Source organism: Neovison vison, chromosome 5, assembly GCF_020171115.1.
Source record: "Neovison vison isolate M4711 chromosome 5, ASM_NN_V1, whole genome shotgun sequence".
NCBI lineage: Eukaryota > Metazoa > Chordata > Mammalia > Carnivora > Mustelidae > Neogale > Neogale vison.
The window spans coordinates 94,806,482-94,878,570 of record NC_058095.1 but is presented as its reverse complement, the minus strand read 5'-3'; the positions used below and the strand labels follow the sequence as shown (position 1 = coordinate 94,878,570).

General features: G+C 42.4%; 2 protein-coding genes across 2 annotated transcripts; both read right to left on the bottom strand.

Moving 5' to 3' along the window:
• Positions 1 to 13,073: 13,073 nt before the first annotated feature.
• On the bottom strand, positions 13,074 to 44,405 carry TEX26 (testis expressed 26). Its single transcript, XM_044250656.1, has 7 exons — positions 44,345 to 44,405; positions 39,027 to 39,108; positions 34,006 to 34,171; positions 28,059 to 28,215; positions 20,191 to 20,367; positions 18,342 to 18,503; positions 13,074 to 13,178 (listed from the first exon to the last, which is right to left on the bottom strand). Exons 1-7 carry the CDS (start codon positions 44,403 to 44,405, stop codon positions 13,087 to 13,089), a joined length of 897 nt encoding a protein of 298 aa, XP_044106591.1. The 3' UTR covers positions 13,074 to 13,086.
• A 5,794-nt stretch (positions 44,406 to 50,199) lies between these two features.
• MEDAG (mesenteric estrogen dependent adipogenesis) lies at positions 50,200 to 66,746 on the bottom strand. Its single transcript, XM_044249543.1, has 5 exons — positions 66,379 to 66,746; positions 56,545 to 56,654; positions 53,693 to 53,805; positions 52,975 to 53,260; positions 50,200 to 51,401 (listed from the first exon to the last, which is right to left on the bottom strand). Exons 1-5 carry the CDS (start codon positions 66,654 to 66,656, stop codon positions 51,277 to 51,279), a joined length of 912 nt encoding a protein of 303 aa, XP_044105478.1. The 5' UTR covers positions 66,657 to 66,746; the 3' UTR covers positions 50,200 to 51,276.
• Between the last annotated feature and the right edge of the window lie 5,343 nt (positions 66,747 to 72,089).

Here is a 72,089-nt window from a genome sequence, read left to right as displayed (position 1 = left end):
TAATCTACTTTTTTTCACTTAGCAAGACTTCTATAGAGACTGTGTTTCTTTATCAATAAATAGAGACCTAAATGTGTCATGGTGTTCCATTCTGGATTTACTTATCACTCCCCTATTAATGGAAATAAAAGTCATTGACATTTTTCTCCAGTTTTAGGGAGTGCTTTGATTTAGAAATCAAACCGGGCATGTAACTGTTCCCCATTTGTGCAAAGACCCCATTACGTAAGGTCAATTCATGAGGGGCAACTCTGAAACATATTGCCAAACCGAGATCATATTCTATAGGGTGGGGCCTTGTCCAATTTGAGGAATGCCCTTATGAGAAGACGGAAATTTGGACAGAGACACAGAGATAAGATGGTCTTGCAAAGACATGGAAAGAATGTGCCTCCAGTGCCATGGAGGCCCAGGTTGAATGCCTCTACAACCCATGAAATGTCTAGGGCTAGCAGAAGCTGGAGGAAGCCTGGACGGATTTTCTTCTGGGGTCTTTGGAGGGAGCAGGGCACTGCCAACACCTTAGTTTCTGACTTCTAGCCTACCGAACTGTGAGACAATAATTTCTGTTGTCTCAGGCCATCTAGTTTGTGTACCTTGTTACAATAGCAGTAACAAATGGATGTGCTCCCCAACCACACGTGGCAGCATCCTTTCCCACCTTGCCGACACTGTCTGGTTCATCTTTGCCCGCATGGCAAAACTTTGCCCATCTTCCCATTAAGGTGTTTGTGAATTTCTGATTCATGTATAGAACCTATTTGAATCTACTATTGCTACTTTGTTATACGTGATACTAAAAGTTTTTCCATTGTCTCTCACTTTTATGGCAGAGGTTCTTTGGGGCAGGGGGGAGGTGCGAGTAGGCACTGTTTTGGCCATACTAAAGGTTTTTAATTTTGGGGTGGACAAATTTAGTAGTCTCTTTATTTAAGAATCTGGTTTTTTTTGTTTGTTTGTTTTGTTTACACCCCAGCTAGGGAAAAAAAAAATTCTTCTAGTGTCTGGATGGTTTCATTTTTTAGACATTTTACATTTACTTATTTTATCGATCTGCAATTTATTAAGGAATGATCTAATATGCCCCCCCCAGTGGTTGGTTTTCAGTGACATTTATTTAATAAGCCATTTCCTTCCCATGGTTTTATACTGACACCTTTATTATATACCAAATTCTCATATATACTTTAGTCTTTTCTTGGCCTATTTTTGTTCCATTAATCTGTTCATTTTCCCCTGCACCTGTGACAGGGTGTAGTATGGTAACTTTATGACACATTTTAATATTTGTAAGGGACATTTTCCCCTAATTATTTTCTCTAATTGTCTTCTGGATTAAAATTTTCATGGTTATTCTTGACATTTATTCTTTCTAAATGAGCTTTAGAATTTTTTTGTCAAGTTACATACACAACTATCCATACTCATGAAAATTCTATTGGTATTAAATTTATAAGTCAATTTAGGAAAAAGTGCCATTTTTACAGTATTGAATTCTCTATATGAAACTATCCTGCCTCTTTATTTACTCAAGACTTACTTCATGCCTTAGAGAATTTTATGAATTTTCTTCATGTTGGTCCTGTACATTTCTAATTACATGTTACCCAAATTACTTTATGGAAGTTTATATAGTTACTATAAAAATGAGAAAAATTAAACTAATAAAATAAAACAAAAAAACTAATAAAATTAGTTAATAACTGACTACTGATTAGTTATATCCACCAATTAATTATAAAAAGCTAGTCAAGAAGATTTTTTTAAACACTGTATGATTTTTTATTGATATAATTAACATGCCAAAACATTCATCCTTTTATTTTTGTTTTATTGAGATATAATTGATACATAACATTGTATAAGTTTAAGGTATACAATGTAATGATTTGATACATGATGATATTATAAATGATCACCACAGTAAGTTTGGTTAACTCCCATCACCTCATATAGTTACATATTTCTTCCTTCCCATGAGAACATTTAAGATCTCTTGTCTTAGCAACTTTCACATATATGATACAGAATTGAAAATTATTTCATTCTGTATATTGCATCCCCAGGACTTATTTATCTTATAACTGGAAGTTGAAAACTGGTAAAAGACAAATAAAAACTGTATTTCTGATTTTCCATTTCTACTCAGAGATCTGGGAACCTAGAAAGGGTAGAATTTCCACACTTAGAAGAACAACAGAAAACTAGATAAGCTGCAAGTTCACAACTTGTTTTGTGCTTATCACAGAGAGCAACCAACTAGTCCCAAATTTAAGGAAACACAGGCACCTGCAGGATGAAATGGGAACTAGTATTTGTTGACTGGGGACAGAAGAGCTGGACACCAGAAAGAATTCAGCAAGAAAAGTTAGTAATTTGATGGAGACTGCATATGGGCTGGCAAGAGTGTGTGAAGCCCAGTGAGGCAACACGTATAAGGGAAGTTCCCACCTGCTTGCAGACTTCTCTGTGGACCCCAAAAGAAGTTCATAGAAGGGACTGGTGATTCTCCAGAGAAAACACCGTGAAAGCCTTAGGGAGAACAACTACAACAGGAGGAACATGAAACCCTACCTAGACTCTTTTCTACCCTATGGAATAAAAACTTCAACCTGTAGGGGGAAAGAAAATAACACTGCCTTTAGGGTACAGGTGAAAACCCATTGCAGCTGAGGGAAAGGAAATGAAAACATCCTCCACTCATGGGGGAGGGACAGAAACAAGGACTGGGCTCGGAACTATGGCTGAAAGGGAGGCAGGAGCCCAAAAAGGCCACATCCCAAGACTCAGGAACATAGTATCTGACTAAGAATAAGGCTTAACCAGAACAACAAAGAACACCCTCCCACCATGAAACTAACAAGCTGTGAGTAATGAGTAACAGTAGAATACTGCTGGGAGAATTGCAAATGAATTCTCAAGAGGTGCTTTATATACAAAGGACCCAAAGTTGAGGAGGGAGCAGGAATTGAAAACATCCTCTGAAAAGCCAGCTGCTGCCCTACAAAGTAGTGTTATACTACAGGGTATTGTTAGAGGAAACTGAAGCCTGTGGTGCACTGAAGGTAACCATAGCAGCAACAAACCTCAAACTTAGTCCCATTCTGTCTGTATTAACCCTAACTCCCAAACAAAAGGTCTACTGGAAGAAAAAGAACACCAATTTCCTGTCATGAAAACTGTTTACTCCAGTTTCTACCATCACAAACAAGATGTTCAGCTTTCATCAAAAAGTTATGAAGCACATGGAAGCACAATTTTAAAAAATTGGTACACTGCCAAGAGACAAAGCAGTCTACAGAAGAAGACTCAGTGATGTCAAAAATGTTGGGACTATATGATGGGAAATTTTAAACTATGATTATTATGGTAAAGTCTAATGGAAATGCAGACAATATGTAATGTCAACAAAGAGCTGGAAACCACAAGAAAGAATCAAATGGAAATGCTAGAAATGAAAAATGTAGAAATAGAGATGAAGAGCTCCCTTTGATGGACTTATCAGTAGACTTGACACAATCAAGAAAAGAACCAGTGAATTTGATGGCAGGCCAATAGAAATTAGCCAAACTGAAACACTAAGAGAAAATAGGGCAGAAATAAATGAACAATACAGAATATTCAAGAGCTATCTGACAATGTCCAATAAGAAATGGCCAGGGCAGAAGAAATATTGAAGAAATAATGGCTAAGAATTTCCCAAAATAATGACAGACACCAAGCCAAAGAAGAGAACATTGGGCAGGATAAATACAAAAATTAAACAAAATAACAAATAAAAACCTCAATATTATACTCAAATTCCTGGAAGGGAGGGAGGAAGGAAGGAAGGAAGGAAGGAAGGAAGGAAGGAAAGAAGGAAGAAAATTTTGAAGGCAACCACAGGAAAAAAGACATATTGCAGAGGACTAAGAATAAGAATTACAACACTCGTTAGAAATTGTGCAAACAATAAGGCAATGGAGTAACACCTTTAAATGTTAAAAGAAAAAAAAAATCTGTCAAACAAAAATTCTGTACCTAGCAAAAATATCTTCAATAAATGAAAGAGAAGTAAACATTCTCAAACAAAAACTGAGAAGAATTCAAAGGTTTTGTAGTACCGAGGATAACCCTACCAACAACAAATCTCAAAGCCAGCCCAGCTGATGACAAGATTAACATTAGCTCTCGCACTAAAGTCTACCAGAAGGAAAAGCTTTGGAAATGCTAAGGGAATATAGCATCAGACAGAAACTCATATTGGCACAAAGACATGAAGAGAGCCAGAAATACAATAAATAAATATAAAATTTAATTTTTCTTAAAGAAAGCTGCCTGAAAAATAATGGCAATGTACTATGTATTTATAGCATAGGTTAAAATAAAATGCATAATAACAATAGCACAAAAGAAAGAATGGGGGAGTTAGGCATATACAATTATAAGGTCTTTAAACTACATAGGAAGTAGTAAAATATTTGATGCTGGATATATATTAATTAAAAATGCATATTGGAGAAACAAAAGGAAACACTAAAAATTATTTGGAAAAGCAGCATAAATAATAATAGTGGAGACAAAGATGGAATAATAAAAATATGCTGAATTACTCCAAGAGAAGAGAGAAAAAAGAGAGGGGAAAGAGCATATGAAATAAAATGGAAAACAGATGTCAAAATGGTAAGTCTTAAACTGATCATGACGATAATCACATTAATGTGCATGCCAGGATCACACCAATTGAAAGAGAGAGATTATCAGATTGGATAAAAAAAAAAACAAATCCAACCATTGCTATGTACAAGAAAACCACTTTAGTTTTTTAATTTTTTTTTAAAAGATTTTATTTATTTGTCAGAGAGAGAGAGCAAGAGTGAGCACAGGCAGACAGAGTGGAAGGCAGAGTCAGAGGGAGAAGCAGGCTCCCTGCGGAGCAAGGAGCCCGATGTGGGACTTGATCCCAGGACGCTGGGATCATGACCTGAGACAAAGGCAGCTGCTTAACCAACTGAGCCACCCAGGCATCCCTAGTTTTTTAGTTTTTTAAATTCCAATTAGTTAACATTTGGCATATAATACATGGATTGGGCACTTCCTACAACATTTGGTGCTCAACACAAGTGCCCTCCCTCATCCCTATCACCTATTTCCCTCTTCCCCCACACACAAAATACTAATTCAAAGGGACACATACACCCTGATGTAGATAGCAGCATTATCTACAATGGCCAAATTATGGAAACAGCCCAAGTACCCATCAACTGATGAATGGCTAAAGAGGATGTGGTATATATACACAAAGTGACCCACTTTAAACAAAAAGACAAAAGTAAAAGGATGGAAAAAAATCATACCACACAGAAACTAACCAAAAGAAATCTGAAATAGCTACATTACTATGAGACAAAGTAGACTTCAGAATATGGAATATTATCAGGATTAAAGAGGACCCATATAAGATGAAAAAGGGTCAGTTCTTCAGGAAGACATAGAACTGTGTTTGCCCTTAACAATGCAGCTTTAAATACAGGAAAGGAATGGACAGGCTGAAGGAACCGAAATGATACATAGATAAATCCCAATTATAGTCAGAGACTTGAACATTCTTCTCTCCAAAAGCAAATCAGTAAAGATACAGAAGATTTGAACTATAGGAATGATATAATTAACATTTACAGAATACTCTACCCAGAAGTATGTACACATGGTTCCCAATGTCTTTGATTCTGTATCTAGCATGGCACAATGTCTGGCACAAAATATTAAAAATATTCTGAAATAAATGTTGAATGAATAATAAAGTTTAAACTGTTCACAATCATATACCTTAGATCTTCTGGAACAATCCCAATTTTCATGAAATGTGATTATTTTTTTAAAATGATTCTTTAAATGAATAATTATACTTTATTTTGTAAGGCATTTTATAAAATTATTTAGAAATCATAATTCAGTACTTGGCTGCACACTCTGCTTTTGTTTTGGTTCAGAAAGTTTGGCTGGTTGTGTTACTTAAATTTGATTAGGCCCTCAAAGCCCCTTTAATGTCCTTCTTTAGCTACTCTGTGCCACTGGAAGCTGACCCTTTGCACTGTATCTCCCTCAACACCTTTCTGGAGGGAGTCCATTGGGCTTGGTCAATGGGAGCCATTGACAAGGGGTCAGGTTCTGTTAAAGGGGAGGAGAAAATGAGAGCAGAGTATTTCTTCCCCCATCTCTCCTTGTTCCATGTCTCTGGCAGAGTGTCTCTATCCTTCCCTAATTACAGCTCCCCTGGGACAGGGGCTTCTTCACGCATCAGGGTCTCACTGGGCTCCGGTCACATTTTCCATCAAGTCTAGAGATGGTAATAGCTTCCTTCTATTGCTAGTCCATTTAAATAGTACTCCATTTAAGCTTTCTCATATGAAACAAATGGGTTGGATTCTCTTTCCTGCTCAGACCTTGACTGAACTAACAACTTGACAGGTGCCCCTAGGTCACTTCTTTAGGTCAGTGGCTTTTCATCTTTGATAAACATTAGAATCACCTGGAGAAATTTAGAACCAAATGCTGCTGAGTTCCATGCCCAGAATTTCTGATGTGACTCGTCCAGGAAGTGGCCAGGGCATCAGGATTTTAAAAATCTATCCAGGTCATTCTATCATGCAGCCAAGGTTGAGAAGCATTATTCTGGCTCATACACTTCCTATGCAGAGAGATTATTAGGACATAATGAAAATTCAACTTCAAATGCCCCATTGTGATTTTTCTTTTTCTTTTTCTTTCATTTTTTTAATAAATTAGTGTAGTCTTCAATTTCAAGTGATGTTATTTTTCTACTCTTCCATTTGTGAAAGCACTTTTTAAGCAAAATAGAACAAATTTAAACATTTATATCACAGTTTCCTCAGGGGGTTAAATACAAAGAACAGATGTTTCTGGAAAGCATAGAAATCTGTTATATGTACTTTTTTTTTTAATTGGGTGTGTGTGTGCGGGGGTGAGTTTTGCAAGAGAATAGAAAGGGAATCAAAAAAGCCATCAGGGAATTCCACAAGAGAAACAATTTCAGAATCATTATCTGTGTTGAAACACTACTCTCTTTGAAATATAATAATAGAGGTACTAGTACTACAGAATTAACTCATGTTAGATGCATTGACTGATCTGGTCTCGACAATCTGCTCTGAGAAGGAACAGTATTAAACCAATCATTCACATCCTTTGGCACGTTAAAATAAGCAGTGGCTACTGGCCTCATGAGAACATTTGAAGTTTTCAGTATTTAAAATGCCTTCACCATTTGGCAGGCTTTAAAATACAAAAGAACCACAACCACACTCTCCACTTTTTAAACACTACCCATTTTTAGTGGGGATTAGCCTTAATATTTTTAAGAGAGTGAACCGATTCTACCAAGCCTTTCATTTCATCTTGAGGTTTCCCGAGATGTCTCATCTAGATACTGTGCCTGCATCACTTAGCTATGCTGCGTTAATCTCAGTGGCATGCAACAAAACCCATTTATTTCCCACTCACAGTTTGTTGGTGGGTCACTAGGGTAGGTCAGCTGGGGTAGCTGTATGAGTCCATTTGGGCTATTATAACAAAATATCATAAACTCAGTAGTACATAAACAAGAACCATTTATTTCTCACTGTTCTGGAAGCTAGAATTCCAAGATCATGGGGCCAGCAGATTAGATGTCTGGGGATAGCTTCCTGGTTCAGATGGCTGTCTTGGGGCCCTCAAAGGCAGAAGGGGCCAGGAACTCTGTGGGTCCTGTTTTATAAGAACACTAATCCCAATCATGAGGGCTTTGCCTTCCAAAGGCCCCACCGGCTCATAATCAACTTATGAATCTGGGGACACACAAACATTCAGACCAGAGCAGTAAATCCCTTCCACAAGTCTCTCATCCTCCTCCTGGAACCAGGGCAGGATTATGTCTGCTACCATCCCATTGGCTGAAGCCAGTCACATGGCCAAGCTCCCTTGCAAAGGCTGAGAACTAAGTTCTAAACTTGGTAGGAGAGACTACAAAGTTGCATAGCTAAGGGTGTGGATACATACAGAAGGAGATGAAGAATTGGAGACAATCACTACCACAGTTCCCACAGTGTCTCAAGAAGAAATCAGTTAAATTACCCATCTCACTACTGTATTTAGAGGCAGAATGTGTGGCTCTAAAATGACAGCCACTTACCTGTTCTACAACTCTATGTAGCATACCTTTTCATGTGCAGCCAGGTGTATGGTAATACTCATCTGCAGGCTGTCTGCCATGAGGCAATAGATTTGGTGTGGCTTTTCTTGGCCCTCCTACCCTTAGAATACCAAAACCATTTCCAAAAGAAGCAATAAGAGATTTGGGAAGAGTGAGGGAGGATGGAATAGGTGAAACCCAGGTGATATTTTAGGATGGTGAAACTATTCTGTACAATGACTCTGTGCTTTTGTCAAAACCCATAGAACTTCACAAAGAGTAAACTTTATAACATTAAAGAAAGTCTTTTAGGAGGGAGGTGAGCGATCCCTTTTGGGAGTCCCAGAGTGTGGAGCTTTCTCCTAGAGATAGGTGGAAAGCTAAGATGCATCTAAATGGTGTGCAGTTGGCTAAGAAATCCACTCCTAGACAAAGTTTTACCAGCCAAGTTTGAAGAGGAGGATTAGCATCCAACCAAGCCATCTATGTTTATGAGTGATCTACAACTTGAGTCAACAGAAATGTATTAAGTAATCTGTAGCACAGAAACAAGAAGAACAGAGACCATACTGCCAACAATCAGCGGCACTCGGGCCGTGCGTGATCTGAGCCTTGCCTCCTTAGCCTCCTTTTCTATGACTGTCCCTCCGCACCCTGTGCCCAGCCAATTCCCCATACTTCAGTCACTCGGCATTCTGCCAGTTTCTAGAGCACTTCAAGATTTTTCCTACCAGAATGGCCTTGCCTTGCTGTTTCCCAAGCCTGAAAAGCTGTTGCCTTATCTCTTCACCTGGTTTGCTCTTTCTCTCTCTCTCTTTTTTTTCAAAAGATTTATTTTAGAGAAAGAGCGATCAGGGGGAGGAGCAGAGAGAGAGAGGGTGAGAAAAATCCCAAGCACACTTCTCGCTGAGCACGGAGCCTGACATGGGGCTTGATCTCACAATCCTGAGATCATGAACTGAGTGGAAATCAAGTGTTGGACACTTAACCAGCTGAGGCACCCAGGTGCCCCGATCTTTCTCCTCTTAAAGGCTCGGCTTATATGATCCTGCCCCGTAGAAGCCTCTCATTATTCTCTATCACAGCACGATTCATATTTTGTGTAGCACTTATATTCTGCAATTATGTCTGTTTTTACCTATGATCTGTCCCTCACTCTAGAATGTATGCTCCATATCTTTCTTTTCACTACTAATGAATTCCCACTACCTAAAAACAGTGCTTGATATAGAGTAGATGTTCAATAAACATTGACTGAAGTGGCTACTCATGTTTGATATGTGACTCAAGAGCCCAAGGGAGCATGGACCATGCTGGGGAGTGAGTGTCACGAAGGTAGTCAGGAAGTCCCACATCGCACACACTAAACCAAGAAAGAATCCATGTGAAGTTATGGGTCGGCCACAGCTAAATCCCTAGTACCCCAAGAAAGACATCAACAGCAGCTGGATGTTCAGGTGTTGGCCCACAACTGCTAAAGTGTGACAAACACCAGCTCATAGGTAGAAAACCACCCATCTGAAAGAAATGAGACACCATGGGGATGTTACTGCTTCAATACAAAATGAAAGTGGAAAGTGGAACAGGTCCAAATAAGAGACCCATAAAAACCTTAGTGGTCAAGCTGCCCCCTCCATGTAAATCTTGCTGGCAGTTGTCATTCAGGGAAGGGAGCAGAGGAGAGATGCCCCACAGGACATCCAGGAAAGCAGACAAGGCTACACTCCAATGCCTCACAACCACCAAACTGCACACTATTGAGAGAGGCTGGGCTGTGAGTGAAGCTGCATGTTGTTCAGAGATTTGAAGTAGACACAAACCTCGTTTTCCATGAACCCTGTGCCATGAGAGAGCAGCAGGCACAGAGCCATAGGAGAAGGCAGTCTGCTGGAGCCCACGACAAGGATCTCAGACTTCAGGCTTCTCTGATAGGTCCAGATGGGCAGATGTGGGACTATGCCTTCCAGAATGGCCATACATGTCCCCTCGTGTCTTGTGGTTCTTAGACAAGCTACCCATAGATAAACATATACTAACCATATACAAGCTACTCTTAGATAACCATATAAAACCGGGAGGAGTTTGCAATTAGAATAAACTTTACCCAGTCTGTGCAGTCAATCCTGTTCTTAGAGCAGCCTGGAGGGAGCATGGGACTTTGGTGAGCACTTCAGCAGCAAGTGAACCCCTTCTGTGTTAGTTCAGAACCACCCCCCCCTCCACCTCTCATCCAGTAAACACACAAAGACCATCCTTCCTCTAAGGCTCATTTTTCTTGGCTCAGAGTCCCCAAAGGACTGACCTAACCTTTACAAAATTAATGGTAAAATGAAATTTGATGCCTGGATTTTAGAATTTTTTAAAAAGTTTTATTTATTTATTTTTTTATTTGACAGAGAGAGAGATCACAAGTAGGCAGAGAGGCAGGCAGAGAGAGGGGGGAAGCAGGCTCCCTGCTGAGCAGAGAGATGGATGTGGGGCTCGATCCCAGGACCCTGAGATCATGACTTGAGCCAAAGGCAGTGGCTTAACCCACTGAGCCACCCAGGCGCCCCAATGCCTGGATTTTAAAAGAGGATAAACCCAACATTCATTGCTAAGAACCAAACTGATGTTCTGAGTGGGCAAAAGAAGGAAATACACAACACGTGTCAAAAACATTTTTCAAAATGGAAACTATGCAGTGAGCACTAGGTGCAAATAATGAATCGTTGAATACTACAACAAAAACTTACGATGTACAATATGATAACTGAACAGAATAAAAATAAGTGAATAAATAAATAAAATACCAAAAAAAGGAAACTATAAAAAAAAATCAAAAAGACTCAAAAGACAGATCCAGGAAGCCGCTCCTCCAAAATATTATTATATTCAGAAAGAAAGAAGTATCATAGAGAAGAAGGGCCGTAATAAAAAAAATATGAAATGAAATTACCTGAAGTTACAGAAAAATTCCAAATGAAACTGAACATAGTCTCAAAAAGTTACTGAAATATTCCAAAGGTAAAGAGAAGGTCTTTTAAACTTCCAGAAAAACAAAACCAAAAGCCCAGATCACTTATGGCAGTAATTGAACCAGACCAGTATCTGACTTACAAATTATACTCTCAACCAAAAGACAATGGAATGACTGTGGCCTATTGAGAAAATTGAAGTTCCAAGAAATCTATACCCAGGCAAGATATCCTTTAATCAAAAGAATGACATTTTGGGACAAGTAAGGATTCAACGTGTCGCCACCCTTGTAACCCATGTGAGGAAATACATAGAAACTATTCTAACTGAATAAAAGTAAGTCAAAGCATGAATCTAGTCATTTGGGAAAACAAGATAATGCATGAATAAGTGATAGTCAAACATAAAGGGATGATATGGATGATATGACTGAAAATTTATATGCTTTAAGTCTTCTTTAAATAAGACAGGAAATTGTAAGGAAATCCCTAAGAAAAGCTTGATGCAATAATTCCAAACTATCTGTGTGAGTGCTCAGGTGGGAGTAGGAAGTACGATATGGGATAGGAAATTAAAGATGATCTCTCAAGCTGGAGAAGGGCGGAATTATGAGGAAAAGTTACTGGAAGCATAGGGAAGTGTAATTCTTATATATTAATAGAGAAATCCAAATTTAGCAATGTTCATGTGTGATATTAAAAAACTGCTAGTATAGTGAAAAATAGTATGATTTAAAAATTAACAGTGTAAGGAGCACTTGGGTGGCTCAGTCCGTTAAGCATCCAGCTCTTGATTTTGGCTCAAGTCACGATCTCAGGGTTGTGGGATTGAGCCCTAAGTGGGGCTCTGCAATAGCCCCACTGTCCCTTCCCCAACTCACGCTCTCTTTCTCTCTAAAAATAAATTAACAGTGTAAGAAAAAAATAAAGAAAATTAGGAAAAGTAAGACTAAAAAGAACAACAAAGAATAAGAAAAAACAATTGGAAATCATAAAACCAAGTATGTCAAGCATCATAATTATTGTATTCTATCGACTAAATTCTTATATTAGTTATAATATAAAACCCCTACATAAGGTATTTCTAACAGCAAACTGAAAGAAATTTACAAAGAAAGATTGGAAATTAAGGGAAGGCAAATGTATACCAAGAAAAGGTAAAGAAAAACAAAGAGTGAATGGCAACCTTAATATCAATTAAAATGTAACTCATGGCCAAAATTATTAATGAAGTCAAAGAGGAATAGTATGTAATGAGGGGAAAAAAGTTAATCACTGAAAAAGCTCTATATGAGTCAAAAAATTGATAAACAACATAGCAGCTATATATATTATATATTTATATATACAAACATAAATGTATATGTAATATATAGTATATAAATACACATGAAACCCCAGAAATACAAGAAAATTAATGTAAACATTTTTACTGTGGGATGTTTTTAATATTATTCTTTCAGAATTTAACAGTTCAAATATACAATTAAAGCAAAGATATAAGGGACTTGAGAAATACAATAAACCATACATTTTTTTCTCTACTTATATTCATGTAATACACAAATCACACACTTAGCATAAAAGGAAACTTTGCTAAATTTCCCAAAGCAAGGATTTTTTCAAAAACTTTTGTATAGAAAGTCAACAATAAAATTTTTTTTAAATCCTCTAATTTTTGGAAAACTAAAAAACCTCTTCTACGTTATTTCTAGGTCAGAGATGTAATCAAAATTGAAACCATAAAGTAAATACCCAGAAGAGGAAAGGAAAAAAATTATAGCAAAACCTATTAGATACATTGGTGGGGGGAAGATTTATGGCCTTAAATGATTTTACTGTTTAAGAACAAAGTAAAACAAAACAAAATTACATAAATCCATGAATATATTATTTGGAACAAATTAGATCTTATTTTTTTCCATTATTGAGAAAATGATCCAGTGTTTTTATTGATTTTCAATTTTTTTCATCTGAACTGTTTCCTTTATTTTTCTGTCCCATGCCAAAGTCACAGTGAGAGCGGAGAAAGTGATCGAGAATTTGTCTGTCTGAAAATTACAGAAAAATAAGATAAAGTTTTCCATTTAACTATTAAGTGCTAAATAGAGAATTCTAGGAAGGAGGCAAGTATCGTATAAAAGTAATCTATAGACAAATTGGATAAGACCAAAATAATCAAAGGGTTTATGTCTAACACCTAAAAAGTCACAAGTGTTTAATTATTGATTAAAAAAAGAGTAAACTTAATATTTAAAGGATCAGCAAGGCTTCCTGGAAAAAGAATGGTGTTTTGAGTGAAGCAGACTTGGGTTTCTTTTCTGTCCTGGAGAGCATTAGCAAATCATGTGACCTCTTCATTCCTTCATTTCCTCATCTTTGAATACATAAATAGGACTCACCTTGTGCAGTTGTTGGGCTAGATTAGGAATGCTGTGTATGAAACACCTAGACAGGGCCTGGTCTGCCTTACCTTTTATGACCAAGAACACAGTAATAAATAGTCATGCCAAAAAAACAATACAGGCTTTGGTTCCCAGAGTTTCCTCAAAGCTGGGGCTGTTTTTCTACGCACCAACTGTTAGTGTGCCTTGCTATCTTTGACTGACAACTGACCATGAGAGGGCCCTTCAATTCCCTGGCCTCCACATCCTCATCTGGAAAGTTAAAGGAATCTTGTCCTGTTCTGAACAGCTATAGTTCCCTAATTCTCATTCCATATTTCCATACATATATATATGTGTGTGTTGTGTGTATGTGTGTATATATATATATACACACACCTTTTTAATATTACAGAGTGGAGCTGTAAAATTTTTCTCACTCCTAGCAATTGTCATCTGTGCAGCAGCAACCAAAAGCAAAGAAGAGTGGGAGTGGTCCCATGTTATCATGTGCAGTGTCCCTGTGACCTTCTCAGTGTCAGCTGGGGTCTAAAGATCAGGAGAGTGTGTGCGTGTGTGTGTGGTCCTGGCTTACTCTCCAATTCTTCCTGGTTCTTTGTTTTTGTGACCTGACATCCCCACGTTGCTCCATATCTTTTTTGACCTCAGCCTTGTCTTAAATTGAGGTATACTTTTCACAAAGTGAAACACACTGGTCTTTCATGAGCGGTTTGATGGGTTGATACCTGCGTGCATGTAACTTGTACCCTTATAATAAGAGCACTGCCACTGCTCCAAAAAGAGCTGTCATGCTCCTTCCCAGTCAACCCCGCCAAAACAGACCGTTCCGATTTCGTTTATCACAGAGAAGTGCTGCCTGTTGTTGGAGTCCTTTGAATAAAAGCAGTCACACAAAACGTAAGATCTATGTCTGGCTTCTTTCACTCAGCATCATGTTTTTGAAGTTCGTGTTGTTGACTACAATGATAACTGATTTTTTTTTTTTTAATTACCTAGCAGTTTTTCATTTTGTGCATATACCAGTTTTTCACAGCCTGCTATGGTGGAAATGTGTGTCGTATTCAGTTTGGAACTTTTAAGAAAACAGTGGCTGCGGACATTTTGTAGACAGTCCTTCAGTGGACACATGGTTTCTTTTCTCTTGGGTAAATACCCAAAAATAGAATTTCTGGGTCTTGGGGTAGATATAGGTTTAACTCTATGGGAAACTGCCAGATTTGTTACGAATATTACACTGACGCTACTATTTGACATGCCTACCAGCAGCAGATCTCTCTGTATTCTCAACATTTGCTGGTTTCGGTCCTTGTCATTTTAAGCCTAAAAGGTCTCTATATTAAATCTTACACCAAAGAGTTAATTTTAAATAATTTTAAATTTAAATAAGCAAGCAAATAAATAAAGACAAATCCTTCTTATGTCAAAGGTAAGCATATAAGATGAATCAAGTGCAGCATGAATGAATAAAAACGATGAGATGGTATCAAATTTAAAATCAACTTAAACAACTGTTCAAAAAGGCTATCAGTTGCAATTCAAATGTTACCCGTATTTATTATGTACAGATGCAGATTCATGTCTCCATGTTTTTGCTTATGCTGTTTTCTCTGCTCCCTCTGAATGGCCCTGCTTCTCAGTGTTGTGCTGATCCGCCCTTGACCCTTAAAAGAGGCCTCCTCAGAGCAGCCTTCCCTAATGCTCTTTCAAGCCCCAGGGGCAGGGGAGTACCCCTCGCAGACTTCTAATACACCCATAGACTACTTCGATTACAGAGCTTATCACATTACACCTGTGTGTCTGTCTCCCACTCCTGATGATGAGTTCTTTGAAAGGGAGGATTTGTTTTTTATTTATCTTTGTATCAAGTGATTTAGTCAGTCAATGAAATTCCTCCAGTCAGTGGATATATTCCCTACCGTACTGAATCACACCCTAGGAAGAAATGACCATTTGGATAGCCATATGCATGGGAGTTTTGACTGGAAGAGATGGGGAGTGAGGGATAGCTGAAAGACTCTGAAAATCAGATTTCAGAGAATTTTGTCTTTGAAAGGAAGAGGGGGGATAAATAGGGAGATGACAGTCTTTACTAATAAATAACGGAGGCGCAAAGGGGAAGCTGTTGGGTGGTCTGAATCACTCGGAGATTAAGATGATTCTGAAGACAGAATGGCCACTGGAGACAGTTCAAATCTCTCAAGTTGTAATAGAGAACGCAATACCAGAGAGCGATACACAGGATTACCGGAAACAACAGGTTTGCCTTCAGCTGCCCTTCTTTTCTTACTTCCCCAGCTTCATCTTGTCTTCCTAGAATCTTCTCTATCCCACCATCTCCCTTGCCCCCTGTCTTGGGCCATGATGGGCATCCTTTCTCTTCCCCTCTCCTTCAAAATGTACCTGTTCTGGGCCCCAATATTCTCTAAGAGGGAGAATCCAGCAAAATACTTTAAGCAAGGTGGTAATAACTCATTCAGCCTAGTGTAGCTGCCAAGTTTTTTATTCTCTTGCATACAGGCTCAGCCCGACCATGCAGGAGCTCTGCTGAGACACTCACCGTCCGAAAAGCATTAGCATCATCCCAGACACTAATGACAATTAAATGACTAGAAAATGACAAGAGTTTGGGGGCATAATAATTCAAAGGGAACCTCCTACTTGCTTGTCAGCTTCTAGCATAGCTGGCTGAGGAGTAGGTCATTCAAAAGCAAAACTAGGAAAGAGAAACTAAAACCCATAGATCCTATAAAGGCCCTAGTCTGTGCAAAATGGCAAGGCTCCGAGGCCTGAGCATCCAGGTACCTGCCCCCAGTGCCATCCTGAGGGCCCCAGGACAGCAGGATACCTGAAAAGCAACCAAGGCCTAGATCGGCCCTAAAGCTACCTTGTTATGTAATAGATCATGTCTCACTTGTCTGGGGAGAAAACCCAACTGGAAGAGTCCAACTGAATCAGCTTACGCTAGGAATCTTGGGAGAAGGTAGATCCAAGTAGAGCAGAGGCTGTCAAAGTACCTGCGGCGTCCTTGGTTCACCCTCGGGGGGCAACACCAAGGCTGGATTACAAATCACACACACACAACCAAGGACAGAGGTGCCAACAGCCACCTGGTTTTTCCACGCAGGCAGAGAAACCTCAATGCCACTTGCATTTCAAGTTCCTGGGCAGTTGGAAACCTCCATCTGCTTTGGGTGGACTCATCTGTTTGGGGTCAAACAGATGTGGCTCCAGAGGTGAAAGGGGTCCATTACAGAATGCAGACTACGGTTTTATACATATGAACCCAAGCTGGGAAAAACAATGGAAAGCAGGCTGGGGGTTGATGGGGAGCTTCTGTTTTGCCTCCCTGCAAGATCTGAGCAGCTGACCTCAAGGAGCCTCTTGTTTCCTTCTGCGGGGTCAAATTGGCCCAGAAGGATTTGCTGAGAGGAACCAAGCTCCTGATGGCAAACACAGGCTTCTGCTTGTGCCTTAGAGTGAGGCAAAACACCTGCTTCTGGTACTTCTTGAAACCCAACATTTGAGCTCTATTAATGGCCTTTGGGCCATCAACCTTCAGTCTGCAATCATGCAAGGTATCCTCTTCCCCTCCTTCCACACACATACACACCCATGCGCACCCCCTCACCAGACTTGCCTACAGTAAGGTTTCAGTTTTGTGTGGGGCACAAGATTCTAGCATTAAAGGGTTTCAGAGAGGATTTCAGAAGACTAAACTCTTCTTATTGTAGCTGGGGAAAGACAAAGGACAGAGATTGGGGACCCAAGACAGCTAGGAGGCAGGAAGCAGTTGGGAGTTAATAAGGACCTGGTGGACATTCCAAGTCAAGCCTGACCACAGGGCACAAAATAAGGCAGTGGCTGCCACATAATCTGAAGTGCCAAGTGGCAGATTGAAGGTGGTCCATGGCATGTGGGAAGAAATATTAGAACCTGTATTTATATTCTACATATTTATGTTCTATAACATTATATTATATTGCTTTTTACTTCCTTCTTCAGCATTTAATATGTTTTATAACTTACATAATACACTAGTTTAGTGGGGCATGAATATTCTTTATAGAAATAAATATGCCTGCATGGGGGCATATGCTCAAAAATGGGGAGTAACAGCAAGTGTGATCACCAGCAGTGGATCCCGAGGGCAGCTGGTAGAAGAGTTTCGCCTCCTCTCCTCCATCTCCTATTCTCTGAGTTGACATTTTACACATGCACAGGCTGACCAGCCATCCTTGAGATGCTCCCAAGCAGATTCCAGTCCCCAGGCCCAGAGCTGGGTTAAGTCTTCATAATACAACTAACACTGCCCTGAGAATGGCCTTTGCCCTTTTGGAGGATGTTCTACACAGAGATTCTCATGTACCCTAAAAAGCCTATCACCAAAAGTACCATCAAACAGGCAATAAAGATTATGTAAGATAAAACAAAACTGTGAGACAGCACAAACACCCACAGAAGAAATCACTTCACTGTAATAAAACCAGAGATTATCCTGGAGAAATGCAACCATGAAGCTGATGGAGCGAAATGAGTGAGATCAGAGAGGAGCGAAAGGCTGTTTCTTTTTTAAGAAGGGGGGCTACAGTCCCTGGGGCCTCTTTTAAGACAAACTTATTTTCAATGGGTTGATTTTTACACAGAACTATGGGATTTCTTTGAGGCAGTGTTTATCTTCTTGTGGACATTTAGCTCCAGTGGCTAAACATTGGAACGATTTCTATTTGGCATGAAAAGCAACGTATTACTATCTGTAAATTTATTCAATAGTAACTCGAGACCTCCTCCCACCTTTTTAAGACCTCCTACCTTTGTAAGAAACACCCTGAAGGTACTCTGTGACTTGAGAGGGAGTAAATGAGTCTAAAATCGTTAAGAAATCCAGATGGGATTTTCCATAATCGCTTTGATATATAGTCTGCTTCTTTGTGCGTTCTTGATTCCTCATGTGGCTGTGTAGCACAGCAGGGACTAGGCGGACACAGGGGAAGGAAAGACACAGAAGCTGTCATTGAGCAAAGAATTCCAGCCCTTATTTGTCAAACACACACCCAACAGCCCCGAGCCCCACTTGGAGTTTAGTCAGCATCCTTGGGTACTGGAAAGCGAGCCACAGTAGAATACACTCATCCCATGATTCAGGCTATGCAGAGCTGCTGAGACTCAGGAGGGTGGATACTAGCAGTGGGGGTGACTGGGGCTGATGGCCCAGAAAAGTTCTCCCTGATATCAACTCTTCTGCAGGTCAGCATGGTGGGATGGTAATATTCACCAGCTCCTTAGTAAACAAATGCCTTCATAGAAGCTACTTTCCCTTTCGTGCCATCTCCTGAGCAGACAAGGTGACACCTTAAGAGGAGTCCCTCAGTGATCAGTGAAAATATGTCCATCCAGCACTCATTGCACATTTAGACTAATAAATAATTCAGACTGATGTATCATGTGCAAGCAAAATCAAAATCATTTGTTTGAATCTGAGTATTGTTCATTTAATGTGGGTTCTGATAGTCATGGAATTATTGGGGCAAAAAATTGGTGGGTGGCTCATTGGTTAAGCCTCCGCCTTTGGCTCAGGTTATGATCTCAGGGGCCTGGGATCATGCCCCACATCCAGCTCTCTGCTCAGCGGGGAGCCTGCTTTCCCCTCTGCCTCTCTGCCTACTTGTGATCTGTCTGTCAAATAAATAAATAAAATCTTAAAAAAAAAAAAAAAGCAATGAAAACATGATGCAAGACCCTAATTTCTACAACATGCCCAACCTTTTAAATCTTAAGGACACCTTATATACTGCTTTTGATCCTATATGTATCTTTTACAGGGACCACCAGCTGGTAGGAGGAAGTAGAACCAAAGCCAAAGCCAAAGCCTAAGGAAGGGAGGTTCCAGCTGTTGAGAACTTTCCAACAGTATCCAAAAATGAAAGCGTTGTCTTGGGGGTGGGGCACTCCCCCCAAAAGTGATGACATAACCCCTTGGCAAGGACGGGATAAAGGGGATTCCCATATGGTGTGAGGATCTAGATGAGGTGATTTCTAGGCTGTCTTCTAACCTCGAGATGCTAAGCTTCTATCCTTGTGATTTTTGTCTACAGCACTACTTGGTTCCAACTCCATGCCAGGAATAGATCACTATCTCAGACTGACATGAAATTATACATTTAACCAGTAGCTTCGAAATGGCTTAGCCATGGGACTTTTGAAAACCTCTGTTGAAAACAGTAGGAATCAGGATCATTAGAACGGTTGTCATATCTGAAGATATTTGATAGATGTACCATGTGGTTAAACCTCTAGTGGATAACTGACAAGTCTAATTTGAATCCTACCCAGTCTCTTCTTTGGTAATTTTATAACAACTGAAGCCTTCCTTTTGTTTTCCAATTCCAACAACTGCTTCCCCGCCGCCCGCCGCCCCCCCACCACAAGGCAGAGCATATATTCATTCCATAGCATATGCAATCAGTTCTTTTCCAAGACTTACTCATTCCTTGGGTTTGAAGCTAGACAGAGTTTTGATTCCTTGCAGGGATGCAGAGATAAGTGGCATTCTTCCTAACTATTACCAAGATTACCTGCCGGGGCCCTGCATGCCAAAGAATCTTGGAACAAGAACAGAATCTCTGAAGTTGCTTTCAAAGCTACAGGTGTACTTACTTACCTAGACCCTGAGAAGCAACTGGTAGGCTTGAGTAGCATCCATATTTGAAACTAAAATCCTGCAACTCGGGAATTTTAGCTGGAACTTGGTAATTCCGTCGAAATTCAGTGTCTGCGGGTCGGGGAAGTAAATTTTTCCATTCCAGAGACATCGGAGAACTTTCCTTAATCTTCTGAGCTGGGGTGGGATTACAAGTGTAAAAGTCCTTGTAAGCTATTTAAAATAAGAGTCCTATTTTCCCATTTTGCTTCTGGCAGTACCTTCCAACTGGTCACACTAAACCTGCTCTTCTTGTATTTAGAGGTACAATCAATGTAGTTTTTATGGATCTTTCAACCAAGAAATAATTTTCTGCTTTATCAGGCACAGGAAGTGTATGCTCCAATGTTCAGAAGCAGCTTCTAATGAAGATATTGTATGTCAGTTAGGAGCGCTCTTTTGTTCTGCTAGGAGGACACAGAAGGCATTCCTCATTTCAGTAGTCCTTCCTAGTCCTGGGGCAGGGGTGGGGAGCAGAGTGAGAGAGTTTAGGTGAGGCTAGGGTTGACATATAAAACATAGGATGCCAGTTAAATTGAATTTCGGATAAATAATGAAAAATTTCTTGGCGTAAGTGTGTACATGGGCTCATTGTTTATCTACTATATATAATCATTCAAATTTAACAGGTCATCCTTTATTTTTATTTGTTAGATCTCACAGCACGCTAGATGGGGCAATGCATATCATTCGCATTATCTGGAAAACCACCACTTGAAGCTTACCCCTTACTGCTGGAGGATTAGGTAACATTGCTGTCATCGATGGACAATTGCACTATTAGTTCTTTGAAACAACTCCACTAACAACTATTCATTAAATATCTAAGAAGCACTGACTAAATGCCAGGTTCCACAAGCACTGCCAGATTATTAGAGGACTTGCAAGACATGTCCCTTAGAGTGAGTTCATCCCCAATTCTTGCTATAGTGTTGGTTCAGAATCACATCTTATAACACCAACTTTATTCAGGACAAAAGTGTTAAAAATATGGGTATCAAACACAATATCCAAATAGCGCCAATTACTATTGAAACTAAACTCGAATCTTGTTTTGAACTCATTTTTCGATAGGTCTTTTCAAAATAAATTCAAAAGTACATCAAACAATATATGATGTTATCTACTGGCATCCAAAAGCGTTTTACTATTGGTTTTTTCAAAAATTATCTCTGTCTAGACCAGAACAGTGAGAGAAAGTTTCACTTCATGCTGCCTCTTCATTTAGATGAGTCAGGAAAAGAGGACGACGTGATACTCAATGGGCCTCATAATGACCTCATACACGCCCCAAGGAGAAGACAAGGTTATATGGAAGAGGCAACTCTAGGACTTAATATTGGGACATCTCATGATATTTTGAAAAATCATCTGGCATTGTTCTTGGCAAGCACCATCTGTAACTTGATTTTTATAAATTACTAAGAGTTTTATAAGAGAAAAACATTCCCATTGAAGTACTTGATACATACGCTTATCCCCCTTCCCTAGAGCTACCACTTAATAGCAAAATGTTTTCAGTTCCTATATGTATTCTGTACCAAAATTAAAAATAATGTAGTCATTGTTCTACCTCGAGACAACCTCAAACTAGTGTGATTAGAAAGATATATACAGGAAAAACAGATATGGAATGTGATGTCTTAAACCTAACACTTGGAACCATGGTTCTCACACAGAGATAATATATCCGACTTACCCAGGAAAGTTTTTCCAAAACACACTTCCTGAACCTCATCCCAGACATTGAGAAGCTCTAGACGTGGGACCCAGCCACTTACATTGTGAACAAGCTCCCCATATGCTTAAGAATCACTCCCTCGGAGCCTTCAGTAGGTGCTACAGAAGGCCAGAGAGAATACAAAGAGCTCTGCTAGGGGAGGGAAGGAAGACATGAATTAAAAGGCAAACACGGCAAAGATGTGCTTTGATGACATGTCAACACTGAAGCAGAAGGAGAAGCAGAAGGTACGCAGTGTGTTTGTGAAGTATGGTTTGGCTGGTAAGAGGATAAGGTATGCAGGGCAGGGAGAAGTAGCTGAGGTGAAGAGGAGAGGCGAGGGTCAGTTTGCAAAGGGTCTTGAGGGACTGTTCTACGTTGTTGGGTCAATGGTCAAAGGAGCGAGACTGATACAAAGTGAAGGTCAAGCAAAGCTTTATTTTGCACCAAGCATTGAGAATCAAACTGACGGGCCAGGCCTGTCTCCTGCAAAGAGGCAACCTCTTTCTGCCTTACAGACTAGCTTTTAAGGGCAAAGGCCATGTGGTTGGACCTGGCCACGCACAGGTGGCCAATGAAATTGTAACACAGAGAAAGCTGTACAGTCCTACTAGGTCACACATAAGTGACCAATTGAATTACAATTTACCCTATAGTAGATATTTGAACTAGCCTATCACCTTGGTCAGAATTGGCGCCCAAAAGGCACCCAAAGGGCAGGGCCCATACTCCTTGGTAGCTAGGGAGACAGTATGCACCCCCACTGATTGGATACCTCCACCTGGCCTGACCCACCCTTGTATCTGGGCTTTGTTACCTGGGACTGGTTTCCGGGACTTGTTTCTAAGTAAGTTCCCGGGGGGTGGGGGGTCAGGGTCAGGGTGGAGCTGCTCTGGCTAAATAGGCCCTTACAACATACATCACGATGAACCAGCATAGTGGAGCCCCTGGAGATGAGGACCCAGAAAAGACACAACTCAGATCTAGATTCCCTGAGTTCCTTTGAAGATAAAGTTAAGTCTTACTCTTCATTGATACCTTGCACTTAATAAAGTAATAGACCTCACTAAATGTTTATTAATGAGGGAATGAAAGAAAATAGAACAGAAACAACCTGAACCACACTCTAGTGACTATGTGATATATGCTTACAGTAATCTTTAGTTCTTCTCAATTGATGCTTTTATTGCCTTTTTAAAATTTCATGTTAATGAGTTCCTTCAGCATTATTAAGAAAAGAAGTTCTTGATACAAAGGATCCCACCAACCCCTGAAGTCCCCGTAGGGGTATTGAAGTTTGGATGGACAGGATAACCATGACTCACAGATAACCAGACCCAATGCTAACTGCACCTCCAAGGCCCAGAACCCTCCCAGGAAGCCATCCCTGTTCCTCAGGAGCTCAGCTCCCTCTGTTTCTTTTTCTCTTGATAATAGTGATAGTACACTAATGTAGTTATAGCCCAAAGAGAGAAACTGGCCCATTTAAGATTATTATGGCATTTGCAGAAAGGCCCAATTCAAAAGTACATCTACAGCAAAGACTATTCAAAACCAGTGGGACCACTGGCACATAATCTATATATCCAAGTGAGAACTAGTTCTACTATCTCTGCCTGCTGTTCCAATTCATCAAAGCCAAGTTCTCCAAGCCTGAATCTGAAAACAAGCACCCTTTAGTGCTTCCCATTCATTTGCTTTAATTCCATGATGAGGATACAAAGATAAGATATGGTCCCTATGTTCCAGATGCTTAAAGCATTAGAGAAACAGATACAAAGAGAGAGAGAGAGAGAGAGAATTACAATATTAGGTGATAAACCCTACAAAAGAGATAAGAATAAGATCTATAAAAACATATAGGAGGGCCACCAATCCAAACTTGGAGGATCAGAGAAGATTCCCAGGAGAGAAACAAAGCCTATATTTAGACTTAACTTACGGATAGACATAGGCTAAAAGAAGAGAGGGACAGGTGTTCCACAGAAAGGAAGCAGTGTGTGCAAAAAGCATAAGGCTGCTGGGGGCATGGTGAGTCTGGAGAAAGGAGAACAGTCAGTCTCGCAGGGAGAGTGGGGGTTGTCGAGGTTGAGAATGCTGGCATGGCAGGCAGGGACCAGATTGTACAGACTCACATTAAAGCATTTAGCTTTTATCCTGAGGACAATGGGGAGTCAATGAAGGGTTCTCAACTGGAAGGTGATATCAATTTGCACATCTGGAAACTCACTATGGCTATAGGATGGGCTATGAATTGGAGGCAACAAAACTGGAAAGGGAGCTGGATTAGAGGTCATACAAGGAGGAGACATGGATAGCAGTGGCTTTGGGGAGGAAGAGAAGCAGATGGAGCTGAGAGATTTAGTAGAGACTCTTGGCAGGTCTTGGGTATTTATCTACACATGGGGAAATGATAATTTGCACACACTGAAAGGACTTTGATTAGAAGCTCGAAGACATCTTTTAAGAATGCTGACATTTCAAATGTCTTCCCCTCACCCTTAATGTTTATCTGAAGTATGGAGGTCTTTTGATTCTATACTCCTCTAACTTCAAAAAGTGCACTTCCAATATATTTTTTTTTCCGTCATTCAGCAAATATTTGCAGAGCATCTCCTATACACCTGGACTGGACTATATATATTGCACTAGATTCTGAGTGAATAAAGGCCTTTGGGGCACCCGCTGAATAGTGGAAGAAAGAGCAAAACAAAAACAACAAAAAAATAAGAATCAGTAAACAAATGACTGCAAAGTGCAAGGAGCTAGAAGGTAACCAATGAGAGGGCAGCACACCTCTTCAGATAAAATAGTAAGGAAATCTCTCACAGGCAAGGTGACATTTAAGCTGGCATCTACATAATGACACAGTAAAATCACAGAAGGAGCTGGAAGAAGAACAATGCAGGCAAAGGGGGGCAGCCTGCACACTGGCTGAAGGTGGGGGGGGAAATGGCATCTTATAGGAGTTTAAGATGAGACTCCATGAGACTGGAGCCTGGTGAATGAGGAAGATGGAGTGAGAAAGAACAGTGAGGAAGGAAGCAAGGTCCAGGCCAGCCTTGTATGACAGAATGAACAGAAAAAAGGGAAGGTTGGATTTTATTCAAAGTGCAATGCAAAGCCAGTGAAATAAAGCAACAGGATACTATGATCCAATTTAGATTCATAAAAGATCATCTATATTATATTTTACTCCTCCTTCTCCAAAGTTCACCAGAATGATAGATAGAGGTCAACACATTTTTAGAAGATGTAAGTCAAATACAGATGTTTCGAATTAATTAGCAAATTAGAGGAAGCTAAAACTAAGTGACTGCCGAAGACTATAACGAAACAGTGAGCTCAGCCACACTACAGAACCCCAACAGGTTTCTGTAACAGGTGCAGGGAAAGGCAGATACTGCAGCTCAGGCTGAAAACAAGAGGCCTGGTGAAAGTTTACATACGGAGTGAATAGAGTTCCTGCATCATGTTCTTAACTTCATGAGTCATTTGACTGTCCTTTCCTAACCAGAACTTTATTAGGTGCAAATCTGAACCAAAGAAGTTTGGGATGCTACAACATCAGGCACAGTGGGAGGTGGGAATAGTGGGATGCTAAAAAGGAAAAAGAAGGGTTCGGTGAGAATCTGCACAGCAAGCAAAAAGATCCCAGTTACCTCCCCAATCCTACTCTCAGAATGCCAACAGCCAAGTGTTTGTCTTCCTGGAGAAACTCACCTAAAATTCAGGCATTTGCAGGTTTCCCAACCAAAAGCTTTCACCTAATCACCTAAAACAAGCACCAGTTAACAAGCAACCTTTCTATATATAGCTTCCAATCAGATTTGAGTATCTCCCTTGAGTATCTAAGGTGAACCTTAGAGATTAATATTTTCCATATACTCACTTCAAGAAACAGAATTGTCCACAGAATTGAGACAAGTTTCATAAGCATCACAGTAAATCTGCCTCTGCTCTCTTGTAAATTTGAAAAGATCAGATTTTCATTAGGCCATTAAAACATTCAGAGAAAATAGAGACAAAGCAAGAAATAGATGAAAATGTTGAAAATTAAGTATATCATAAATATCCTAAAATTTGTAAGAATTACTACATATATAAAATAAAAACAGAATGCTATTTAAAAAAATAATCATGTTGAGGGCAGGGGGTCTATATATTGCAGTAAATATCCTTATTAATTTTATTCATTGAACAAAAAAATTAGCAAGAAGGAGGACAAGAGATTGGACACTAAAAACTCAACAGTAGAATTACATTAAAAGGTAAAGAATTTTTCAAGTTAGCAGAAGAAAAATACAAAGAGAAAGATACAGGAGAGAAAAGATAAGAAAATTGGAGGATCAATCTAACAAATAAGAGTCCCAGAAGAGAACAGAAAAAAGAGATGGGAAAAAAGTAGGAAGGAACTATGCAGGAAACAATGCCCAGAATTGAAGGACATGACTATAGCTTCTAGAGCCCTTGAATGTCCAACATAATCATTGGCAAAAGATTATTACTAATGCATACAGTTGTGAAATTTAGAATGTCAGGCATAAAGAAAGGATCTTATGTGCGTTCAGAAAAAAAAAAAAAATACAACAGGCTCAGGAATCAAAATGACATCAGTCTTCTACAAAAGAAATCCTGGATGCTAGAAGACATTTGGAGGAATGGATTCTTAGGGAAAGAGATTATCATCCTAGAATTTTATATCCAGTCAAACTATCAGACAAATATAAGGAAGAGAAAAGGAGATTTCCAAATTGGGAAGCATACACTCAAAAAAGTTCCTCCCATGCACTCTTTCTTAGGAAACTACTGGAAGATGTGGTTCAGCAAAGCCAGGGAAGAGGGATAAGAATGAAGAAGAGGAAATAAGATCCTATGCAGGCAGAGGCCAAAGAAATTTCCAGAATGATGAAAAAGGAAGTCCCGGGGCACAGTTGGTCAGCAAACCCACAAAACAACTAGTCTAGGTTAGAGGAAAATGATGAAGGGTGTCTGAAAGATGACCTGTAGGAAAACTACTGGAAGTGGTAGAATGTTTGAAACTGTGTTTGGAAAAAATCCTGGTAAGTATGTGACAAAGTATTTGGAAAAAAGTAGTGATAGGGACATAGAAGACTAAGCATATTAAAAAAAAAAAAAAAAGAGGCAATTATTAATTCTGGTTAAAAAACAAAATTAAAAAAAAAATGTAAAGGAAAGGAAACAATCATAAAGTACCACCTGGCTCAGTGGTGAATGTTTACATAATCATATCTTCCTATCATCATAATATAAATATTAGCAATGAATTAAGCAAGAATTTGTAATATAATTTTTGAGAGAATGGATGGAAGGGGTGTGAGAAAGAGTTACAGGAAAGCCAAATCCTTAACCACCATAACAGGAAGTCAATAATAATAATGTCTAAAATTGATGAATCAAAAATAGCAGTATAGGGGCGCCTGGGTGGCTCAGGCGTTAGCGTCTGCCTTTGGCTTCGGTCATGATCCCAGGGTCCTGGGATCAAGCCCTGCTTCAGGTTCCCTGCTCAGCTAGAAGCCTGCCTCTCCCTCTTCCACTCCCCCTGCTTGTGTTTCCTCTCTTGCTATGTCTTTGTTAAATAAATAAATAAAATCTTAAAAAGAAAATAGCAGTATATGCATATAATTTTAAAATATAGAGGATTACATAAGAAACAGTTAAAAGGATTGAACTGATTATCAATAGGGTCAAAGAATGGCTGTTATTTGGTAATAAGCCCTTATGCTATTATTTGATTTCACTGTATACATGCATTAGTTTAATAGAAGTACGTTTCAATTTTTAAAAATAACAATGACTGGAAACAGCATGTTTAACTTGACCACTTCATCTTCTCCAGGTTCTTCCATCCTCATTTCTCAGGCCCAGGAAGGCTGTCCCTTCAGGCTACATGTCCTATTGCGTGTACCCACAGCATTTTCCACGTGGTGCACCTTTTCATACTTGACTGTCTTTGTTTACCATATTGCCTTTTTCTGTGTCTATATTGTGAGTTCCTTGAAAGAAGACACCGCATCTGGGGTGTTCACCACAGCAACTCCAGTGCACAACACGTAACCAGGAAAAGGAGAAAAATGAACACGTTTACCTTTTGCTTTGTCCACAAAATCTCTTCTAGTATTGGAAACAAACTGATTTGATATTGCCTTCCTAACCTCTTCCTCTGTAGCAGTGATTTTCCAAGGGAGATAGCTCTTTATTGATGCCGCTGGTTGACCTTGAGGTAGTGTCCAGGAAAAGATGTCCTATGAATACAAACACAGTTTTTAAGAAAATCCATATGGGTTCCCGAATTGAATGAAGACTCTGAATATCTGTGTGTACATATTCCTCTGGGCCCTTTACACCACGCTACCACACTGCATTGTTTGCAGGAGCCTTGTCAACAGGAACCAACAATTTACACAGCTGTAACACAGGTACTTTGTAATTTCTTTGACTTTTTCATATTGAGACAAGAAAAAGTGATTGCAAAGTCCAAAGAGTTGTACTTGCAAACAGAAATCTCCAGCCAAGACCAGAGGAGAAGACTCATGCTAGCTTTGGCTCTAAGTGCCCAAGCAGATAGCTGCTGCCTCCCCTCAGAGCCCTAAGTTTCGAGACACACTCAGCCACCCATGGAGGCCTCAGAATGAGCATGTAGGAGGGCAGAGGGCAGGCTCTCTCTTTGTCTTTGTCTGCAAAGAAATTTTATGATCATGAAACTTGAAACCTCCAGCACCTCTTTCCATATCCCACTCTCTCATAACCTTGCTTCCTACTTCCCTGAGAAAACTGAAGCCCTCTGATGAGAACCTCCACACACAGCCCACCACACCACCCAGCCACCACATCTGCACTCACTTATGCTGTGATGGGAATGGAGCAGCAGATGCTTTTAGCAGGGCCCACTGTGTCTGGTACACCACAGTCCACTGCATTTAGCCCACACTGGCCCATGACCCCCAAAATTCTCACTCCTCTCTTGCAACTTCCATTTCTCCCTCTGTTTGGGGTCATGGTTGCCAATATCCAAGCTTGCCTTCATTTCTCTTAGAAAGGAAAACTCTCTCTTCACCCTATCTTCCCTTCTAGTTATTAAGGTGTTACTCAGTCTGCCTTTTACTGAAATTCCCCCAAAATAGTTACATATATTCCCTGTCCCCAAAATGTGTCTTTAAAGTGCCTTTTAATCTTCAGGGTCCCTCCCCGTTCCCTTCTTTCCCTTATAATCTATTGAAGAAAAAATGCCATTTGATGTGAAGAGGTTCCCACACTCTGGATTGTGTGGAATGTCTACACATTATTCAGGATACCAAGTTCCTCTGTTCCCTGTATTTCCTGTAATTGGCAGCTAGATCCAGACTGACTTCCACATGGGACAAATCCCTTTGGCAAGACTGTATGTGGCAAGAAGGACCATAACATAGAGCTGTTTCTCTTTGTGTGATGTTAGCAGCTATTGATGCTTAATGCCTAGATTAATGGATACAAAGGGGTGATATTCCATCACTTATTTTTCATTTATTAGCTAGAACATGCTCATAAAGAGACATTTTCCCTCATCTACCATTTAGCTTACCAGTGGCATAGTTCATATAGATAAGGCAGAAAGAAAAGCTTGATCTTTCCCCCTTTGTCAGTTTTTAAGATAATGAATTGGTTTTTATCATCCTCTGAAAGTGTCACCAGTTTGTGTGTGTGTGTTTACAGAACTCACAGATCTAAGCATATTCGATGTGTTTCAATCTATTGCATATATTATCCTTATAGAAGCTCAAATCATTTTTGGCCTGTAGGTACTTCTTTAATTTTAATATAACTCCAGTAGTTTTTTTGGGGTTTTTTTTTTTTTTTTGCTATGTGGCATGACAAGATGTTCCAGACTCATCTTGCACATTTCCACCCCAAATCTAGACTCAGCCAGTTCCCCAAGAAGCTTTCCATCTCACACTAACCAAGCATTCTTCCACCACAACTGCTCTTGTCAAGGCAACCAAGGAACTCCATTCTGCTAAAATCAATGGCCAACTCTATCCTCATCTTCTTTGACCTGCCAGCAGCATTTCACACAATGGTCAGTCCTTTTTCTTCATTTTGTTCACTTGGCTTCTAGTACAACACACTCTGTTGGGTTTTCTCCTTCACAACTTGCTGCCCCTTCTTCAGTCCCTTTCGCTGCTTCTCTCACTGGCCTCTTAAAAGTGAAGCGCTCCAAGGTTTGGTCCTTGAACCTCTTCTCTTTTCTAGCTTAATGATCTCATCCAGTCTCATTTTATTTCACATACAAAGACTCTTACTTATCTATAGCTTAGACCTCTCCTTCAACTCAGATCCCTATATCAACGTCTTCCTGTAGATGTGCTCTTAGAAGCTTAGATACCTCGGGGCGCCTGGGTGGCTCAGTGGGTTAAGCCGCTGCCTTCGGCTCAGGTCATGATCTCAGGGTCCTGGGATCGAGCCCCTTATCGGGATCTCTGCTCAGCAGGGAGCCTGCTTCCCTCTCTCTCTCTCTGCCTGCTTCTCCATCTACTTGTGATTTCTCTCTGTCAGATAAATAAATAAAATATTTAAAAAAAAAAGAAGCTTAGATACCTCTAACTCCACATTCCCACGCCTGAACCCCTGAGCATACCCCTCAGTCTTGAATATTCTACATTTCAATTAATGATCCCTCCAATTTTGCCACTCTGTAGACCTAAATCCCTGGAGTCATTCTTGGTCCATCTCTTTGCTTCCCATTCCACATTCTTTACATCAGAAAACCTTATTTGCCTATGAAATATATTTAGAATTTAACCATTTCTCCCAACCACTCCTAACACCCTAGTCTGACTGAGCCATCAGCATTTACCTCCTGGATTATTGCGTTTGCCTCCTAACCAGTATCTCAGCTTCCACATCTACTCTCTGATAGTCTACTCTTGGCCAGGGCACTCCTATTAAAGTATAATCACGTGACCCCTCTTCTCAGAATCCTGCAGGGGCTCCTCATATGTTTCAGAGTCATTGTCACAGTCCATGTGCAATGGCCTATAGGAGTCTTACATGATTTACTTCCCCCAACTCAGCACACCTCTATCCCTCATTCCCTCCGAAACCCCTCCTCCTCTTTGTTTTCTGTCCTCACCTCCTTCTCCTTCTCCCTTATCCATCACACTCCATCCACAAGGACTTCTTCCCAATTCCTTAAAACACCAGACATGCTCCTGTCTTAAGGTTTTGCCTTTGAAAGAGAGAGAGGTTCTCTCCCAGATATCAGCATGGCTATTCTCTCTCACCCCCTTCAAGTCTTAGTGTGAATGTCACCATCTAAACAACACATCCCCAAATTATCCCACCCCAAATTGCAAGCCCTTCCCCCACCCACTCCACTCTAGATCCCCTTTACTGTCTTCATTTTTTCCCATAAAACTATCACTTTCTAATCTTTTATGGCACATTACAGTCTGCCTGGGTGTTATATTTATAATCAGATGTCGTCTCCCCAACTAAAGTGTAAGCTCCACAAAGATAGGGGTGTTTTCCTGTTTTGTTCACTGCTCCATCCCCAGGCTCAGAAGAGAGTCTGGCCCATACTAGGCACTCAGTAAATATTGGTTGCTGACATAAGTAAATCAATAGGTAGTATACATAACTATCCACTGCCTGAAGACTTTGCCCTCCCAGTCACTGGCAAGCCCAGCTAAGTTGTTTTTTTTCCAATATCCTGAATGGGACTCACAGTCCCCAGTGACTTCTGGTGGGACACTCCGCAGATAGCAGAGATAAGTTATATGACGATGGAACACTCGTGTGTCCCTTTCCCAGGCATTTCAGATACCACATCTTTCAGGCTTTCCTCTGGGGCTGCTCCTTTGTCTCAATTTACAGCTTCTTTCTTCACCCTGTACCTCAAACCTAGGGATGTTGAACCCAGGGCTTCATCAGGCACACACATCTATATCCTCATCCTGGTAGTGCTAGTCCTCTGAGGCAACACTCACCCACCCCTAGCCTGTTTTCCACCTGACTGCCCACACTTGGATGCATCCCTATTGTCACCAATATATCAGCTGGTCCTTGTTTCTCACCAGCCCCACCCCCTTTTTTTTTTTAATTTATTCGATAGACAGAGATCACAAGTAGGCAGAGAGGCAGGCAGAGAAGGAAGGGGAAGCAGGCTCCCTGCTGAGCAGAGAGCCCGGGGCTCAAGCCCAGCACCCTGGGATCATGACCTGAGCTGAAGGCAGAGGCTTTAGCCCACTGAGCCACCCAGGCGCCCCTCTCACCACCCTTTCCTGGAAGGAGCTCCCAACCCTAGTCTACATTTTAACTCCCAGGACAACTGTTCTTTAGAAGCAAATCCTGTCTGTTAGCAGAGCGGGAGCATCTGCTAGTCTCATCCTAGTTCAGGCCCTGAGCCACAGTCAAAACCATTCAACAAAAACAATAAATGGCAGAGCAAGAGGGCTCAGTAGAGTAAACAATGCAGCACGCCCTCAATCCAGGTCGAGGGGAAGAGCATTCACGTGCTGGAGCGGCTGCGGCCTGGTGTGGAACCCTCATTGTTTGAAAGTGTACAGGGCCATCTGCCTCACTATGCCCATTGGCTGAGAATGCACAGGACACCCAATCACTCTAGCTCTCCTTGGCTGGGAGCCGTCAATACACCTAAAGGGAAAATAAATGCTTGTGTGTGTATGTGTGTGTGTGTATGTATACATGCACGGTATAATATTGTAACTAATTGCTTTTCTTTAATTTTAAGATCTCAAGGCAGATATTTAAGGGGTAAATTCATTAAAATAAATGGGTGCCATGAAGAACCAAGTTAAATGGGGTATGTATGTTCTAATGACTCCCAAGTCTACATCTACAGCTCTCCTCTCCCACACAGACTCCAGACCTGTACATGCAATTGCTCGTTGGACAAATTTTCAATCAACATGTCTTCAGCTGAACTCACATTTCTCCCATGCCCTTTCCCACCAAACTTGGTCCTTCCCACGTTCCAGCTCAGCAAACAACAACAGCTTACACCCAGCCATCCAAGCCAAAAACAGGAACGTTATCCTTCATTCTTTTCTCTTCCTTGTCTTTTAGATCTTTTCAGTCACCAAATCCTTCCCATTCTACCACTTAATGTCTATTGAATGCGTCCAGGTGCCTTTCCAAGGGAAAGCCAAGTAAATGAAATCCTTGAGCATTGCTTTCTATGGTAGAAGAAAGGTATATAGTGCCCAGAAGAGAGTCTATTTACATCTAGAGAAGAAGGGAATTAGAGACAGCTCTCTTTAAGCTGAATCTTAAAGAATGCATACGTTTCTTCGGTGGACAGGAGAAGGGATTCTAGATAAACAAGATGACAAAAGATCTTGGAGTTTGAGAATGCATAATGCCAAACACAAATACTTGTGAGTGCCAGCATTATTGACAATAACCAAAAGGTGGAAACAACCCAGATGTCCGTCAATGGAAAAATGAATGAACAAACTGTGGTATACACATACAATAGAGAATTATTCAACCATAAAAGGAAACCATAAAAAAGAATGAAGCACTGATAGATGATACAGGGTAGATGAACATAGAAAACATTATACTAAGTGTAGAAATCAAACATGAAGGGTCAACATTGTATGATTCTCCGTAAAATATACAGAATAGGTCATCCACAGAGACAGAAAGTAGGTTCGTAATTGCCAGAGGCTAGGGAAGAAGGAAGCAGGAAGTAATTTCTTAATGGGTGTGGGGTTTCCTTTTGGATGATAGAAATGTTTTGGAATGAGATAAATGTGGTAGTTACAGAACATTACGAATGTACTAATTGTCAATGAATTCTTCATGTTAAAATGGCTAAAGTTATGTCCTGTGAATTTCAATTTTTAAAAAATCTTTTTAAAAATTTGGAGGATAAGGAAGAAATGGTTAGAAATAAATGTGAGAAGGTAGGCAAAAAATAGTATAAGAAGGACCATAACTACAGATGAAGAATCTGGGATATATTTAGACTCTCATTCTTATGGATTACTGATACAGTATTAAATTAAATAGATATGTAGATATTAGCTTACTTGACTGGGGTGACATTTGTGTTTTCTGATTCCTCTTGAAGTCCCAATTTTAACCAAATCTTCTTTAGAATGTGATTTCCAAACATACTCATCATTGTACTGTGTCTGATTGGGAATAGGGTCACTAAGAGAATATGTATATCCTAGTCTTCTGATACTTTTTTGGCTATGGGAAAAGATAGTGGAAATCAGAATAAGGGATTAAATGCCAAATCTCACAGCAGTATACATATCAAATACTTTAGTTTATAACATTTTTTTTAAAGATTATCTGGTTCAAAACTTGGTGCCAGAAATAATTTAATTTCCAGATTCCTTTGAAAAGAAACAATCCTGTGCCTTAGGACAGTTCTTCACAAACGTATGGGAAGACTAAAGTGGAATTTAAAAGAACAGCCATCTGAAATTCAGTAATTTTTTCAATTAATTTTTTTAAAGAGCAGATACCCTCCCCTATAAATAGTTCTTCAGTGTAATCGTATGCTTGGTGAAGAAATGTTTCTCTCTATGAAAGTATTCAATTTAATAAAAGGAAGATACAGAAGAACTGGGATATCACTAGTTTGCAAGGCCGTAATGAAATTATGCATTGAGGCAATGGTCACCAGTTCCTACTCACAGTTCAAGAAGAGGGTCCACCAGCTTTCTTGTGCCCTGGATGGACATACATAACACCTATATGGTATTTTTGTCAAAACACCCAGCTTGAATCAGATGAAGTCTTTGAAATAGTAGATTATAGGAAATGCATGAAAAGAGGAATATTTTAAACATCAGAGTGGGGGTGAAATCAGAAAAATCCAAAACAATGTCTGTTTCTTCAACAAAGAAATTCTCTCAGAAAAGAAAAAGAAGAGGAACCTATGGATTAAAGGAGGTTAAAAAACCATCACCAAGTGCAATGTGTAGAACTTATTTGGATTTAATTTCTAACTGACTCGTTTTTGTTTTTTTTAATTATGAGACATTGGGGAAAATTTGCTGATTGGCCATTTGATACTAAGGAATTTTTTTTTTTTTTTTTAGCTGAGACAATGGTATTGTTGCATATTTTTAAGGCACCCTTATCTTTTAGAGATACATAAAAGTAATATTTTGAATTAAAACGATATAATGCCTGGAATTTGCTTCAACATTATCCAGATGGAAGGCGGGGTAGAAGGTATACATAAAAAGTGTCAATGTGTTGATTATTGTAGGTGGATAATGGCTAGGAATTTATTGTATATTCTTTTTGTGTACATCTAAAATATTTCATATTGGCTTTTTCTTTAAAGAATCCTGGGTTGGACTTAAAGAAGCCTGGGTTTCTTTAAAGACAGCCTAGGTACTGTCTTTAAGAAACCAAACATCTGGGAAGTGGGATACATCTGGATGATGGACTATTTTACTTACCGTTCAGATGTGTAGGCTCAGGTAGGACTGTGGTCCTGAATGAAAGTGAAGTCATAATATCTAACCATGATACAAGGAAGAGAGAAAGATGGGGGACAGAAAGCCCCTGTGTAGGTATGGAGGTTTATTTTCAGGCAGAGGCATGTTAAGAAAGACTACACTGAGAGATGGAGATCTGAAAATCAACTCCCTTAAAGCTACCTGTGCTGTGTTGCCTTTGGAAAATCTTCATGTGCCTTTGATCACTTCAGTTTCATTAAAATCCCATACCCTTACTTTGGGTTTGCCTTTGGAGGTCTGAGAGGGTGAGGAGGGCATGGGGAAAGGGGAGACAGCGGGAGTGCATTTCTCTAACCAGGACATGTGGTCAGTGTGGGGATGTCCTGAATTTAGGTACACTGAAGAGTTCTGTGGTTAAGAGTAATGTCTAGTTTTTCATTTCCTAACCATTACAGAATGCTCAGTCCTCTTTAAGGAGAACCCTCTGAGAAGAGAGCAGAGAATACAGAGTGCTTCAAATGACTCTTTTCCCCATACATTTAAAGTTAAAGATTTTTTTCAGTTTAAAAAAACAATCCCTAGCACATGTCATTAGCTAGAAAGAAGAGTATCTCTGAACAGGTGAAGTAGTACAGGATGGCAATGCTGATACTTTGGAACACAACTGGGATCTTTTCTCAGAATAGCAAATTTGAAAGGTTCACTAGGTAAAACCGATACACAAAAATTTTGTTATTTTTTCCCTTCAGATTTTTGTATCCATCATTCAATTGGGTACTTAAGTCTTTTTTTTAACCCAAACATATTATGAAATATTTAATCCAATACAGCCATTCCTCATTTTATCTATATTGTAAAATATGTAATGACATATGGCAGTACATACTCGCTTGCCAGATCAATTAATTTTCAACAGGTAGAACTTTCTCTCTCATTAAATGCATAGTAAATGTTTCATTTGTATCTATAAGAGAAGATGGGTATGAGCTGAATCTATTGTGGAAATCATTTCACAATGTATGTAAATCAAACCATCACACCGTATGTCTTAACTTATACAGTGATGTATGTCAATTGTTCCTCAACAAAATTGGAAAAAATATATTAAACAAGTTTCTCCCAAGTGAAAGAACAACTGATGTAATTTAATAGTCACGTATTAAGATGTAGCTTTTCAGAATACTTCTCCGAAAATGAGTTAGGGAATAACTCAATAACTGGATGGCATATCTTCTAATTATTTCCTTTCGATAAAACCAAAAGACTAACCCAACCAAGTTGTCAGCTGCTCAGTCATAAAAACCACCTTATAATTTCTGGCATATAACTTAGAAAGAGTTCAAAGTCTTGAATGACAACACCACACTTAATTCCTTTCATTCACATCTACTTATTTACATGAACCAGTTTGCTCAACACTAGAATCTAAAAATTGAAAAATAAACATGAGAAGCAGAAAAAAAATGGATGCTGAATGCAGTTCCATTCCAAAAATAACACTTTAAACTGGATACATAAATTAATTGCAAACAGAACAGTCACATTTATCTCGTTAAGTTACAATTCCAAAGAGCTTACTTTTTGTGTTTAGTAATTATTAACATTTGTAATATATTTATTGCTTTGAGCAACTGTGTACTAAAAATAATTACGGTAACTCAATACTTAGGGTCACATAACATGTTTAAAAATTAATTTTAATTAATATACTAAAATAGTTTCAGCAAAGTATAATGCAGTGATCAATAAATTGCTTTCAAACACAAAATATATTACAGCAGGGTAAGAGTCTATGCAGGAAGTGGAGTGGAATAAGAGCTCAAGAAGCAAAAGGAATGAAATAAATGGTCTATTGAAGAAGAGTTTGTGTATTTTTTAAAAAGATCATAGTAAGTATCGGTAAGTTAAGGTGTTTAGGTTACCCATTGGCTATATATTTTTTTAATGACTTTATAGTTTTAGTTTAAAATGTCAATGTTTAGGATGGGCTATGCAATTCGTCTTTCACAATCATTTGAATTTATAATGAAAAGTTTTCCGTGAACTTAAAAAATACGCGAATTTGAAGACCACTGACCTAGACTCCATTAGTACCCATTTGTTTTTGGCTTTTGCCCAAATGTTTCTTCTTGAGACAACTGTTACTGACTGGGAAGCTGGCATGATCATTACCATGAGATGATAAATCTCCCGGTTAGAGGACATAATGTAACTCAGTGGGATAGCCAGGAAGTCAGACATCAAGAGTCTTGTGGGCCTGTAGTGTTTGAAAGTCTATCAGATATTATGCTGGGGGAAAAATTAATGAAACTTTTTGAGTAACTTCTTGATGCTAGGCACTGTTCTATTGCCTTCATTTCATCCTCAGAACCACCACCTGAGGCAGGGATCCTCACGCCAACTTCACCAACCACAAAACTGAGCCATAGATGGCTTGTTACCTGCCAAAGGTAGAAGAGATAATAAGGGGAGGAGCAGGGAGCAGAGGCTAAAACCCATTTCTGCCTGACTCTTTAGCCACGTCTTGCCCATACCCCATTTAACTTCTCAACAACTCAAACTCTTAGAGTGAAAAGGTCCTCTTTATTGGAAACAGTTCACACAGGCAGGTGAAGTGTCTCCATGCCGATTTCCCACCCACCGTGGATGCAAGGAATGATGACAGGGCTGTCCTGTCCCCACTCTCACTCACCCACTAACGAGCTTAAAGAGGCAGCTGATGGACAGAAATTCTCACCACTCACAATTCAGGTGGAAATGGAGAAGCTGCAAGCCATCTGAGGAAGAGGTAAGTGGAGAAGTGAAGGTCAGGGTGGGCGGGTTATGGCCATCCAGCTTCCCAGAGCAGCATTGGTGATAGAAGTGCTAACTGTTCTTCATCTGGCCATTCATTCAATAGTCACCGCCTGCCTACGAGGTACTAGGTAATAGATTTGATTCATACTCCATGTTTAGGTAGCACAATTCCGTTAACCTATATACTGGCTCTGTTGTAAAGCATGACCTACAGTGACTTTATGAAGGATCCATATGTTCCTTTTCTTAGTTCTCCTATAAGAGGTCTGGATACTGTCTTTTTTTTTTTTTTTTTCAAAAAAATTTTTTCCAAGATTTTATTTATTTGTTTGACAGAGAGACACAGTGAGAGAGGAAACACAAGCAGGGGGAGTGGGAGAGGGAGAAGCAGGCTTCTAGCTGAGCAGGGAGCCCGATATGGGGCTCGATCCCAGGACCCTGGGATCATGACCTGAGCCGAAGGCAGAGGCTTTAACCCACTGAGCCACCCAGGTGCCCCAGAGAGGATATTTCTGACTACAATTATCATTTCTCCCAAATAACCCTCAAAAACCCCAAAGCCATTCCTAAGGAATGACTACGGAAGCCAACCCATACTCTACTCTTTTGCAGGAGATCCAACAGGGGATGTGCAGGTGGTCTGGATACTGTCTTAAGGGAGGAGGCTATCTGGTGCTTGGAGAAGCACTGTGCATGCAATAGGCTTTTCGTGCGGACATTTTTATAAGCCTTCTCTGATTACTCTTTCTCTTGGCTTTGGACTTGGAATAATAGAAAGCAGGTGAACAGTTTAAGGTGTGTACATCAACCTGACACAAATTGGGATCTACCGAATTAAAGCAGGCACGGCTCCGGTCTTCGGTGTGTATGCGGTCCTCATGGTGGTGGCATAGGAATCCCAGGTGGTGTCACCTGCCAAAAAGACGACAAACCAGTTTGAAATGTGGCAAACCAGAATATTTCCATTATATGCTGTTTTAATAATTAAAATAATTTTGCAAAAGAAAACAATTTTTGGATAGTGATTGAAAGTCTAAAGGAACAACGGCCAACTTGTGGCCTCTCATAGGAAAGGGGAAAGCTCTATCCAATGATCTGAGTTCCTCCCTAAAGAGAAACAGGTCCATTGTTTTTCCCGATAACTCAAACATGCTATTTTAAAGTGTTCAGGAAACACCTAAAAATATAAAACAGAGAGTTTTTTGACCTGCTATCACTTTAAGGCGCCCACTATGACTTTAGTGACCAGCTTCCCACGCATTGTAGAAGATCCAACTATACACACATGACATGACTTTACACAAGGTTCACATGTCCCTTTCTATCCTGGGCACATTCTTCTCTCTCCTTCCTCCCTCTGTTCATTGTCACTCTCCTCCTCAGCCCTCCTCCCACCCCATGTGAACAACAGTGCTGGTTTCTTTCCATGCTTTAACATCTGCTGATACAATAACCTAGAGATTTATAAATACTTTGACATTGGGTTTTAGTTTTCACCATCTTGTTTTACAAAAGTGGCCTCCTAATTCATCATCTTCTCTCTGTCACGGAATGGTGTCCTACGGGAAAGCCCTCCAACTCATCAGGAGAAGCTCTAATGGATTCTTGCTCATGATGGCACCAGATTCCACAGCGCAGGTGAGCGTGGATGGGATCAAGAGAGGAGGAGGGCCGGAGGAGACCAGTCCAAAGGCCTTTGACATACGAGCGTCAAAAGGTTGGGGAGAAGGAGAATCAGAGGAGGAGGCCGGCAGAGGAGAGCAGTCAGCAAGAGTACGTGGTGTCCTGAAGGCCACGGGAAGGAGGGATTTCCAGGAGGCAGGGGGTAAGGATGGCCTATGGCAAACGTGGGGGACTGGGTCCACAAAGACAAAGACAGAGAATTAACCATGGGGCACATGCTCACAACAGAATATAACTGCCCCAACCTCCCATTGTCCACAAAGTGCCACCCCACTTCTTGGGAGTAAAGATTTTAAATTTAGCTCAGTTGTTCTCTCATTCTTCCTACCTGGGAAATTCACCTGTTACGCTTTTACATAAATAAAAGTGTATTCAGACATGAAGCTTCATGTCTGAATACACTGTTGTCTGGGGTCTAGCTTCTCTCCACTAGACCCCCACGGCCACCTCATTGTCTGTGGTGTTCCCACTTGCACATCCTAAATACAATTGCTATAAAGTATTCTTCTCGAATACATCTTCAGTTCCCAAAGAGTCCTAAAATCTCTATGCACTGCCTAGCATATGGGGCTCTGACCAAACATTGAGATTTTGCTGTCTGTGTGTTTCTTTCTGTCCCATCTCCTCATCTCCCAACCAGCTCTTGTTCCCAATTTAACAGGCCCTTGCAGGCAGCCAGGCAGCTGGACCTGCTGCTCCGTGACAGTTTCCCCACCGCCTTCTCTCTGGCTGGGATTCACCTCCACCAGCTTCCCCCGTCTAACAAAAGTCTAGCCCCCGCACGCTCCACTCTGTGCGGCTGCTCACACACACTCCCGATGTCCCCGCCCAGAAGCCACTCGACAAGAAGCGACGTTCTTCTCTGACGCCGCTGCTTTAGTGAGAGTCGTTTCGTGCTTTCAAGCATTTTGTTCCAATTGTAGAATTGAACGTTCTTCGTTCAGAGAATTCCAAGTATGGACAAGTAAGTGGGAAGAAATTGGGAGGCAGAGCTGCTCTTAAAAGAAACCTTCCCCTAACCTGATTTGAACCTTGGAGGGAGACTCTTGGAAAGCTCAGGAAAGATCCTCTGCCCAGAGACCACAAATCATTTCACTCTCTCCTTCCTAAAGCAAACAGCACTAACCCAGGCCAGACCAATTTCCTGCTAGACCCACAACAGACCTCAAAAACCCTGGCAATACAACATCCAGGTAACATCTCCCCATCAATCACACGGGCAAGCCAGATCCACCTCCAGGTGTCCCTATCTGGGGCCTTTCCACTTCCTGAGGACAGCCTCCTATCCTATTGCTAAGATCTTATTCCAGAAGGCATCAGGTGCAGGAGAGGCCAAGTCCATCTGCCTATAGGACCAGAGACCACGTGGTCTTCCCTCTCCCTAATTCTAACCTGCTTGGATGGCTAGAATGACGAGATACACAATTGCTGGTACATCTTTCTGCAATTTTTTGTTTAATGACTTTTTTTTACTGAAAGTCTATGTCAGCTCTGTGTCTGTGCTTCCTACTTCCATTGACACAGCTTCTGAAAATACAATGTTATTAGAATTAATCCTCTTCATTAACAGAAATAATAACTTTAAAATCTATAATCATAATATTCTAAAACACCGATTTCCAGAATGTGCCACTGCCTGCTTTTGCCTTCATTTTCATTAAGTACCTCGGTGTTTTCCCCTGTAACTCTGTGTCCACCTCTCTCAGGATTCTGTCTTCCTGTTTCTACCTTCTTTCATTTTCTGTTCCTTCTACAGTCAAGTCCTGAACCCCTCCCATGGACTAAGCTCCCTGGTAGGCCCTAGGACAGAGAGATCCTGTCCTGGCCTTGGGGAACCCCCAGGTAAGTAAGGAGACAGTGAATCTCCAGTGAGTACAAGCTAAGAGACTCGCTGTTCTGCCATGTGCCATGGGAGTTCCCACAGAAGGTGCCATTCTTTCTGGCTGGATGAGAGAATGGGCACCGAGGGTGGGTCCTGGAGGTACTTCATAGAATAGGTAGCTTCTGAGCCAGGGCTTAAAGTAGGAGCTGGACAGGGACCACAGAAGGATGTGAAGTGAAGCATTTTTCAGAGGAAGGGGCATGAGATGTGAAAGTCTGAGACCCGGCGAGTGGCCCGATGTGAGCGAGGCAGGAGAAGACAGGTCTGCGAGGTCTGGTTTGCCCCACTTTACCCTGGCACTTTACCACCGCTGGAGGTATTCACAATTATGAAAAGGTATTATGAGGTTTTGAAAATATTATAAAATAGTAACTAGCCTGTGCATATTCTATGACAGTTTACAGAGCATTTCCGCATATAGAAACTCGTTGTATCCTCCACAATAGCCCAATAGGTGGGCAGGTATGAACAGTCCCTGATAATTCTAAGTTCGCCTTGCGAACCTGGGAGGATTAAAGGGAATGGTGGATTCAAACATTTTGAGTAGGCTGAACAGGGACCCAAAAGATGCATCCACGTCCAAACCCCAGAACCTGGGAATGGTACCAAATAAGGAAAAGGGGCCTTTGCAGACACAGCTGGAGATGAGGAGATCATGCTGGATTAGTGGTGGGCCCTAAAGGCCATTTCACTGCCCTCATAAGAGGCAGAGAGAGATTTCACACAGAAGAGTAGGCAATGTGACCGTTGAGGTTCAGACACAGTGAGGAGTCCACAAGAAGGCTGATAGCCCCCAGAAGCTGCAAGAAGCAAGAAAGCCTTCTGCCCCCGAGCTACTGTTGGAAATGCAGCCATGCCAGCACCTTGATTTGGGACTTCTGGCCTCCAGAATGTGAAACAATAAATTTCCTTTGTTCCAAGCCATCCGTTCATGGTTATTAATGGTGGTCCTTCAGACTAGTAACAGCAATTACAAGCCCATATCTAGTAATATAGTTCAATAGCAAGTACCCCATGGTAATCATTGCCAACCTCACCTTATTTTTGGACCAAAGCTAGGCAGTGACACCTCAGTCCCACCTTTTGGAGCATGACACTTTTAGCAGTGGAAGATGGAGTGGCACAGAGTGCCTGGTAGAGCCCCAAGATGGGGAGGAAAGAGTTAAACTTGCCCATGGAAAGGGGATCGTTGGGGCAGAATCAATGAGCCTTGCTGATCAAAGTAAGGTGTCAATGAAGCTGCCCTCCCTTCTCCCTTGAGCAGCAGGCACCCTCCTAATGGGCCTGCAAAGTCTAGGAGGACAAGGAGTATCATTTTGTACATATTAGTTCGAGGCCCTTCTGTGACATCCAAATGGAATTGTTTGGTAGGCAGCTGGATACTTTGGGTCAAAAATTAGGAGTGAGTGAGATAGATTAGAAATCCAATGGCACATTTCGGTAGACTTGAAGCCTTTGGTAGGACATGACCACTATACAGAGGACATAAATCAAGTAGAACTAATCTTGAAGGACTCTCACATTCCCCAGACAAGAAGGGGGAGAGGAAGCAGTGAAAGAAACCCAGACAGGTGGCTGGAAAGAGAGGAAGAGATTCAAAAGGAATGTAGTGGGGAAAGCCTGGGAAAGAGGTCCTCCTCCCTGCCTCTCTTTTTCGCTTTGTCATCATATAGAAACAGAGTGTTTTCAATATATTTTGTATGAATTAAGTATTTTCGTTTTCTATCCTTAATTTTCAAAGGGATGAATGGACTGAAAATATGCATTTTGTTCTTTCTGGCTGGTCTACAATTCTAGGGATTTTGCTGCTGAACCGTTCCCAACTGCTCTGTAGCCACCACGGAACCACAATTACCCAGCTAGAGGGCTGCAGTGGGTGATTATTGCCATGAGAAAGACCAGGAATGGAGCTGACTACACAGTAATCAGGCCACTAGCGTCACAGCTAGAATGGCTCTCCCTCCACTGACACAAAAAGCTGACTTTGTAAACCGGCTGCCTTTGAATGCGAAATTAGCACGAAAAGCTCTACCTCTGTTAAATGCAAAATTCCATTGAAAGAGAAATCAACAAAGGTTAGGTGGAAGTGGCAGCTGAATGCCAAGTTCCCAGCCTTGGCTGTAGCCACGTGGGGGCATGCTGCCTCTGCAGATCTACTAAGGGGCCCTGCCTTCTGTGCTATTCCTAGATACTGCGTGGGGGTCAGGTCTACCCTGGGTCTGTTGTTTTCAGAGCGTCTGACCTCTGTACCTTCTTTGTCTTTGACCTCCTTCTCCTGGAAAGGCACTATTCCCTCCTTTCTGACATCTCCTCCTAGGCACTTCTTGGAGGGGGGTGGTGGGTTAAAAACACCTGAATGTTTTAGGGAGGGAATCTGCAGAAATTATGGCGAAGGCTGTAGAAGGACAAGGTCATGAACATTTCATTCTCTCTGACTCCAAGACTAATCATGAATTGAGTCCCACCCATAAGAGGGAGGCAAACACCCTTGCAGACAAAAGCAGCCTTTGCTCTAGTGTACCCGTTTCCAGGAAAAAGCCCGCCCCCCTCCGCCCCGCCAGCCGGCAGGGTCTGCAGCCTTACTTGGCTGAATCTTGTGGCCCCTCTGAGAGGGGCACGCGGCCTCGGGCCCAGGCTGTGCCATTCTTGCTCAAAAGAGGCCGTGGCGGTGCCCTCTGTTGCAGCTGGTCTGGGTGCTGCGCACTGCGCAGGGCTCCCGGCTGCTTTGTGACGCGTCGCCATGGAGACGCGGGTCACTTCCTGCAGCTCAGCTTGGGGGCGAACAGGTGCTGGAGGTGTAGGGCGAGCGCTTCATCAGGCAGGCTGGGGGGCCGGGTGCGGAAAGCAGAGACGTGTTCCCAGTAATATGGATTCTTACTTTCGTGCATTCCTATAGTCCTCGCTCACAGTGAGCTTTCCTGAGCATTGTCTTATCTATCTGGAGAGAGAAGCAAAAAGACGAGTAGGTTGAAGAGAAAGTCGTATTGTCAGATTTGCAATCGCAAATTTTCATCTCTTCCTAACCTTTTTTTTTTTTTTCAAGATTTTATTTATTTGACAGACGGAGATCACAAGTAGGCATAGAGGCAGGCAGAGGGGGAGGCAGATGGGGAGGGGGAAGCAGGCTCCCCACAGAGCAGAGAACCTGGGCTGGATCCCAGCACCCTGGGACCATGACCTGAGCGGAAGGCAGAGGCTTCAACCCACTGAGCCACCCAGCGCCCCTCTTCCTAACTTTCAACTTAAGTGACTGTGGCCAAAGTTGTCACAGATCTTTGCGTTAAGAAGGAAACAAGAAAGATCAGGGATGGGTGTATGACACCTTTCTCCTCACCAGGAGAGGTTTCTGGCAGAAACCGTTGCGTTTTGTGATGGACAATGTTAATTGTTCTATCTCCACAGACTCAATTGTGTCCCTCCCGGCCCTGCGTGTGTGTGACAGTTTTTCCCAGAATGTGGAGGACCTTTTATCTTCATATTCTTGGCAACTACCTTACACATAGTAGGCACTTAGTAAAATTGAATGCTTCTAGGCTAGGACACAGCTATTAGCCACCTGGGTGTAAAGAAAAGAGAGGAAGTACTCATCAGAGACTGCTGGCAACATATTTAGAAAGCAATTTACAACTATTCCCTCTCTGCAAAAGGGTTATTTGAGAAAGTAGGACCTTAGGTGAAGGTGACGTTTAAAAATAGGAGTTTGTCAAAGGACACAGAATAGGCATCAAAGTAAACATCCTGAGTGCGTATGCAAGGTATTGCTTAAAAATTAAGAACTAAAGTAGAGTTTTCTGAGAGGAATCCTGTCCGTATAATGGAACACATATAACACATTCTAGACTCTCAAATTTGATAGCTATGGATGGTGGTGGAGCACATAGACGGTGTAGAGTTCTGTGGGTGTTATTAAAAAAATGAGTCTAAATTGGGATTTAGTAGTGGCATCTAAATGAGGAAAATAACACCCAATAACAGATTACTGTCTGAAAATGGCAGAGCTAATTGGCATAGCATAATTTAAGAAAAATATTTTTTTTAAAAAACAGAGCAGGGAGTCTATAGAATTTTAAAAGTGAATTCTTATTAATATCATCCATTTGTCCCCTCTTAGGCAAGCTGTGAAATTGTGGCCCACACACCGAATCGGGAGCTGGGAGATCTCTTTGTACTTTCTACCTGGGGACTTTGGCATCCAGCAGATACTTATCCCTGAGCCCCAATTTATCTGTAAAATGAGTATACCAGTGCCTGCCTTGCCGGGCGGTAAAGATGAATAATTCTAACAATAATTTATAAATTATAAAGCCACATAAACCTAAGGTATTGCTCTTTTGTCTGATTTCTATTCTGAGCCTCATTCTTTTTATAGTCTTTCATTCCTGCTTCAAAATGGATTTTTGGTACAAGTCCATTTTATCACGACCGTTATAGTGCTCTTCCTGCCTCTGAATTTGGGTTGCTTGAGGCAATCCCTTTCAATGATTAAGATGATTTTTTCCCCCTTCCTTCTTTCCCTCAACAAACACTGCCTGTGCATGGAAAACGAGCTGTAGGATGCTATTAAGGGAAATGCCTGGATATTATGGGAGCTTGGGGAGTTCATCCTAGAACAGGAAATGCCTGATCTGAGTTCTCAAGGATGCCTAGGAGGCAAGCGAAGAGGGAGAGCTGCCACTAGGCAGAGGGAAGGACTGGGGAGCAGGGGACATCATGGGCTCAACACTGAGCCAAAGGTCTTGCTGGCCATGCTGGGAAGTTGGGCTTCCCCTGTGCAGGAGGACTATGCACTGTAGTGGGTTACAGCAACAGAGCAAAGGAACCAGGTCAGAAGCTTACATAAATCCCGGCCTCTTTTTCCAGGGGAAAGAGAATCAAGGTAATCCCTACCAGAAAAAGTTAATTATTGAGAAATTAAGACATGCAGGTTACTAATATGCCTTTTACAGAGTTTTGAATTGATCAACAAATAATTTGAGAATTAATTTGTATAATTTGTATAATTGTATTATTACAATACAGATATGTATATTTGTATTTTATGTATTATGAGTATATTTGTATATTATAATACAAATATGTATTGTATAATAATTTGTATTATTAGTTGTATTGAACGGGCTAAATGTTAAATGGTTGTTTCCAATTCCCGGGTATATACACACATACATATACACACAGAGGGAACGCAAGGTGAAGGAGTAGCGACAGGTGGGTGGCAGAGGGAAGGGACAGCACGGATAGAAACACCCAGCTTTTGCTGTGAAGAAGGAAGTCTCCAGCTGGAGGAGAGGGAGAGGTCAGGTAGGGAGTTAGTACCCAAATGAGAGAGGAGAAGCCAAGTGTGCAGGTGGTAGGTAAGAAACCGAGAGAGATGGGAGCTTGCCTGCCACTGTAGAAAGAGCAGACGGGGCCCAGATCTGGACAAGACAGATGTGCTCCTCCTCAAAACAGGCCTGCCCACACCACCTGGGCATCTTGGGAACACGGATTCTGACTCAGTAAGTCAGGCGGGGCCTGAGATTCTGTTTTTCTGACAAGATCCCCACATGGTTCATAAAGTTTGAGCTGGACCTAGCCGGGTGCTAGGACGAACCTCTGTATCACCCAGGAACTTGTTAGAACGCAGACCTACTGAATTAGAGTGTGCAGCTTAGCAAGACTTCCAAGGGTTTCCTAGGCACATTCAGGTTGGAGAGGCTCTGCTCCAGGAACTACAACAGGCAAGGATGTCTCCCAAATGAGAAGGAGAATGGGAAATTAGTTGATAGGAGAATTCAAAGAGCAAGCCAACAAAGGATGTGTAGAAGATTCAGGGACTGCTTCCAAAAGCCTGGGAGAGGTCACAGATGATCTTCAGGTTTACCCAAGTACTTTGGATATGGATATACTGAGTGAAGTTTCTCCAGTTTAGCACATTTCGGCAAAAGTCTTTCTATTACTCAGTAATAGGCAGTGCTTTTATTCAAGTGCCTTCATGTATGTATATATATATATATATATATATATATATATATATATTGCTTTTTCTCCTTTGTTTTAGCTGATTCATTAATTTGTAAAACATTTTCTCAATTTCTGTGATGGAGTCTGTATTGTTCACGGTTTTCTAAAGAAACAAACCAATGGGGTGTGTGTGTGTGTGTGTGTGTGTGTATGTGTGTAGAAAAAGAGAGACTTACTGCATTTTAACTAATTGGCTCACACCGTTCTGCAGATAAGCCCAAAAGCTGCAAAGGAGGGCAGCAGGTAGGGGTCCCCAGGCGGAGCGAACATTGCAGTTCAAGTTTGAAGGCCACCTGTGCAGAATTTTCTCTTGCTCAAGGGAGGTCAGTCTTTTGTTCTGTTCAGGCCTTCAGTTGATGGGAGAGGGGCACTGACATTGTAGGGGCAAGTCTGTTTTACCTAAAGCCTGCCAATTTAAATATTAATCTCATCCAAAAATACTCTCTTAGAAATATCAAGAATAATGTTGGAGCACCATGCCCCAGCCAGACTGACACATAAAATTAGCCATCACAGGTCCAGAGCTTTCTGAAGTCATTGAATTCCTATCTACCACTCAGAGGGGCTGTTGTTAAGCAGTCAAGAATGTTGGCTATCCTTTTACTAAAAGATCCAGAAAAGAAAATTCTACAATGTTCTCTATTTTGTTAGGACGATCCAATCTAAATTAGGGGCAGATTCTAAGCCCTGCTTCTAATATTCTACTTGCCAAACTTATTCCCATTTTATCCAAATAAAGCCATAGCAGAAAGTCCAGACTGTTGATTTTGTCAAAATCTTGTCAATCCAATATAAACGGCTCCTCCCTCCTGGGCCAGCTCTGCCCTCCCTGGTTCTTGTGTGTTCCTCTTCTCTGAACTCTTGAGAGGTTAAGTGGGCCAGGCCAGCCACAGGGTAATTACTAATGCTTTACACTGCTGGTCCTTTCAAGTGTATTCAAGTAGTGAATATCAAGTGTGAACACTCCTTTCAAATCTGTTATACCAGCATTTACCCGTCCAAATGAATGTTCTCTTCTTCAAAGTAATAATTTATTCTAATGACACTGCCATTGCTTAAAGCATTTTTGAAATTCTTTAGAAATTCCCTTCAGAACTGGATGCATTTTCTTTTGAATTTCTTAAATAGGGGCATAACTTGGCTCTTTGAAGATAGATTGGGGATTTGAAACAGTAAAAAGACATTCACATTCGAGCTGATAATTAAGGTAGGCAATCAAGTGGGGCAATGTTATCCTTTAGCCAAAAATCAAACTATAACCATGAGGTAATGAGAAAAAACCTCCCTTGCTCTGTAGATAGTGTCGGGATTTGCATTCTTGTTGGAATAAATTAATAGCCTCCAAGGTGACTCTTGTACTGAGAGCTTCAACAAATCAAGCCCTTGGATAAGTCCGTCCTCACATATTTGTTTTACAACCAAATTTTACAGCTTTACGTCATTAATTTTACCTCCAAAACTGGATCCCCACGTGTTTCAGAGGTTCTCTTTTTTGAACTTCTCTCGTAGCACTCTTTTTAATTGCTCTTCGCAGCTTGCACACCTGTCTTCTAAGACTGGAAGCTCCTTGAAAGCAAGGTCCGTGCTTTAGACATGTTTGCGCACCAGCACCCACCTGCGTGTACTGCTTAGAGTAGAGGCTCAGTCCGACCATAGAATGAATGAATGGCTTGAATGAATGGATGAATTGCTTAGATCGTTGCTGTCCTACAGATTTCCATTGACCTTGAACTGTTGAAATATCCGAGTTAGAGCAGATGAAATATCTGAGTTAGGCTGCATTTATACCCAGATGGAAGCCTCCTTTACACAGAAAGATCTGTCCCAATATACTTTTCACCAATTTTAAAGAATCCCCAATAGCACTTCCTTGTGACACGCAATAACGTACAAATCAGCACAGGGTATCTTGGCTTAGAAGCGGCTCGCAAAACTTTGCTGAGTGAATATTGAATAAGCGAATGTATTCAATGAAAACTGGTTTTAGTTCGAGGAAAAGAAAAGGTTTTAATTATAAAAGAAAACTTCCAGATCTTTAGTCCATTTTGGAGTGATTACTGATGATTTTCCTCAGTTAAGCTACTTTAAGAAAATCTCCTTTTTCAACTTTTGTGAACAGATTCCCTATTTCCTTTGGGAAGTATTTAATATTTGATATCCACTTAAGGTTTGTTTGCATTGGTATAAAACTAATTTTATTGTGAACATTCTTCATTTTGCACTGAGTTGAATAACAAATGTTTAGCCTCTTCTGTTATTAAGGAACTTTTTCCCTTTTGTGAAAGATCAGTATCAAAGTCTTTTTCATTCCTCCAAATGCTTCAGAGACCTGTTCTTCAAAAAGCTCTTCTTGAGCAAGAAGCTGTGAATACCACAATTCTTATTGGTATATAAAATATACCACCTGCAAAGCACGGAAAAATCACACATACATACACACTTGGTCACAAATTTAATTGATTCCATGTTGAATGCTAAGAAAAGTTTTAATTGCACAAACAGATTACCCAACATATCAATATACACGAAGGGACAATCAGTAGTGCTATCAAAATGGATAATACAGGAAGTTTAAAAAGGATAGAAAAACTATACTCAGGACCCATAAATCTTCCTCATTATAAGCATATGTAGTGATTCTTTCATGCAGGTTTTTATATGTAAATAGAATTTTTTTTCTTTTTGAAGAACTCCATTGTAGCTATGAGATGAAAAATGTATTGATGTAACAATGTATTATGGTAATGTTACAGCTTTCTTGTATTTTGCTTTTAGTGTTAGGATAGCTGAAAGCTTATTTAAAGGACCCAACTGACTTAATGAGCTTCCAATAGAGTACGCTGCCCTGTACATTATCCTTCCCCTGTCACTGTTTGATACCACATCACACAGGCCACTTTGATGAGAGAGACCTGCAAGGGAGCTCAAATTTCAGGCAGTGGGTGGCAAGGATGCTGTCCTTTCAAACTGGCCAATCCTCGGTACCCCTTACCTAGAATGTTCCTCCTAAGGATGAGAAACCTCTTTGTCTTCCAGCGAAAGATGTCCTAGGCTTTTTGCCGGGCACGTTTGCAAGATAATAGCATTGCTAACCACCTGCTTGCTGGGTTTGGGTTCAGACAAGGAGGTCCCAAGCAGAGGGACTGATTAACGCAGCGCAGCGTGGAGAGTTAACACTCAAAGTCTGCCAGGGGAGCTCCCAGGAAGTCGGGACACTAAGCAAAGCATTCAGGGTGGTGGGACTCTGCTGCTCCCTCTGCCCTTTTGGAGAAGTGTTAAAAGAAGAGGACACCCCTTTGGGCCATGGGGCCAAAGCCCTCCTTTTCTGAAGTCAGCTGCATCGGGCCTGCCAAGGCATCACCCAGGAAATGGAAGGCAGAGGCCTTCTGTGGGAGCAGAGGGGTGGAAAAGCAGGTGGAAGTGTCCGCCTCCCATTGCCTCTCGCCTCTCCTCAGCCTTCTGTCCTTGCACGGGCCTGGCAGGTAGCAGCGACCACAACACGTTCAGTCCAATCAGATAAACTGGTCGGGTGTCTCTTCGGATTCCAAAACACTCGGAAATGGCAATTCTGCCAAAAGGGCCTCCGTCAGCGATGATCTCGGTGACAGATTGCAGTTGAAAACTTCATCTATTGAACCTGAGAAGAGTAACAAGGCACATGACTATCATCACTGGAAAAACAGCAACATTAATAAAAAAAACAGTGCCTTAAAACTCACACAGCATACAACGTCACCATTTCTTTTTTTTTTTTAATATTTTATTTATTTATTTGACAGACAGAGATCACAAGTAGGCAGAGAGGCAGGCAGAGAGAGAGAGAGGGAAGTGGGCCTCCTGCTGAGCAGAGAGCCTGATGCAGGACTCGATCCCAGGACCCTGGGATCATGACCTGAGCCAAAGGCAGAGGCTTAACCCACTGAGCCACCCAGGTGCCCCCAATGTCACCATTTCAATGGTTAGTGGAGACTCCTGACTTTCTCGGAAAAATTCAGAAAGATGAACAGTTTTTTCTGGCTGTTTGTCTACCAGCTGGTTATGGTCCACTTGCTTTACCGCAGGCTGGAGTAGACATGCAGAGAGTTTGCTCACTTGTGACAAAAGGCCCACAGCTGGGGCCTAGTCACCTAGGACCAAGGTCTGTTTTGACCAAGTGGACAGAGCTGGGCTGATTCACCAGGGCAGAGGGTCAGTAGAGGCCAGGGTAACAGATGCATCTGGGCTGGGCCACCCGTGGTTAACAATGAAGGAGGAAGAGGGAGAGAGAGACAGAGGGGGCAGGGAGAAGAGGAGAAAGAGGAAGGAGTAGGAGGGTGAGGGAGAGCATGCGCATGCGCCGAGTGGGGGATGGGGCTCCTTCCAAAACAAGAAATACTTAGAAGTAAGCATTTTTGCTATAAACATTGGAAGAAAGCAACTTTCATTAAATGTAATTAATAAAGACTCTGTTTTTTATATCTGAACATTTTTTAAACTGCAGCCTCATAGAGATGGATATGATTTTGCTTGTCTTTGTGTCTTTTCTTCTTGCATTTAGCCGCAAGAGTCATGGTTCAAGAACGTTGCTTTCCAGCCCAGACTAGTGGGGGACAGGAGAAAGGGCTCAGCAGAAGACACATCCAGACAAGACTTGATGGATGTCTTCTGCCTTAGCCGAAAGCAGACTGAAAAGTCTCACCAGCTCCTAGGGAGGAGGCACTGGATTTTCAAATATAGATTAAGATCTGTTAGGTTAAGCATTCTCAAGATTTGTTCTTCTGTGGTCTTATAAATTCTGGAGAACCCTTTCAAATATTTTAAGGATAGATATCTTGATCATGTACAGATCTCCCCCAGCTGACACCATGTGTTGCCTTGAATGTGCACATCAGGAAAGCATCATTTTTCCTAATATTTAAATTATTGTTCATATTTAAATGAGCAGTATTATGTATTTCCAATGAATAGTATATTATAAAATTACATTCTGGGTATGTTGCACACTCTAACTGCTATTTCAGATAACTTTAAGGAGGCTAAAAAGAAAAGTCATCGTATTTCTTCTTGGTAGTAAATATTTTTCGCTTCTTACTTTCTGAATGATGTGATATTCTGTTACCCCTTTATCAAGAGGCCCTTCTTTTTCAGCTAATTGACTCTCCACTCCCATTATATTATTCTACCCTTTTATTCAACTACCTTCCTCAGGTACTTGAGAATTTTTAACATACCTCTGGAAGTTACACTGAATTTTCGGTCAGAGAAACTGCTCCTTCGGATTAAAGGCTCGCTCATTTTTTCCAGAAATAATTTAATTGTCTCCTTCTTTTCTGGACTTGTACTTGACAGATTCAGAACTTTTCCTTTCACCTTTACAGTGGAATTGCTGAGCCCAAACCAATAGAAGAAATCAAATAATGCATCAGCTTTGAATTCATATACAAAGCTCAAATTTTCTCCGTTAACCACCTCATTTCCTGGAGGGAAAAAATTTTTTACTGCCTCTTGAAAGTCAAACTGAAAGAGAGAGAAGCATTTAATTAATGTCATGGATATAACTATAATGTTATATTACAGAATTATATACTACTATAGAATTATACCATTGAATTAACAACGGCCCAAATATCCAAGATGCCACACCCCTTTTTTCTTTTTCTTTTTCATTATGACAGATATATTTAAACGGCTGACTTTCATTTTTTAAAACAGACCTTGGCATTTGCATCCCAGCTAGCCGAAGCCCATGAACTACGTGGTCAAATTGACATTTATTATTTCTAGATCAGTTGCTAGAAATCAAACTCAATGTATTGGTAGTGATAATGAAACAATAGAAAACCTATGAGTCTGGTTATAATTAAGCTCTAGGGACTAGGCCTTGTATGAACTGCACAGACCCCTTTCTATGTGGTTAGCAGCCCTGGGTTCAGACTGACCAAGGCTTACCTGAAGTCGATAGCTTTCTCCAATCACTGAGGAGATTACCATGTCCATCCCTTGCTCTATCTGTCTTCTTATTTTGGGGTGCCTTGTGTTCACAAGAAATGCATATGTTCTTTCTAGAAATCAGGAAGCAGAATTCAAATAGAAGTGTGTGCATGGGTGATATAAACATACTTCTTAGCATTCGATGCAGCAGTGATTTCCACCTTATTGGGAGATTTTATTCGTTTGTAATTTCCCTCGAAGCTCCCTCAGACCCTCACTGCCAAAGCCTAACCAAGATTTCTACAAATGTTCCTGAGAATTCTGTAGATGTGAAGGAAGCTTTGGGAAACTGTAACAGCCAGTTAGAAAATCAGCTCCCCTAACTGCACTTTGTCTCCCGAATGATCACGGATGAGAACGGAGTCCCAGGGCGTGTGTCCAGCATGGAGGGCTCAAGTCACAACAGCCTTGCCGGACAGTTAAACAGACTTGGCTCTCACCAACATTTCATCATGTGCAAAGCAGAACATCAGCCAAGTGCAAAGAAGGAGGCTGCTCCATGCCTTCTCCTCCCATCACCCATCTCTCCCCATCCTTCCCCAAAGACCTGGCATGCAAAGGGCTAGTCTAGGGTTTGAAGGATCAAGACAATCTGAGACTTGAGTCCCCTCCACGCCCCACCCCAACACAGTCCCCAGCAGAAGTTCTTTCTATTGTTTAAATAATACCATGTCACTGCCCTAGCAGATAACTGTTTTGTTGTTGATGGTTGTGTTTTGATTTTTTTTTCTTTCTTTCTTTTTAATTCCTTATTTCTAATTCTATCTGATTCTATACAATCTAAGCAAAGGGAAGGTTGCTTGCTCATGAGGAAAATTTGAAGTATTACAAACCATCGGTTTCTTAACTTTTCCAGTCCCCAGAATCAAGCTTCATGGCCTTTATTAGTCTGTCTTTCTAGACAGACATGTAACAGAGGTGGTCATACTCTGTCTAAAGGCCGTGGACAGCTATTACGTGATTTTGAGAACTGAATATTTTGCCTTGGCTTTGAGAACCAGACCTGTGGTCCACCAATAATGAGTCTTACACTCCTGAGGAATATATTTTGAGCTAACTTTTGTATTATTCATCTTATTTTTTCTACCGCTATTTCCTTTCTCTCAAATTACCATTTTGGGGGGAGGCCTTTAAATATGTCCTCTTTGAGATCAGAGATAAACAAAGCAAGCAAGCTATTTGATACCTCGAATTAACTTTCACACAAACCAAACTAAGATCTTTAGGTTCATTAGATACTAGGGCTGCCACACTTCACAACTGTACTGGTTGTCAGGCTGTGCATGGCACAACTCGAGAGGATGCCACAGACGTTCTTAGACGATTATTTGTCTATTTGTATAGTTGTTACAACAAACATCTGCAAAGAATTATTAAATTGTGTTGGGCCACTGGTGGCTTTTTTCTATTTTGCACAAAAGTGCAGCTTAGCAGCAAGGTTAGACATGTTACCTTACTTGTAATTTTCACAATTTAAACTTGACCATCTTAAGCTTCTGTATCATAGAAGCTCTTTAGTTCATGGCTTTCCTCACAATTACACAGCACTGGGTTTCTGTACCTCCTTCCACAAGAGCTGTAATACAACTCTGTACCTTTTGTAGGCCACTCGCATATCCACAAATACCTCCTGTACCATTCCCTGCACTTTCATTAAAATGCTAAAATGGAGAGGTCTCTTAATCTTTCTTAAGATTCCTCCTGCGAAATCCATGCGGGAGGTGTACTTGATATGTCTGTGAATTACATTCCTGGAGAACTCTCGGGGTTTCCGGTCATCATCAAGCCAAAGAACATCAGGGGCTCAGATGCTCTAACAAGCGCGGCTTGTTACCTTGTGTTCTGTTCCCAGCCCCTCCTGCTGAGAGAGCATTGTGACTAAATCATCAAGTGAGCAGAGAATCTGAATGATTCTGAATGAAATGAACAGAGAATCAGCTCCACGAATCTGAATGAGAATGAATGTTTGAGAAAGTCTATTTGGAATTTGTAGATCGTTTATTACCCTGGACTCCGTTTAAGAATGCTATTTAGGAGAATTAAGAAATTCTGCCTCTATCACAGAGCACGATGCCCATGACTTTCTCCACATAACACTGAGCAGGAAGAAGGGAAAACAGAGATATTTTCATATTGGAGCTAGAGTTAATAGAGTTGTTGGCAGTTCATCTGATTTCTTAGAAGAAACAATAAAGAGATACCCCTAAAATTGAAATTTGAAGGCCATAGCATAAAACATAAAAGCATCTAAAATTGCTATTTATTTCTTTACTTTAGTTTCCTTATCTATAAAATGGGTATAAGCACCTCATAGGTAGGATGACTAAGCATCCTAGTTCCCCTGGGTCAGTGCCTGTTTAAGGGGTCAGTCCTATGACCTATGCTGGGTCAGTCCCAGCATAATTAAAAGTGCCTACTTTCATGCTCAAAAATGTTCCCATTTGGATGAAAGCCCTACAGGGTTGTGTCAATTAGTGACACGAGAGCACGCCTCACATGCGTAAGCATTTGGTATGTGATGCACAATATTACAGATCATCACTATCATCCCAGCCGTATTTTTCAAACCCTGCAGCCTCGGAACCGACAGCACTTCCTGCCTAGACAGGAAGTTAAGACAAATTCCGATAGATGGCTTCTGCCCTCAGATCACTTAGAGGTTCTGCAGTCTAGTGCCATGCTTTAGCTAGTCTAACATTCCAGACTGCTTCTCACTCCAACCCTTGTCACAGCTGACACTCACCTGCTTAGTCCATGCACAACTTCAGCCCCAAGAGGCAGAACCCAACCAAAAGTATTTACATACCTACCTTTTGAGGTGTCCTTTTTGGTCAGTACATTAACAAAGAACATCATTGGTTTGCTCAGTATAGTTTCCCTGTAATCTTTATAATCGCAGTAATTGGTTAGTTCCACATATCTATGAAAAAAGCAGAGATAATTGCAAATGTAATATACCCCCTCTGTCTAGGTCAAGAAGAGGATTTCCTGGACAGACGCCTGTCACATTCACAGATCTCATGAGGGAAGTCCCCTAAAATGTGTCCTGTGGAGGCAGTCATATTTTGTGCCATATAAATAAAACCCCTCCCTAGTCAGATGAGAGATCAAGACACAACCTGAAGGTGGCTGTGGTCTTTGGGGTGGCCTGGCCCCAATGCTTGGCTCTCAGGGGAAGTCCTCACGAGACGATGGCCAGTACCATCTATCTTTTGGGCTAGAAGAGTTAATTCGAAGCAATAAGAGCTCTGTGTCTCTCCAGATTGAAGAAGAATTACACTCGAGTGAGATAAACTGGGTCTTCAGTCATCCTGCCAAACTGGTAGGTCTGACATTTTCCTTTTCTTCTCCTGCCCTCTTCCCTTCTTTAATCCCAAGACAAGATCCCAGCCCCTCCAGAGATTACACAATCAACCAATATTCCTATGAACTAATTCATACCTCCGTAATCCTGAGCTTTGCACAATGGAGGAAAAAAAAAAAAAAAAAGACCACACTAATGTTGGACTTCAGCCCATGACCCTATTCAATTTAGCCTCCTTGGTTTTCATACATTATTCCAGCCTGGGGAGTACTTCTTCGCATTTTGACTCTGTCGTCCAGCATGCCAGCTTCCTCCCCCTATTCTACGAATTTTCCAAGGAGCCTTTCTACCTGCCTTGTTGATAAGAAGACACACATCGGCTTCCCTCAAGAAGATGGCTAATTTCCCATCCACACCCAAGCTCACAGAGCACGTGGACGCGGCAGGTGGAGTGGCCTCCAGCAGGCAGGAGGATGCGCCTGCCACACACAATGCCTCTTCGACACAGACCTGGTTCCCCATTGACAGGCACAGCTGCGTGCATCGGCACAGAGTGAATGGCTGCCCCGGCTGACAGCACGGGCCGCCTTTGCCGTGCTGCCGTCTGTTAGCTCCTTGCATCTAGTCACGGGGAGAGACAGCTCGAGTGTTTCTCTCTGGCTTGTAGTCTGTCCGGTGCCTGACAAGAAAATCACAGCCTTGAAGGGATCTCCGCTGCAGGGAGCTGCGACCCTGCAGTCCTCTAAGCCTCCCGCCCCATCCCACTTTCCACAACCCCCTCGGCGGGGCTGGCCCACGAGACCCGGAGGGGCATGGTTTGCAAGCACGTGGGAGAATACCTACCCCCAAGGCAGAAAAACACAGCTTTGGCTTGTCTGTCTCCCAGCTTGGTTTCTTAGAAATCTGAATCATTATCTTTTTTCCTGGGATTGTCAGACCTGATTTCGAGAGCTTTTAAAACCTGACCCCTGATGGAGCCTCTGAAACGCTTCCTGCCTTGTATTTCTCCAGGCTTTTAATGTAGTCTCTGTTTCCCATGCCGGAGGCACTGGGGGTGGCCAGGGGGCTTGTCCTGGGGTGGAGAAGGGGATTAGGGCGGCTGTGTTCCCAGGGGAGGAGGGGTGTGCAGGTGTTAACACTCAGGAGTAGGGTGAGGAAGGCTAGAATCTGGGGTAAGGGGTGAGGATCAGCAGAAATGACAAGATAACAGACTGTGGAAGATAATGCAGACCAGGGATCTTGTATGGTCCTTCTGTGGTTCCTCTCCTGCCCTCCTCCTCACCTGAGGCACCTCACCACAGTACCCAGCAAGAATGGGAGAGATGGGGCACCCGAAAGAGAGAGAGGCCCTTGTGTTTCTTATCAGCAGGGAATGTTCCCATTCTTTTGTCCTAATTGGCCAAGAGCCAAAAGGCACTAAAGAAAGGAAGCAAAAGAGAAGCAGGGAGAAAGGGGGATTACCATGTGCGGAGTTCATTTGCTCTCATTCATTCATTCATTCAACAGCATTCGCCAGGCACCGATAATGTGCTGGGCACCAGACAGGCATCGCACGTGCTTTATCACACCAGAGGGGCTCAGGGCCTGTGAGGTGGGGCTGGGAGAGCGGGCGGGAGTACAGGGGTTCCCCGCGTCCTCCCAGCCCTTCTGCCATCATCTCTTCAGCTGCCCAGGACCTGCCACGGGCAGGCAAGCATGGCCTGGCAGAGGCTGCGGAGTCAGTGAGGTCTGTGATTGCAGGGGCGCAGGGAGAGGCGCCGAGGAGGAGAAGAGGAAGACCACCCTTGGAACCACAGAAGAAGAAAAGGACAAGTCCGACTGCAGTAAACCTCCACAAGATCTATGCCTGGTGCTGGGGCAGAGGCAGGCAGCCCCTGTGAGCCATCCAAGGCCGATTTGCATTATCTCCTAAATTGTAGACCACAGAGTTAATTTATAGCCACTTAAACAATTCTTATTTTCCTCAGGGTGGCTCCTCTGCTCTCTCAATATTTGCGGTCTGAGTGTCATTCTCTAGGGCATGTACACGGCACAGACATACAGTGTGTCTGGAAAATCCGCCATCCCTGTTACTATTCTGATGAGGCAAGTGACAGCATAGTACTTGCCTCCGCCCTCAAGAGCAGTCAACATCCAGTTGGAGGGGCCATCGATTTTACACTGACGAACCCAAAGCTTACATGAAAAGGATGAAAATCTCAATTTAGAATGACCACTGATTGGGAAAATAATCAGTTTTCCCTAGAATACTGTGGAAGGTTTTGTGGAATGCTTTGGGGCTCTAAGAAGTGTTGTTTCTCATGATCAGAGAAGAGGGACCAGGCCAGGGGAGGTGTGGGGGAGGGCCCTCCAGATAGCCGCACAGAGTTTCATGCATAACCTATACATGAGTCATCCTTTCTGGAGTCTGAATTTAATAAGATGCTCTGAATAATAAAACTATGCTCAACATAATTTAATCTCCCTTTGATGATTTAGAGGCAGTTTTAGGATCTTAACGGGGCTGTAAACATCACCACAGAGCATGTCAGTTATCACGACGCCACAGATGTGTGAAAATGCTGCTATTTATGTGAGAGCTCTGTAACAGAATTTACAGACAAGAGATTGTAGCAAGATCCCTACTTAATGAACTCTCTATTTAAACTCGGTCAGAAATAAGAAATACCTTCTTAATTCATCATTCCCAGCCTCCCAGTGACGGTACAATTGTTAAACCCCTTCAAAGTTCAGTGAAATTAACAAATGTAAGCATTCGTTTGGAATTCACTGTTACAAAATTTGGATACATAAGTCTCTAAAATACAAAAAGACCAAGGACTGGTTGTGAAGTCTCCTGGGTATTTAAATATCTGACATTGGATCACTGGCTTTAAAGATAAGCCTTACCAAACTACTTTAAGGACTAGTTATTTCATCTTTAGTCATGCGGATTTCTGAATTACTGATGCAAATACTGCTTCTTGGGTGCTGGATGTTTATTATATTTGCCGAAGTTATTGAGGATGAAAAGCAAAGGGTTTGAGGCAGCTCTTTGAAACTCTCATGTCTTCATTGCTTTTACCCTGGCCCCAAAATGCTTCTAGGCTGAAACTTCTTATGCCCGGCTTCAATCCAGAAATTGAAAGGCAGACCAATGGGATGCAATGTTTAGTGATCTGAAATAAGAAGATCGAATTCATGCCCCAACTGACTGTATGAACTCAGCTGCAGAACCACAACTCACTGTGACCTTGTATGTATTCACCCACCTGAACCTGTGTCTTCATCTGTAGAAGGGCTATAACAGGATCTCCTTCTGGAGAGGATTCAAGGCAGCACAAGTAATAAAGACATTTGTACTTGGGTCCATAGTAGCTGCTCAACAAACATGGTTAGTGTCTTTAATCCCAGCCAACTCTGCTGGCCATAGGGTGAAGTTCTACAGACTTCTGACACACACACAGGGCTGTGTTCATCTGAGTGACCCGGAGAAAGGACAATAGGAGCATCTGAAAAATACACGAGCAAGAATTTCTCCTTCCTTGCTCCAATTTCTTCCTCCCTTTCTCAGTTCGGAAGGCCAACGCAAAGCTTAACGAAGGCAATGTCTGGAAGATGAGATCAAGAAAGAACACTGTATTTTTGCTTCCAGCAAATCCAGAGTGTCTAAGAGATCAGATCATTCCCCTCTGAGATGCCTACTTTCTCTGGAGGTTCCTCCAGGTTCCACATCATTTCTGGCACAATCTGCAAAGCTGCTCCAAATTTCCCCCAGCTCTGGCAATTTAGTGTGCAGAGGCCAATGAGAATTCAAACCCGTGGCTTCTGTCTGAGGGGGTGTATGTGTGTGCACATGTGTGTCTCTGGGTGTTGTGTTCACTTAAAAAAAATATGGAGCGTGGAGCCCAGGAAAGGAGGAACGCATGTGGAATAGTCCTTGTGTAGAAGGCCCAGAAATAGCTTATAGCTTTCCTGATCCTTTGCTGTGACACTAAGCAAAAGCACTCAGCCCTTGGGAGCAAGCAGGATGAACCTGTTGTGTTTCCAGTGTTAACATGACTGCTTTATGTGGGGCCTCAGCCTGAGCTGTCTGACGACTCCTTTTCTCTCACTTCCTTCCCTCCTTCTGCCTCAGCTCTACATTATAGAAGCAAAATTTTCTGATTTATCACTCTACTGTCTGGTGATTTGAATCAAGGACACACGTTCACCTACTCATTCATTCATTCATTATTGATGCTCAGTACATGCCCCCCCCCCCCGTCCTGGGGCAGAAATGATGTATTCATGCTTCCATTTATTCAAGCAATAAACATGAAGCACGTGTGCTGGGGCACTGGGGACACAAAATAACAAAAGGAAATAGCCTGGCTTCCGAGGAGCATCTACTCTATTAGAAAGACATAAGAAAATGCACCATTTAAATATAAGATGATAGACTGGTAAAACCTTGTTGCTGAAAGCGTGATCACTGGGCCATTAGCAGTGGCATCACGGAGGAGCTGAGGAGACTGCAGAGTCCTGGGCCCCTCCCCCCATCTTATTCAACCTACAAACTGTGTTTTAATAAGCTCCCCAGGAGAACTGTGTGCTTATTTCAAGTTTGAGAAGCACTGATGGAAGACGTGGTGGTCCCTGCCATTAAGAGGCTTACAAACAAGTTAATGACTCAAACGTACAAATTTCAGAGAAATGCAGAGCTCTCTGCATTCAGGGATCCCAGAGACACTGGCTTATGTTCTGGTTATTTAAATAAGGAAAAGCAAAGCAGGAGGGCTTTGGAGTTGAGAACCATTTCCTGAGCTGAGACAGACAAGAGGGATGGTTCGGTCAGGCCAAAGGTCCCACGATCGATCGGGTGGGCCAAAGCAGGAGGAAGGCATCCCCAGCAAGAGTCCTGGATTAGCCAAGCCTTGGGGACTGTGGGGTGGCCTCACTTGGGCCTGCAGATGGCCATCTGTCAAGGATCAGGTGAGCTGAGAGTAAGAAGGGGACCAGCATGTGGCTGGAGGTCCAGAGCAAGACTCCTGAGGAAAGAAGGCAGTAAAGGCCCGTGGCTTTTCAATCATCAGATCTGGGTTTGAGTTCTATCTCTGTGACCCCAGCAAGTTTTGGTTTTTTTTTTAGCTTTGCTGAGATTAGTTTCCTCACCTGTAAAATCTGGCTAACAAAAGGCACTCCATCAGGAAGTTAACAGATTGGATAATGTGTGTGAGGCGCTTGGCTTATGGGACTGCTTAATAATATTACAGGCTAACAGGTGTCCAGCGATCAGTACGTGCCAGTAACTGCTTAAAGGACCTTCTGAATTTAAATTCTGAATAACACTATAAGACTGTTGGTACTATATTTCCATCATACACTGAGGAGAGTCCTGAGATTAAGGAGTCACAGAGGAGTCACAGAGATTAAGACATCTCCCAAGTCCTCCAGCTGCTAAGCTGCAGAAACAGGATTCAAACTAAGGCAATCTGGTCCTGACCCCCGTGTTCATCCACACCGATTCTAGACGTCATCTCATACAAATCATAGCTCAACACACGATGATTTCATCACTAGCATTATCCTAGTGAGGGGCTGTTGTCCCGGGCAGGTCGCCAAATCTGAGACTGAGACATAGAGATCAAGGCAAAGGAGCAGACACAAGGACACAACGGAGCCCCCGAGGGCTGCACACAGCAAATGGAGTCTCAGTTGCATCTAGGCCTCATGCTTCCAGTCAGGGTTGCCTCAGAGACGTTAGCCTGGGCCCACAGACACAGCCTGCTACTTCCTGGAGCAGGTAGGGGCAAGACCTTCCCAGGCTCCAGCCCTGACTCCTCCCCACCTGGGCCCATGCATCTCCCCACTGCCCCCAGCAGCCCCTGCCCCAGGTAGCTGACCTCCAGAAGGGTGTCCCCATCACGATCTAACAGCTGGTCACCGCCTATGGGCAGGAGAGCTCACATCTCTGCTTCCAGTGGCCTCCCCAAGGCCACCAGATTTACTTCCCCCTTTTGCCTGATTATGTAAGAGATGTACTGTCTGCTGTAATCCCAGTTATTTATTTCTCCAGGAGACTCTGGAGAAAGCTGTTGCTGTCTCCGGGAAGCCAGAATCCTTTCAGCTTCTCGGGAACTGGCTGAGAGCAGAGGCTTACAGTGGGCCAAGGCGACATGGAAGGCCTGGTTCTAGGACCCATCAGCCCCTGGATTAGGTAAGTTGTTTGATCTCCCCAAGTTCTAATTTCCTCACCTGGGAAAAAAAAAAGGGAGACACCAATGGTGCCAACTGTGCAAGCTTTTGTGAGGTAAGAGTTGTGAAATACTTTGTGCTGTTCCTAGTGCCCAAGTGACCATCGGCGGCCTCCATTATTATGACACACTTCTGTTTATCACCCAAACAGCCTCGCTCGTGCTCAGGGACCTCTGAAAAGAAGGATGGCCTTCCTCTTTGCCAAACACATGCCACTAAATCTCACTAAGACACTGCATCACGTTACAGGAAAAAACAAAACAAAACCAAAAAAGTGTGTGTTAGTGGTTATTTACACCTGGTAGCCCAAGGACGTTTTGTTCACAACACAGATGGAAATTCTGAGCTTGAAAGAAAAAAAATAATAATAATAATAACAAGGAAGATTTTACCATTCATCCCCCCTAATTTAGAATAAATTTTTCAAGAAGGCTCTCAGGAGCTCTAGAGCCCCAGTCCTTAAACCTCCCCCTCCACTCCAGCTTCCCTCAAGTGTATTTAGTGGGCACGAATTTCAAAAAGGTTCAAGTGTCAGAAGACACACCCAAGTAAGTTGAGCCATCCTCTTGTTGTCATCCTCCTATTGTCTGAATGAGTGAATCAGAGGAATGTTAGGGTCAGTAGCCCTAAATGTTTTCCTGAGGAAAGGACCTCATGAAAGACACAGCACAGGGTTCTGAGGCCTCAGAAAGGAAATCCAAGCTTACACACACACACACACACACACCCCTCTGGGGAGATGATTTGCAGAAATTCTCAGGAACTCTATTAGTCTAAAATGATTAAGAATCATTGCTTGCCTTTCTCATTCCCTGGCCATCTTGGCAGCTCTTCTTGGTTGGAGGCCATCCCACACCTAAGGTAGGAATAGGGCAGCCCCAGAAAAGATGAAAAATTACATTGCTGGAGTCCATCAACTCTAGGTCCTGACTGGACATGAAAAGTGGGATGTACATGCTGGGGTACAAGCTGACTATGATGGTTGGCAAGGCAAAACTGATTGAAACTGATCATCCTGAACAGCACTGCCCGACCTCGAGGAAGTCGAGAAGAGAGTACTATGTCCTGTCGGCCAAAACTGCCGTTCAGCGTGCAGAACAGATGAGTAAGAAGTAAATCATGCAGTTTTTCTTTAGTAAAACTGGTCAAAGCTTATAGAAGGAAAGAAGGAAGGAAGGGAGAAGGGGGGAGGGACGGAGGGAATGAATCACTGCTTTGGAATAATGTTCTGAGAGAGGAAGCTGTATGCTATCCCCAAAGCCAAAGACAACTGGGTAAATTGGCAGATCTGAGGAGGCAACTTTGATGTCTGCATTCTGACCGTGTGCCCACTTTCTGCTCTATGAAAACAAAACCTCTCACTGCTGTCCACAACCCAGTCTTCCCTCCCTTTCTAGAAGGCTCTCTCCATCTAGATCAGGTTTGTCTTTCAGGACTGCACACCCACCTCTAAAAATCTACTTCCCCTGCCATAGCATGTCTCCTGAGAAAAACATGGATAGTTCCTTTGATCACCCAAATTATTCTCAGACACTCCTTGCTCTGTTTCAGGGTCCACAGGCCCTCCCTCAACTGCTTGGACAATGAAAACCTTGTTGTTGCAACCTCTCTGCATTCTGGTCTGGTCATTATTTATTTTGGACTCTAAATTGCCAGGAGACCACTGCTGCTTAATAGTCTTTTGTGTAGGAGGTGTTCAAAGCCAGGGTTTAATAACCAGACTTCAACATCATTTTAAATTTTGCCGCACTGCTTGGTAAGACTGAGGGAACTGGCTCTATCAAAAGTCTAACCTATGGTTTCAATTAATTTTGGACATTTTAATCTTTCATACTCTGTGCTCAAATACAATGGTTACCTTTTTTTTTTTTTTCATCTTTGCGAGTATGATTTCTAACTCAGTTCCTCCCATCATCTCCTGCTTATGGGTTAAAATATTCAATTCACTAAGAAAGGGAGAAATTCTCGCTGCAGAACCGTTTTCAGGCATTCAAAGCCCTCACTATCTTTGCGTGGAAAAGCAATGTTTTCCCCAGCAGCTTTGATGAAGGCATTTTAAATATCTCACTTTGTTTGCTTGCCCTTCTTGGTTCCATCTCACCCACCAGGTGTCACATCGCTGCTGTCGTTCCCAGTAGTGAAGGCTTTATATCTTCATAGCTGGCCAGCTTACGCATCACTGATTGAAAATCTAGACCCCGTTGCCTGTTTCCCGAAACTCAGTTCCGCAGCACAAGTGGAAGACACCGCCCCCGGCCCCCACACACATACACGCGCAAGTACAGGATGACCTCTGGAAGGCATGAGACCACGTAGAATCAAGCATGAAGCTCCCTCCTCTATCCCATGACGATCAAAGCCTGTTTCAGATGGACTGCAGCCTGCTGGCTGCAAATTTGCTAAGAAATGCTTCAGACACTTTGGCCACAACAGCTAAGCATCCTGGGCACTCGCCATCAAATTAAGTTTGGGCCCAGCTCTGCGCCAGGATCCTGGAAGCTACACTCATTGCACCGATTTTCCCAGAATTCGCCTACCCACATCACAGCCCACACGGCCCTGAGTTGGACTTCATACCGGGCTTTGTTCCTTTCTCAGCCATGGTTTATTTCTTTTTGAAAACTAAGGCCAAAGATGGAAGACTTTGAACTTTTGCCGGCTTTTCCAGGGGGTCTCCTCCCTGAATGAAGCCAGGAGAACACAGAATTGAGCAGCCTCTCCCCTCCCCACAAATCCAAAGCCAGGGCATGAGTGTCCTCTGCAAATACCCTCTGAAGGGTGTGTCTCCATCTGAGCTCATCTGACCCAGTTAAGGAGCCAGAAAGGGAGAATCACTCGCCAGTTACGAGCTCCCCACCCAGCCCTACACCACGCGCCTGCCCTGATGCCCTCTTCGGCGTCTTCCAGCGGCAGCTGAGAGATGCCAAGGCAAAGGGCAGAAAAGGCCAGGGCTGGGGGAGCTGTGCACCTCCAGGGGACGGTAGCAATGAGGCAAACCTAGAAGGTCACGAAAGAGGGGAAGAGGAGTCCGGGAAGGGGTACTCAGAGGGAGTGAGGGGTCCCCAGGCTCCCGGGGACGACAGCAGGGTGGAGGCCTCTGTGGGGACCCGGCGAGGCCACCCACCTCTTGATGTAGCTGCTGAGGCGATAGAACTGCCCATCGAGGCGCACGCGGCCGTCGCCGAAGACGTTGAAGCCCCCGCGCGCCGCCGCGGGTCCCCCGGGGCCAGGCACCACGAGCTGGTCGCCGCGCAGCTGGAAGGCGCTGGGTTGCAGGCGCAGCAGCTGGGCCAGCGGCAGCAGGGCCAGCTCGCAGTCGCACGTCCATAGGCTGCGCAGCTCCCCCGACGAGATGGAGGTCAGGCTCGGCCTAGTGGCCGGCGCGCGCGCCTCCTCAGCCATGACCCTGCCCGCGCTGCCCACACGCCTCGCGCGCCGGGCTACGGCGTCAGGTGCCCGCCCGCGAGCAGCGCGACGCAGGCCCGGCGTGCAGAAAGCCGGACCCGCGCCGCGCCGCCCTTTTATCCGCCCTGGGTGCGGCCGCCCGCCCCTCCCGGGCCTCGGGCACGACCCCGGACGCTGCGGGCCGAGCTCGCGTCGGGCTGGAACTTGGCACGCTCCCGGCCAGCCGCGCCTGCTTGCCGCCGAGAGTTACTCATCCCCCTCGGGTCCGCTGCTCCACACCCGGGGCAGGGCCCGCCCCGGGCCTGGCCGACACCGCGGGGGCCGGGGTGGGGAGGAATGGCCCGCGGGTGCTGGGCCTGGCCCCGGGGGAGAGGGGACCAAACAGCCGCGCGCGGAGACCCCGCGCCTCCCTCTTCCTGGCTCTCCTGGCTGGGGGCAGGGAGGGGGGCCGGGGTCTGCGGGCGGGGTGGGTGCTGACTTCTGACCTCCGCTCCCAGTCCGGCCCGGATGTGGAGTCAGTTACCCACCGCGGCTTCCCAGCTTGTTGTCTTAACTTTTCTTCCTTTTTTTCCCCTCCACACCATACTCTGCATTTTCGCTCCTCTCCCTGGATCCCTTTCCATGCGGAAATTCCACCGATCATCATGGACCTTTTGCATAAAGCCTTCATGAATCCGCTGTGGATTTCATCTCCTTGCTTCGGCTTGCTCCTCCTGCACGTGGACCACCGGCCTCAGGGCACAGAGTCCTGGGGACCACGGAAAGGATCTGACATTCCTGCCTCTTCCCCTGCCTCCGCCTCCGCAGTAGGCTGAGCTCCGGAGGCCCCAGAGGCCCCGGGGTCGGTTTGTTTGTTGAGTCAGTCTATAGATGCTGGAGCGCCAGCTGTGTGCTCATTCCGCGGACATACTGAATGTGCTCGGTCGCCCGAGGTATGAAAGGACTATTTCCTTCAATGTAGTTAAACGGCTGTTTCCCAAATAACCGTCTAGGAGCAGACTAGGACGGATAAGCACAGCTCCTGTGCTTGGCTACGTTTACAGTGTGGTTGCTAGAGGGTACACCACATTTCAGCAATTGCCATGCACTGAGTGAAAAGCTCTGCTGAGGATAAGCCTGGACTTAGCGGGGGACAAGTCTGCCCAGTTGTGGGGAGCCAGGGAAGCTCTCTGAAGTACAGTAATTCAGGACACAAAATTGGATCCTAAAACTTAACTAGAACTTCAAGGATACTTTCAATTCATCTTCATGTGCACCCAGCATGGACCCCTGCATAGGTTTAATCAAGTTGAATGAAGAGCCTTTCTGTTGTATCTTGTTGCAGTCCCAGAATTTAAATGCACTCCGTTCACTCCCTTCTCCAGACATGGGCCCCTTTGCCCCAGGATCAGTCCCCATTGCTGATTCTCTCTGAACAAATCTTTCACCCAAGATGCATGGACCACGACTGAAGGAGTCTTTTGCGGGGAGGATGGGGGAATGCCCGTGAAACAAGCACCCAGGGGGCTTGGCTCACAAAGTGAAGCCCGAGGACCACTGCCCAAAGGATAGCGGTGAAGTGGCTGAGGCTCTAGGCAATGCCCAGAGGCCAAGGCTCTGTGCACAGGGACAGATGTGGCACCAGCTGTAGACCCATCACACTCTTACTGGGGCATTCATTCTTGCCCCCAAAGAGATCAAGAGGAGTGCGATAAAAGGTGTATTGACTAAGTACTATGAGAGCAGGGTCAAGGGAGTGGTTGGTTCTACCTGGGAGGCCCCAGGATGGGTTCTCAGAAGAGGTGACAAGTGGGCTGGACTTTGAATATAGGATAGGAACTCCCAGGTGAAGGAGTATCATGGATAAGAAGTTGGGAGAGAAGATCCTGGACTAACTTCTGCAAACAGAGAAAGTATGGTCTATTAGGGCAAGAATGGGAATTCTGTATGCCTCAAACAGACAAGGCCTATTTAGGGTAAGAGGAGTGAGTTTTATGAGATGAGGCCAGAATGGGAAGTTGGAGCCAGATTGTGATAGGTTGTCTGAGTTGTCTAAGAATTTAGATTCTCAAGACAATGCAGAGCCTTCTGATGTTTTGAAGGAAAACCTTGATACAATGATGCCTGACCTTGGATAGATACCTTTGGTTATGATCACATAGAAGATGTTTTAAAACAGGAAGATTGAAGGCAAAGAGACTATGTAGGAGACTGATGTAACAGTCCAGGTAAGATATAATGAGAGTCTGAGCTAGTTCATGCAGCAGCTGTGGGGATGGAGATGACAGGATGAATTTGGGAGATTTCTGAACTAGAATCCAGCAGTATTTTATGAGCAAATACATGGAAAAGGAAAAGAAGGACAAGGAAGTAGAGAGAGAGATTCAGTCTCTCACTGGGGTACTTATGCTGATGGTGGAGATTTTGAGCCACTTACAGAATATCCAAGTGGACAAGTGAAGGAGGCAGTTAATTAGTTGGGTCTAGAGTTTTTGAGAGAAGAGAGGGTTAATAATTGAAATTTGAAACTGATGAACTCAAAGACAGGGGTTAAAACCAAAGAAATGGATGGGAGCATCTACTGATAAGTGATAGGGTAGGAATTTGAGCCCAATCCTTTAGTTTACCTCCACAAATGTTTATTGAGCACCTGCTACATTCTACTGCCATCAGTTTGCTGAAGATTAAGGAGGGGGGGGATTGATAGTGCAAACCTCATTCAAAATGGGATCGGGAAGATTAGAAGGGAGAGCTCTTTTATAGATACCACTCATATCATTCATTACTTTCTATGACCCATCAGTAAGACACTATACCCGGGAAGAAGGAAAGAAGATTTTCTCCGTGCTGGGAAACAAACCCAGCCAATGAGAAGCTGCCACAACCCTGCCAATGAGAAATTGCCACAACTCAGCCAATGAGAAGACACCACAACCCCAAACTCTCACCCTCCTCCGATGAACATTTTTTATTTCCTCCAATGAACTGTCATTCAAAAACATCCCTCTTAACTCCCTCCTTTCCTTCAGGAAAGCAAGTCCCTCTCCTTTGTTCTCTGTACTTGCCCGTGGTTTGCCATAGTTTGTCCTGAATTGCAACTCTTCTGCTACTCCAGAATAAACTCATCTGCTGCTTGATAACCTTCCTGGTTTAATTTTTATGGTTTACAAGAGACTGGTCCTATCCCCAAGTAACAGGGAAGAATGCAGGAATCAGCACAGCTGGTCTCCTGGCACCACGTCCAGATTTATTGACGAATTCTAGCTATATTTTACTTATAGCATTCTCTGATCTCTGATCTACTCAATAGGAGCAACAGCTACAAAAGTTGCTTTCCTGGTTGGTAACGTCAACAGAAGGTAGGTCCTCTACAGAGTCCCGCCCAGGCCCACATAGACTGAGCTCAACATTGTTAGTTATCCTTAAACCTACACTGTCTGTGTGGATGATTAGGCTTTGTTAAGGGGTGTAATGTAGCGTAAGAGCTTTATGTCACAGTTATATGCAATTTGTTTAAATGAACACTGCAGTTTCTCCCACCAAAACTGTTTCCTTTATGAAGTAAAATATCAACATTTATTATCTAAATAGAAGGATTAAATGAAATTTTTCTTTGCTTTTCCATAGTTCTCTGATTTACAATTTTTCTACGTTTTCCAAATGAGTGTGTATTGTTTTATACAGAAAAGTGGTGTCAAGCATAATAAAAACGTGCTAAAGATGCTTTCCTAGTGTGTTATATAGAGGTTTCATTTGATGCATTTTCAATGCATTTCTTTATGGATAATTTATGTACTACCAAAATGGTAGAGAACGGTATGAAAAAGGGAACGGGAAAAAAATGGCATTCATTGTAATGTCAACCATTGCTAATCAGTGGAGAACTACAGAGACTTTTTCCTGTTTAGTATCTTTTTCATTATCAAAGAACCAACCAAGCAAATATAATCACTGCAAGTGAAGAAACTTTCAGTCTTTTTTATACTGTTGGCTTATTTATGGTGTGTTCATATTGTAGAATTGTTATTCTGCTTTTCTCACTTAACACTATATGTATATCAAGTATTAAAAATTGTCTTTGTAAGTGGTATTTGAAGCCACTATGTTATTTTCCATCAAGAAGATTTATTATTTGTGTGGACATGTCTTTACTCATGACTACTCAAAGTGTTTCCAGATTTTCCTCATTGTAAACAATGCTGCAATGAACATCTCTGTACTTTTGCTTATTTCTGTATCCAAACTCTCAGAAATGGAATTACTGAGAGAAGTGTTTTAAGGTTATTGAAAGTGTGTGATTATTTTCCAAAAGAATTGTACCAAATTGTCTCTTCACCAGCAGGGAGTTTTCATGGCTTTAAATCTTTGGTACTGGGTGTATGGTACCCCCCTGTATTTACATTTGTATGTCTTAGATTACAAGTGAAACTAACAGTTTAGCTAAGATGTTACTGTTCAGATTTGGAGACTATTAATAGCAGAACAATCACCCATTGATGAGTCTGTGGTTATGTCGCTGTTAAAGCTAGGCAAAGTAAAGACGGGGACCATTCCCCATGTGTCATTGGGGTGACTGTGTGCTTTGGCAACATTACCAGCTTATAGGCTCAGTTTCTCAGTGGAAGTCCAAAGTTAGAGAACTTGATTCAAATTAACCAAACTCACACCAAACTGAAAACCAAAGTTGCATCACCTAGATCCCCATTCTTGGATTTCCTTTTGGCATGCAAATATCTGCAGGTTTCTCCCTCTTAACCAAAAACTAATTTTTCAACAGTTTTCCATCCCACTTTTCTTTTTAGCTACTTTCCCATCTCCCTTCTTATCTTGATAGTCAAACTTCCTGAAAGACCAATCTAAATTCCTTGCCTGTCATTCACTCTTCAAGACTTTACAACCTGACTTCCACCCCATCACTCCACTAAAACTGACCCCAGTATGTCCAGTTGTAAGACACTTTCTGTTCCACTCTCACTAGATAACACTTGTCCCTGCAATTCCCACTTCCCTTAGTATGTAAAGAAGGTGCACAGTATAGCAGAAAGTGCCAACATTTTCATTTAAAACCCGACTCTGACACTTACTACCCATATCACCTTGAGCAAATTTCTTAACCTCTCTGACCCTTAACTTCTTGATCTCTAAAATTAGTGCAGTGTAGGGTGAGGCAGACTAGCTCCACAGTGGGGAGCTTAGACTTGGGGGCCTTATCACCTGGCTCCGAGTTGCAGTCTACTCTGTGATCTCGAGTACATCACTCCTACGTGCTTCAGTGTCCTCGTGTATAAATAGCAGGACTTTGTGAGGATTTAATGAGCTACTGCAAGTACTCCAAGGTGGGCCTGGCACATTGTCTATGCTATTTCAGTGTCTGTGCTATGCCTATATCCAGGAACTTCCATACGAGTAGAAAGAGATGCCCCACAGCACCCAGTGCCCCACATAGACCCT

What these genes read in the sequence shown, in the direction of transcription:
- TEX26 (XM_044250656.1), bottom strand. Translation starts at nt 44,405, where the DNA reads ATGGCACAGCCTGGGCCCGAGGCCGCGTGCCCCTCTCAGAGGGGCCAC. An exon ending in TTTTGTGGACAAAGCAAAAG is followed by an intron (nt 20,368 to 28,058) that starts GTAAACGTGTTC and finishes ATCCCACCCCAG; the next exon opens with CTCAGAAGATTAAGGAAAGT. An exon ending in TCAGGGTGTTTCTTACAAAG is followed by an intron (nt 13,179 to 18,341) that starts GTAGGAGGTCTT and finishes TGTAATTTTCAG; the next exon opens with ACAGACAAATTCTCGATCAC.
- MEDAG (XM_044249543.1), bottom strand. Translation starts at nt 66,656, where the DNA reads ATGGCTGAGGAGGCGCGCGCGCCGGCCACTAGGCCGAGCCTGACCTCC. An exon ending in CTCAGCAGCTACATCAAGAG is followed by an intron (nt 56,655 to 66,378) that starts GTGGGTGGCCTC and finishes CTTTTTTCATAG; the next exon opens with ATATGTGGAACTAACCAATT. An exon ending in GAGAAAGCTATCGACTTCAG is followed by an intron (nt 53,261 to 53,692) that starts GTAAGCCTTGGT and finishes TCTCTCTTTCAG; the next exon opens with TTTGACTTTCAAGAGGCAGT.